The 62,906-nt window shown below is 42.4% G+C and overlaps 3 protein-coding genes across 3 annotated transcripts; 2 read left to right on the top strand and 1 right to left on the bottom strand.

Moving 5' to 3' along the window:
* Positions 1-2,185: 2,185 nt before the first annotated feature.
* On the top strand, positions 2,186-31,469 carry LOC133016007 (collagen alpha-1(XI) chain-like). The gene is made up of 67 exons (XM_061083306.1): positions 2,186-2,231; positions 10,348-10,515; positions 10,614-10,705; positions 11,070-11,191; positions 11,478-11,640; positions 12,702-12,824; positions 14,352-14,465; positions 14,554-14,676; positions 14,797-14,844; positions 15,766-15,807; positions 15,977-16,039; positions 16,126-16,200; positions 16,803-16,886; positions 17,024-17,080; positions 17,386-17,439; positions 17,546-17,599; positions 17,720-17,773; positions 17,865-17,918; positions 18,008-18,061; positions 18,148-18,192; positions 18,594-18,647; positions 19,586-19,630; positions 19,712-19,765; positions 19,840-19,884; positions 19,971-20,024; positions 20,159-20,203; positions 20,295-20,348; positions 20,764-20,808; positions 20,966-21,127; positions 21,225-21,278; positions 21,366-21,419; positions 21,509-21,553; positions 22,027-22,080; positions 22,187-22,231; positions 22,312-22,365; positions 22,951-23,004; positions 23,104-23,157; positions 23,262-23,369; positions 23,487-23,576; positions 23,657-23,710; positions 23,806-23,913; positions 24,863-24,970; positions 25,073-25,126; positions 25,298-25,351; positions 25,453-25,560; positions 25,650-25,703; positions 25,795-25,848; positions 25,941-25,994; positions 26,085-26,138; positions 26,250-26,357; positions 26,857-26,910; positions 27,046-27,099; positions 27,233-27,286; positions 27,419-27,472; positions 27,558-27,665; positions 27,754-27,807; positions 28,221-28,274; positions 28,361-28,468; positions 28,573-28,626; positions 28,734-28,769; positions 28,857-28,910; positions 29,010-29,081; positions 29,166-29,340; positions 29,484-29,596; positions 29,795-29,863; positions 30,185-30,418; positions 31,323-31,469. Exons 1-67 carry the CDS (start codon positions 2,186-2,188, stop codon positions 31,467-31,469), a joined length of 5,109 nt encoding a protein of 1,702 aa, XP_060939289.1.
* Positions 31,470-43,835: 12,366 nt separating this feature from the next.
* Positions 43,836-51,255, top strand: LOC133015997 (E3 ubiquitin-protein ligase TRIM11-like). Its single transcript, XM_061083296.1, has 5 exons — positions 43,836-44,079; positions 44,252-44,597; positions 47,084-47,198; positions 49,714-49,961; positions 50,097-51,255. Exons 1-5 carry the CDS (start codon positions 43,836-43,838, stop codon positions 51,253-51,255), a joined length of 2,112 nt encoding a protein of 703 aa, XP_060939279.1.
* Positions 51,256-55,200: 3,945 nt separating this feature from the next.
* LOC133015986 (collagen alpha-3(V) chain-like) lies at positions 55,201-58,375 on the bottom strand. The gene is made up of 5 exons (XM_061083287.1): positions 58,267-58,375; positions 57,036-57,148; positions 56,771-56,839; positions 56,220-56,453; positions 55,201-55,347 (listed from the first exon to the last, which is right to left on the bottom strand). Exons 1-5 carry the CDS (start codon positions 58,373-58,375, stop codon positions 55,201-55,203), a joined length of 672 nt encoding a protein of 223 aa, XP_060939270.1.
* Between the last annotated feature and the right edge of the window lie 4,531 nt (positions 58,376-62,906).

Here is a 62,906-nt window from a genome sequence, read left to right as displayed (position 1 = left end):
CAACCAGCAGATCCTCTAAAGATCGCTATTAACATGTTGTATCTTGTATGTTCCACCAAAAACATGTAAAAAAACGACACTTTCATGGGAGGCCATGCACCAAAATACTTCTTGGCCTGTCATATAAATTCATCGAGTCTTGCCAACATGAGGTTGCTACAGGGAATTAATGATGACTAACTCTCGGCAAGAAAGAGATGAAGTGTAATTACCAAAATGTGGAACTATGCTTTTAAGAATTAAACTTCAAAGTTGAAAACAACAGTTGAAAGAAATATGTTAATTCATCTGCAGAGGATGATACTTTAATAAGATTGAAAGCTCTTGAACAACTAATACATGTTCCCCGAGACTCAAGGACACTTTTAAGCTATAAAGAAAATAGTTCCTGAACCACATATAAATCACCTTGACTTTATTTGTTGTAATTTAATGGCCGCAAGTCAACATCCACCGGCTCTATAGGCAGCACTACACCGGTGTTCCATTGTGAAAGAGCCAACGAGCAGGTGACTTGGCAGAGACTCAGCCATGTTGCCTCCACCTGCTGAGAAGATGCTGAGAAGACAAAAAGTATTTTTGTTATGTCACAATATCTCTAAGCAGTTATTAACCAGCTCCGTTTTTGTACTGAGGATTAAGGAAGAAAAAAACGACCTGCCTGGCAGCTATTAGTTACAGCTCATGAGTCATTAGTTTTAAAAATAGTTTCAAAGGTTGTTAACCTCGTCATCTGGTATTATTCCAAAATAAATCAAGTAAAAACACACACACAGTCTGTGAAGGTCATTACTGAAGTGACTAATGTGACCTCTGGACCTTGAATGTCATCTGGGGTCAACCTAGGTCAGGGTGTGAACCCTGTAGCATCTCACACCTGGTGGTCAAAGAACACATTCTTGTAAATGAGATTTATTTGTAAATAACCCTCCTGGTGAAGAGAAAGACAGATCCTGCATCCTGTTCCTCTTGAGCACCTGGACAAACACTTTCACGACACTTGGTATTAAGCTGTCGTCAGTCACACGTCACTCTTCATTTTTTGGGCTGTCAGCAGCTTGTTAATAGTCGGGTGGGAAGTATGATCTAAGACCCCGTTCAGACCTGGTGTTAACACCCGTCCTGAGTGATCCAATCACAAGTGGGCGGCGCTAAATGCTGGTTTGACAAACCCAGGACACCTTTTAGGACACATTTGAGTTTCAATCACTCAGACCATCCGGATGTGGCCTGAGACGCATGTGACCACGTTCTTTAAAATGTGTAAAGGTCATTTTTGTATCCTAAATCCAGTTTCAAAATCAGCCAATAGTATTTTAACTTTTCTTTGGGTTACCAATATATTGATTTACATTATTTACACTGACTGCTTTCAACTCTGGCTAAAAACAACTACATTTAATTTACGCTTTGTGAACAGAATAAAACACGTACGTGTTTATCTGCATACAGAACCGGGAAGTGAGATCTGATCACAAGTGGTCCCAGGAAACACATTCAGGAAACACATCCAGGTGTGAACCAACAAACTGTCCACGTGTGATCGGATCTCTCCGGCTGGAAGTTGATACCAGGTCTGAACACGGCCCGAAACATCTGAGCAATGTGGTGAAGTTACGGTCAACGCCGTCATCTTTTGGCCTGAGGTGTTTCACTCACTCACCTCGACTGTCTGTACATGATATGTGCGCTCAGCTGACCTGCACAATCTTTAGCTTTTGAAATATTGAGAGTATTCTCTCTGTCAATGTTAAGCAGCTAAACCCAAATTTGTTTAGTTTAAAGCAAATCTGCAGTTGTCAAGATGAGATCAGAAGCCCTCCCACCAATGTGATTAAAACCAGATTTGTGTAACGTGCAATATGTTAGTGCAGGAAATGGTGTGATGTTTAGATGGCATGGCACAATAAAAAGTAATGCCAGTGTTTAGTTTGCCCAGAAAAAAACAGCCAGGTAGTGTTGGACATGCTACAGAGTATAAAACACTTGGTTCATTTCAATGTGTGTTGCTGTATTTTATCGTCTGTCTCCAGCAGCAGCTAAACTCTCCACGTTTAACAAAACTCAAAAAGACTGATGTTAACAAACCATTTCTGCGAGTGTCTGCATTCGATGAAAACATGTTCGTCTTCTGGCCACACCCCAATCAGTGGTGTCACAGCAGGTGGTTTCGATTTGACCGATGATGGGAAAAACCTGCTTTGACATCACAGACTTGGATCTTGCCAAAGGTGCAACATGGATTCAATTCTCTGCCCAGTAGTAGCTTTCTATCAGGGGATTTAGTGTGTAAATCAAATTTACCAGTTACCTGTAGTCATACAAGCAGCTGAGCTTGGGGGGGAAGGGTGTGTTGTTGTGTCTAGTCCACGTCACGCTTTGTGTTTACTGCTAATTAAACATTATAAGAATTATAACACGCTAAGCACACGTCCCTCTTTTCTGTCTTTTTTAATGGCCAATGGTCCTTTAGTGTCTTTTTCACTCTCTAATCCACTGTCAACATGGGAAGGCTGAAGAAACTCATGTTTGTCAGCCATAGACTTTTTAATCGGCTGGCTGCAGTATAGGTCATAAACCCTGCATCCTCCATGTTAGCAGATGGGACCAAAAAGTAAAAAAACATGTTTTACACGGGTTCTGTCAATTTAGGTTGTTCTTATCACACTGATCTAAGTGTTTAATTAGACATTAGATCAGAATCTGGCTCCACATGATGTCAAAGGTGAATCCAGGATATTTTGGCGTAACAGTAGGAAGTGGAGAGCGGCCGTCCATCTTTATTTACAGTCTATGATCTCAGCTTTTCCCCCTGCTATCAAATAGTGTGTGATTAATGTCTTCATGAGTCGTCACATATGAATCCCGATTGATCAGTATGAGCTACTCGTGCAAATGAAACGATCCCTTGATGGCTTCCCACACATAAACATGTTAATGAGTGGACCCCACAGTCAGACCCTGGGGCGTCCTTTTGTTGAATCGAACCACTCGACCACCATGAACCACTCAAAATGTATCCCGAGTCCTTTGCACTGGTGGGGATCAAACACATCTGCTTCCTTTAAGATGATGAATATTTGTGAAATATCCATGCTTATGAGTGAAATACTATTTTTTATGAGCAAAATATTGTGTTTATGGTGCATGTTTTAGAAGAGTTGGTCCTTTAACTTTTTCTTTCAACAAGCCACCAGAGCTCAAGCCAAACCACAGCCTTTTAAGTCTCTTAAGTTCCTGTTAAATCCCAGTCAAGACATGTTGGATTCTTCAAACAACTACAGGGACACAACAAGAGAAGAATATAAAATAGAGATTCTGTTCGGATTTTTTTTTAAGGTAAAACCATACATGAAAAATATCAAACACCCAAAGTTGGAAACTGTGAACAAATGAATAATTTATCAGTTCATGTTTGAGTGAGTGAAGAAAAGCATTCTTGTCCGTCTGGAAGCACTGAGATGAGTCTGTGTTTTCGAAGGACCACTCCAAGCCAGATGTTAATGTTTGAATTCTTTATAGGTTGCCCTGGTTCACTGGAGTCTGGGAGGATTACGCTTCCGTCTACTCACCTAAACAATGTCTGGAGTCACCTCCTCGAATGATAGCTTTACCCTCGTAGGTCGTTCCGTGCAGAACGGGAGGTCTGAAGGTGTCACACACAACAGACATTTATAAAAGAACTGACCAACCATCGATGAAATCAATACATTTGAGCTTCAAAATCCTTCTAATGAATCTTGTTTCAGCTAAAATAGGATTAGAGCAGCAACTACCAATTATTTTCTATCTCATTATCTGTCATCTATTTTTGATTAAATTATAAATCATTTGTGTTGTTCCAAAATGAATATTATCCATCACAATTTCACCAAGTTGACATCATCAAATCTTCAAGAAACCATAGAAACCCATAGAAATCAAAACAACGAAATAGAATAGATTAGTCATCATGTTCAGAGTGAAATCACATGAAAGTCAGGTGATGGTGGTGCAATCTCACCATTAGATATCACTTCATTTTCTACCGTGATTCGTGGCATTTAGTGAAAGGTTGCATGACATTTAGTGAACATGTTCTCGCCCCCTGTGTGATAAACTGGAATAGCTTTGTTTATGCCTTAACTTTTTATCTAGTGCCTGTATTAGGTCAAAGGTTTACATTTGTCCAATACTTTATGACCTTATACGTGCAAAAACTAATGACATCACAGCTTCAGCTGCACTGGGCTCAGTGCTCTTTAGCAAATGTTGGCATGCTAACATTAATAGCGTAGCATCTGCTGTCATGGAGGAAGACCCAGACTTGTTTCGATTAAGTAGTTAGAGCCATTTATCAAAGCATTTCTTTCTATATTGTGCCCCGTTCAAATTGAAGACAGATTTGTCCTAGTTTACAGCAAATGCAGCTGACTGGTGTGTAATGTCTGAGTCCAGCCTCTCAACGTCCCAGTCAGAAGAGGCGTCTCAATTTGTTTGGTGCAAAAACAAGACCCACCAGTGAGAACACCATGATTAGAGCCAGGTTTGAATAACAGACCAAACTGAATTTAATTTGTACAAAAGCTGTTAAATCAGGATTAGTTGACTAATTGTTTGTGAAATATTTCCTAGTCAGTCAGACGTGTTTTGGTTCTTTGGTTTGTTAATGTTGTTTATAACATGTCCTTCAAATCACTAGAAAGCACATAAATCTAATCTCGAGGATTATTGTTTTCTGTGTTTTAACATATTTTACACCCCGGCATAACAATGTCTGCAAGCTATAAATTTCCCCTTTCGTTCAAAAATAGCCGCTCTCTTTGTTCTCCGAAATCAAAGTCTCTGTATGATGCAACATCCAACAATAATAGAGCACAGAGCCACATAAAGCAACGTGTAGCTGTCGGAGAGAAGAGCCGGAGTCCTGCGACCGACAAATATTGACGCAGGCTTTCATCTGTGTTTAGGAGGAAGAGGGACTGTGGGGATGAATGTGTGTGGAACACGTCGCTGCTTATTTGGGTCGAGAGGAGAACGGTGTCACAAGTGCCGCAGGTTCCTAGAAGAAGATAAGACGCACATGTCAGTCGGTCTGCATGTGTGTGTACTGTGTGCACAACAGACAGACGGACAGACAGCAGGAAAAACTATCCAGTGGGGTTCTTTGATCAGAGCCAGCTGAACTAAGAGGAAAGAAAACACATGGTCCCACCGTCCTCTTCTTCCCTCTGTCTCTGCGCTCCTCCTCTCTTCTCCTCTCTGGTTTTCATCTCCCTCTTTTTATCCTTCATCTGGTTTTGTCTCGGGAGGAGAGCCGTGTCAGATGTGGGAGAGGGACGCATCAGAAAGAGAGTGAGGGGATCTGAAACCCCGTGTGGTGTTTTATTATTGGTTGTGTAGGAGGCTCGACTAAGCATTTGTTTTTGTTTCTGTGAATGTCACGTTATTGCATTCTTCGCCATTACCAAGATAATGATAGACTAATTACAAACACACATTTACATAAAAAAAAGCCCTCTTAACCAGTCGTCAGTCATACACGTGCACAGAAACACACACACACACACATCTGGTTGCCAGAAAATCCATCGTCTTTCCAATATGGTGCCCATTAAATTGTCTGTGTGTGTGTGTGTCTCAGTGTGTTGTTTGTGTCCGGGAATCAACTTCAGTGCTTCACTAACTAAAAGTGGAACCGTAACATGAGACTGATCTTGAATGAGAGACAGTGGCTTCCACTTGGACTTAAACACTTTGTGTCATATAGCATTTTGTAATAGATCTGTTGAGTTTGCTTTGTCCACCTGTTCGTCCATAGTTTAAGATGCAGGCAATATTTAGCAGCTCAGGTTTGTCCATATGTTACAGAAACTATGTAAAATACAAGGTCAATGCAGAATTAAGTGTTTTTGGTGCACACCTTTTTTATAAAGCGATCTCAGTGATCTGGTTTTAGATGTGGAGGGAGAACTGGAATCTAACATGAGGTAACTGAATCAGCACTGGTTGAGATAAAATCTGCCCTCGGCCTTGGGCAGGGCACTAAAACGATCAATCGGCAAAACACATCGTCCAATATACAGTATATTGGAGGAGGTATAATATATACTCGAGGAACCTAAGAAGAGTTTTACTCTCTATCTTTCTTTGTCCATCAAGAAGAGCTTAAACCACAACCTTCGCTAAGGAGCAATGAGTCTTTGAACTTAAAATGTATCTTGATAAAATGTTAAGCATTATCGCACAGCCCCACTTTGTGCACGTCTCTGTCTTCACCGGACAAATTAATATAAACGTACCTGTCCCCAATCACTGCTCTTTTGTGCCTGTACGTCAGTCATCGTAATTTCTTTGTTGTTTTTGTCTTCTGCTGGTGAAAGACATGATCAGTTGGATCGAGATCAGTTGACTGACTTGCACAGGGCGCAGTATTTGGACGGGACATTCCCAGGTTACCTTATTGGTATGATTAGGAAGTTTGAATGTTAACACCCTCGTAAAACCTTAAAGCTTTTAGATTTATCGCAGGTTGAATTCATGTGTGCAGGTTTAACTGATAAACCTGGGTTACCAAAGCCATTGCTGAGATTTTAAAACATGGTGACATTGCACCAACAAAAGTCGGACTGGGTCTGACCATGTTCGAGGCTTGATTCCTCCTGCAGTGGCCACAGGTTTGATTCCGGCCTGGCCCTTTGCTCCTTTGTCTTTCCCAGGCTTTCTCCCTCTTTCATATTTAACTCTGTCCTATCAAATTAGGGCTGCAACTAACGACTATTCTGATAGTCGATTAGTCACCGATTATTGAAACGATTAATCGACTAATCGGATAATGAATGACACAAATTCTCAATTGCTCTTATTTAGCAAACAGCTTTTAAATTTTGCTTGAGGTTGTTCGAGGCATGTGATGACTGAAAAAACAGGCAATAAAGATTGTTACTTCATTAAAAAAAATGTCTTTTAATAAACTTTGCTGCATATAAGGGTACTGTTGACACAAAAGCAAAGACAAATCAAGTTTTTGACCATTTAAAACCAAGGACAGGCAAAGTTCTAATAAAAAAGATAAATTAAAAATCAAGTATCCATTTTTCCTGTTAACAAAAATAACAGGAAAAGTAACAGCAATAAAAACATCAACAAACGAAACTACAGTCTTCTTCTGACTAAATAATTGTGATTAAAAAAAGACGTTTGTCAGGCAATAGGATAACTTTTCGCTTTTAAACTCGTTAATAAAAAGTTTAAACCATATTTTTGTAATGGATGGTAGAATCCTGCGCGCAGGTATATACGTTTATATATAACATCTGACAGAGGCGAGTCCGCATCGTCTCCGTTACGATGTCACACGTGACTCCTCACATGCGCGTGTCCTGCTTCCATGGAGAGCAGGTCCGCTGTGCAGATACTGCAGGTAGTGTCAGTGTTATAGTTGAGTTGTTCATTCATGATGTTTATGTTCATACTACGGCTGCTCTGCTTCATGCAGAGGATTACATGTGACATACTCTACATGTGTGTGCATGTTGATCATGTTTCTCCCCACACGAGTTCAGAGCAGCAGGGTTGATGGGGACCGGAGCTCCAACACAAGTGTATGTGTGTGTAAATGTGAGTGTGTGCATTTGTGTGTGTGTGTTCACGTGCACTAATTATCACAATATTGAGATGTTGTGGTTTTGCTTGAACATACAAAGGCATCTGCAGAATAACGAAACATTACCTGATGTGTTTCAGTGCAGAGATTCCATGTCTCGTCTTGTCCGGGGCTGCATTCAGATGTCAGTGCTGCCGATCAGTTCTTGTTCCGTATGAATGGAAACTCTTTTCCTGCACACGTCTGTTCCCTAAAGTCCAACTGTCTCTACTGAGTGAACACCAGGAGCTTCCTTGTAGCCTCTTTGTCGCTTCAAGAAAGGTGTTGTTTGCCGGTTTTCAACCCTGCAGAGAGCCCAAGAGTTCTACAGCAAGAAAACTATTTCCAATCAATTCCAATTCAATCTCATTCCAAAATGTCAAGCCCATTAAATTAATACAAAGCCTTTATTCTGAAGCCTGATGCTTATTCAGAATTCAGTATTTTATCACCACCTGGTTGGTACATTTTATAAGCTCACATAAAAACAAAACTTTCACTCTGAACAATCTAGTTGTGTTGCAAAGCCATTGTGTTGCATTAAACATTGTACATGTGTTCCTAATTTTGTCAGTCTGATAACATATTGTGTCGTGCAAGACGTCTTTGAAGCTGCAGTGATCAAGCTCAGGTCCCTGAGAACAATTAATCTATTTAATATCTACATTTTACAACGTTTCTCAGTCCATAAAGCAACGTTAACTGGCATCCATGAGTTGGAGCATGCCAAGATTTAATAACACTGCTGTAGCTGCATCAGTAAATCATATGATGGCAGGTTCATGAAAGACAGAATTACATGCAGAGAGAGTGCCAGGAGGCTGGCAGACGGACAGATGGACAAACTGATGGACAAACAGAAAGAATGGGCAACAAACACATCTGGTGCTCAGATTCAGGCGTGATGCCAACCGCTTGTGTGCATGCACGTGTCTGTGTCTGTGTGTGTGTGTGTGTGTGTGTGTGTGTGTGTGTGTGTAACAGCGTTGGTGTGGTGAAAGGTGCGAGGCAGATGGAGGGTTTACGTAAGCCTCAGAAATACGTGTGAAAAGGAGCCACACCAGTAGAGGCTTGCCCTCCTCTCCCCTAACATCTAATATTTCTGCTATTTTCCCTCTTTACCCCCTTCGCTCCCTTTTTGAGCTTTCAGTACATTGTGTTGCACATTCCTCCCCTATCTTCCCTCCCAGTTTCATCTTTTACATCATTTTCTGCTCACAGTGCTCTGTGAGATGTGTGTGTGTGTGTGTGTGTGTGTGTGTGTGTGTGTGTGTGTGTGTGTGTGTGTGTGTGTGTGTGTGTGTATTTAAGTAAGAGATCACACGTGTGCGGTGCATATGTTCAGCATTTTTGCCATAAACTGTTGTTGCATTTGTAGAATTCCAAATGTCTCTTACTTTTTTAATTCCTTGTGTGTGTGTGTGTGTGTGTGTGTGTGTGTGTGTGTGTGTGTGTGTGTGTGTGTGTGTGTGTGTGTGTGTGTCCTCTATTGCTCTATTGAGTCTTTGTTGTGTGATGTGTTTCTTGGGTCAGGGATGGAGTTGAAGTTATTATCATGCACTTACACTGAGCCTCTGCAACGAGTATCACAGAAAGAAAAAGAGAGACACGGAGACCACAGGTTATATTTCATCAGTCTGTTTACAAGGTCTGTTGACATTCATCAGCTCAGCAATTACACTGTTTGCCTTCAGGTGCCGTGGAGGAACTGTGTGTGGAAATATTTGGTGGATTCATCAGAGCTTGTTTTCTGAAAATGGCCGCCTGCTACGCCCGTCCAAAGGGAGAGATGGGAAGGTTTTGACTCAGAAACAAAAAATAAGCTAAAAGAATCTCTGGGAAGTGTTTGATCCATCGTGAAAAGAGATTTGTGCAGCTTTGAAAGAAAACAACTGAACGACAATTAATTTCCAGTGGGGATATGAACCATATCCTGTGGTAAGAAGCTGAGGTGCCCTCAGATACAGAAAACATGCAGCTGTTTAATAAGGTTTAATCTTATTCCATCTCTCTCAGATTCAGATTTCTTCAGAGGAAGTAAAACAAAGATACAAGTGTCTTCACAGAGGTCACACAATTAAATAACAAAATTTATTTAGACTTGTATGTGTGGTTTAAATTATAATTTGCTTTCCCCTCTTATTATATTACATTCGAGCAAACTGTGATCCTTATCGCTGATGTTAAAACAAAGGTCACTGGGCCTCTGATCCTTTCCAAGCCTTTGTATTATCTATATATATATATATATATATCTATAGGTGACATCTTCCCCAGTGTGGTAACCCTCAGTCAGTCAAAGAAGAAGTCGTAAAAGAAAATCATATAAAAAGAGCTTCGGTTGTAGCTGAGCCAAAAGTGATGAATCCCCCCCGATCCTTCCCTGCTTTTCTTTTCACTTCTTACAGTCGAACAGAACGATGGTGTTTAGCTGTTTCTGAGGTTTGACAGTGAAAATCATCAGTGACTGATTATTTTCATTATTTTCTGCCTCATGACAAATGCTTGTGGTTTCCAGGGCTTTGCAGAGGCAGCACTCTTATTGTGATGCTTCAGCAGAAAGTAATGGACGTGTGTGATTTTGACCAGGCCTGTTTTTGTTTTTCATTTACTTTTATCTCCTTAATACTTTGAGTTAGTGGGTTGACAAACAGCCTCAGATCGTCTCGTCCTCAAAAACAACCATCGTCTCAGTCTTAGCGTTTCTCTTGTCTTTTTCGCAGCCGCTCCCATCGATGTCCTGAAGGTCCTGGAGCTGTCGGAGGACATGGAGGGAGTGTCCCTGGAGGCCGGTCTGTGCACCAGCAGGACGGGCCGAGAAGAAACTGACCTCTCCTTTAAAATCGATAAGAAGATCCAACTGAGCGCTCCCACCAAGCAACTCTTCCCCGGTACATTTCAATACAGAGGCTTTGTTTAAGGCCGTTAATTTGAATTTGTGCCATGAGAGCCTGCGTCTAAATATGTGTGTGTGTGTGTGTTCCACCAGATTCTCCGTTCCCTATGAATTTCTCCGTGATGACGACAGTTAAAGCTGTGAAAGGCTCACAGGTCTTTCTCCTCTCCCTGTACGACTCGCAGGTACGAGTCACACACACACAACACCAGGGTCTTAGCTTACATCATGTTGAATCTTTTTCTTTTCTTTATCCACTCTGCTTTCTGTCACTTTAATCCGATAATCCTGCAACATTATCTATTGTTCTAATTTGACCTTGAGCCAAATAAACTGATTCCCTGCCAACCATTACCTCTGCAGGATTCCTACTGGGATCAGCATCGCAGGTTGTCCTCAATGTAGGAATAGGCTTTTGCTAAATGTGTTAAAGATGTGTCCAAAGTCGAGGACCCTGTTTAGACTAACAAAAAAATGACTGGTTCCCTTTCTTATCATAGTTTCATCCCCTCACACCTCGTCTTCCCTCTGTGTCTCCTCCTCTCTCAGGGCACTCAGCAGCTCGGGGTGGAGGTCGGACGTTCTCCTGTCTTCCTCTATGAGGACCACGAGGGTCAGCCGCCTCCCGAACTTTACCCCACCTTCAGGAAGATCAACCTGGCTGATGGCAAGTGGGTAACTGCACACACACACACACACACACACACACACACACACACACACACACACACACACACACACACACACACACACACACACACACACACACAAACAGGCACCCAAACACCCCATTTAGTGTTTCCTTTGCGTTAAAGTTTTGAATCATGTAACATGGGGTGCTAAAGTTACCTTAAAAGGCCTCTGCAAACACTTTTTCTATAAATATACAAAATAAATATACCAAATAAATAAAACAAATAAATAGAAATGAGCTGGTTCCTCTCTGTTTCCCACCAGGTGGCACCGAGTAGCCTACAGTGTGGAGGGCCAGTCTGTGACCCTCTACCTGGACTGCGTCAAGCTGGACACGCTGGACCTGCTCAGAGGTCACGACCCCCATGTCAGCACCGAGGGAGTCACCGTGTTCGGAACTCGGCTGCTGGACGAAGACGTGTTTGAAGTAAGAATATCACTGTCGTTGTGGGGGTGTAATTTAATACGACAGCAGGGAACGATTTAAGCCGGTGGAGCTGAAAGTCTTCACTCTGTTGCACATGTTAAAAAAGGCAAACGAGGCTCGTTTCATCCAAATCATTTGCCGTGTTCGGTGAAAACTCTTTTGCCTTCAGGAGAAGAAACTTGGCAGATGCAACAAAAAAAAAAAAAAGCCACAATAAGTTCCTTGTGTGTGGTGAGGAAGTGTCTCTGCTTGCTGCTGCTTGTTTGCATTTATCCATCAAATTGTGACGAAACCATCAAAACAAAGGATTTCCCTCTACACTGTCCTCCAGTGGGTTTACAGCTGTACTGCACGTACCACTGCATGGTTTTTATATGTATGTTCAATTAAAAAAGTTATAATTAAGTAGCTCAATTGACATATTAATATTTGACTAATAAATATAGGAAGGAAGGAATACATATAAATCTAAATGAGCATTGCCCTGTTCAAACTTACAAGATTCTGCAGATTTTTCACAATAAGCTTTGGAAAAATCGTTCTCAAATCTGTGGCTGTGTCAAATCTTTCTAGACTTTCATGAGTTCTGTTTCTGAAGTGTCCTCAGCGCGGTGAGGTCATTTTGACAGATTTTAAACGTGATCTCCGACCTCTGTTTTTAGCGCAGTGTCAGGTGGTCCATCTGTTTAACTGAGCAACTCCGGCCCTGTGTTTGGCTTGAACTCCTGTGGGCGTGTGTGTGTGTGTGTGTGTGTGTGTGTGTGTGTGTCTGTGTGTGTGTGTGTGTGTGTCTGTCAACTTCATGTGCCGCGGCAACTCCAGACTGAGCCTCTGGAGCACATCAGCTGCAAAGCAACAATAAAAAGTCAAGTTATGTCACTTTGATCTGTCTAAATGATCACACGCAGCCAAAGATACAGACATGGGAGACACATGTCAGTCGTATGATTAATGACACGCTGCTCATTGAGGATCAGTGATGACATCATTAACTGACGCTCATGTGGTTTCCACTGATCTCACCAGACTCCGCCTTGTTTGTGTTTGTTGTGGTGACGCAGGGGGACATCCAGCAGCTGCTCATCGTGGACGACCCCCGAGCAGCAGAGACGTACTGTCAGGACTTCATCCCAGACTGTGACGCAGCTCTGCCCTACGACAGCATTCTGACGGAGGCTGAGGAGGTAAGCCCCTCGGCCGCCCCCCCCCCCCTCTCACGGCTTTAGAGAGACTCGAACCACATGTCGGCCTCCAGACGTGAACCTCGAAGGGTCAGAAATCATATCAGCCACGTGGGAAAGAGTCGTTCTGTGGATCATTCTTTAGATAACATACACTTGGAGGCACTTCAGGTGTCGAGGCTGTAAATCCAGAGCTGTCTTTTAAAAAGTGAAGAAGCCCCTGAGGTTTCATTCGTGAGAGGAGAACTATTACAGGTATGTATGGACAGTTCACAGGGCAGAGAAGACAAACATAGATCAATGATTCAAATGTTCCCACAAATACATCTTCTTTAGCTCAACACTTCTAAATTTCCCTCGGGATTGATAAAGTATCCATCTATCCATCTATCTATCTACACTATTTCAGGGTTTTCGCTGGGTCAAGTCTTCAACATGTTAAAATATCATATACTAGGTCTTACAGACTTTTAGGTCGGTCTGAATTCTGTTCTAACTCTGTTGCACTTTGGGTTCTTTTAAGATAAATGTTTGCTGATGTGTGCAGTTTGTAATATGTCTGTTAGCAATGATACAGATATTAGCAATATTAAAACGACAAAAACAAACAATCAGTCAGAATTTATCTCAGTACACTCAGCTTTAGGATAGACTCAGGATACCTACTGTCTGGTTATTCTCTTCCTCGGCTACTTCACCTTATTGTTAATTATGGGGAAGTGTAAATAGTTCTGTGACTTTGATATTCCGTCATATCTTTTGGACTTGACATGGATCTTAAATTTCATAAATTATGGTCTTAAAACACGTGCAGATTTTATCTATAGGTGTTTTATTCTAGTTTTTATTCTAGTTGAGTGGACTTTCCCTTCTAGAAATAAAACATATTAAACCTGAAAAGCTACCAATGCCCACTGAGCCCTCTCCCTCCCTCTCTCTCTCTCTCTCTCTCTCTCTCTCTCTCTCTCTCTCTCTCCCTCCCTCTCTCTCTCTCTCTCTCTCTCTCTCTCTCTCCTCTCCCTCCCTCTCTCTCTCTCTCTCTCTCTCTCTCTCTCTCTCTCTCTCTCTCCCTCTCTCAATTCTCTGCGTGGTTTTGTGATCCGGTTTCCTCTGCCAGGTTCTGTGTGCCAGTGCTTCACACCACTGGGAAGAATTTCAAATCCTTCCCCTGCCGATGCTGTTTGATTTATCGCCTGGCACACGGCTCACAACACTGCATTCCTGGTTCCCTGATTTATTTTGTCATGATGTAATAAGCGGGTTTGAAGAAGCCACATTACAAATATTGAGTGGAGGCCAGCTGGAGCTGCTCTTCATATTTCATTTCTTCTTCGCGAAGCAGATCACTCACTCAGACAGCCGGCAGAGGAAGTGGTTCACATCTCTCCTTTCTGTACTATCACTATACTACCTGACCGTTTCCATCTCAATTCTCTGTGTCCATTTAAAGAAAACATTACATGTGCTGACGTCATGCTTCACCTGTTTCTCGGTGCCTCTTCCATCCTTTGACTCTCTTATGGTTTTCAGGTGGAGAGAGTGCCGAAGAAACGTGTGGTGGAAGCGTTTGAGGAGTTTGACTACAGCGACCTCTACGAGGACGTCTCCACGGTGACCGTCGGCCCGAATGTCACAGAGTACGAGGTGAGAGTCAACAGGAGGTGCAGCAGGGTTGTGTTCCTCTCTCTCTCTTTCTATCCTGCATCCTTCTCACCATCTGTTTGTCGGACAGATCGTAGAGTACGAGGACTACGACAACTCTACAGATTACTACCAAGTGAACGAGTACGAGGAGGAATACGACGAGGGTTATGGACCGGCTCAGAGAGAGCGGGAGTATTCTCTCAACACACAGGTCACCATCCAAACCTCCACCTAACAGAGATTCATCCAGTTTTACAGTGTAAAGTATTCTGTTTGTTGAGATTCGTCTGCATTAACGCTGAGTGTGTGTCCGTCCGTCTCCTCTTCTCAGAACTTACCAGAGAAAGGAGAGAAAGGAGAACCAGGCATTTTGGGACAGGTGAGAAAAAATACACAGGTTTAAGAAACAACTCAGACAACATGTACACACAAGGGAGGGATGTTAAACCTTCAAAGATGAATGATTGTAATTTGAGATGGTAATTCTTGAATAAAATTTTCATTTAATTAAATGATGATGATGTGATATTTGCTGGTGGTCTGTCCAAAATAATCATATTTCTTTAAATCTCTAGAATTAGATTTGGTGGCTGACTCTTAATCTCTTTAGCCCCACGATGCTTCTTTTATTATTTTATGTTCTGACACATTTTACCTTTATCAAATAACTGCAGCTCCTGCGATTTGAGTTTTGTACCTTGCCATGTTGTGATTTTAATATTTCGATTAATTGTTGTTCAGATACAATAATTGTTTCTGTAAAGGTCTTGTTTCTGGGGATGTTTAACATACTTTTTAATCGGAAAAATTCAGAACAAACTTGACAAAAATTGCAGCTAAAGTCCAATAAATACAGATGAATCCACTTGCAGATGTTATCGCTGATATTAGTATTGCACATGTATAAATAATTTGTGTATATGTCAGCTGGGGAGAAACCGCACCGGAGAAGTGTCAAATATATGTGTGAGGAAAAAATATAAACAGTGACATGTTTCACAGAGTACTGACAAGCAAAAATATATTTATATATGATAAAAAATATCATATATACACATATAACACAAATATATTTCCTGTTTTGCCTATACCTAGTGACTAGTTTATAGCTCAACTGTTAAATATCCCGTTCTGAACATATTGGATCAAATTCTAGCCAAATTAAATGTCTCCATATGAAGAATATTGGTAAGAATAACTATCAACACCCTCCCCCCCCTGTATTTGTCTGATATTAATACTGCACATGTATTAGAGTGTTTAAATAAAACTCAACTAAATTATTGTGACATTTCTGCAGGGAACGCAGATCACAGGAGCCTACGGGCCTCCAGGACCTGAGGTTAGTCACACGGCTGAATGGCATCTACCTTGAAACATATTTAACCTGAACTTTCAGTTTTGCACATGGAGTTGGTTTTTGCATAAATGTAGCTGCAGTGATTTTAATATGTAAATGAGGCTGAACGTTTCCATCACTCACAACTGTCTGTGTTTGTGTCTGTTCGCAGGGAGAGCCGGGGTCTTCTGGCATCACAGGACCAGTGGGACCTCGAGGAGACCCCGGGGAGCTGGTAAGGACCCTCCTCTGTTCAACATGTGAGTGACTGACTCCTCCACACGTTGGCGTCTCCGTATAACCTCCTGTGTCTCCCCTCAGGGGCCTCCAGGGCGGCCGGGTCTGGACGGAGCTGATGGGATCCCAGGTCCCCCAGGCAACATCATGCTCATACCGGTAACTTGAAGATCCTTGTGTGTTGCCCTTGGCCTTGCAGGCTGCAGTCATAGTGCTGTGGCAGTTATTTGCTCCTGGTAACCTTTTAGCGGAGCCTCGGGGTAAATGGCAACGTGTGAATGTTGTAACAGGGAAACAGGGCCGGCTCCAGATTTTAACATAAATGAACCATTTGTTTGTCTTTGCAGAATATCTCCTGCTCTCTCTTTATCCTCCAGAAACCACAGTAAACATTTATTTAGTTCTTAGGTGTTCCACAAATATATTTTTATCAGCCACATTTATGTGTTAATTCAATGCTTTGTTGACTAATGTCCTTACATGGGCTTTGACTAGGGTGGAGATCTGGTCAATGTGACAATCGCAGCTTATGATTCAAGTCATTTTCATACTTTACAGAGTCACTTGTGCTCAAAAACATCTACATTTGTTGTGTTTTTCGGATTGTCTATCTGGATTTTTAAATTTTACTTCACCCATACTCAACCTTTTATTTAAGAGTTGAATAGCAGTGCTAGACATTGGCCACTAGGTGGGGTATTGAGCTGGACTTGACAGAATTTTGTGTGTGTGTGTCTGTTTGTATGTGTGTGCGTGTGCAGTTCCAGTCAGGTGGCGGTCCAAAGACAGGTGCTGTGGTTTCTGCACAGGAGGCGCAGGCCCAGGCCATCCTGCAGCAGACCAAGGTTCACAAACGTTTAATAACTTATCACATCTAAAACACAACAGCTTTAGTAGAATTTCTGCAGTTTGCGTGTCGCTGACTTGACTTCTTCTTCCTCCCTCTCCCTCCTCCTCCTTTCTCCTCCTCTTCTTCCTCCAGCTGGCGATGAAGGGACCTCCAGGACCACTCGGTCTCAGGGGACGACCCGGACCACTGGTGAGTGAGATCACATCACGTTGACATTTTGCTGTATATATTTAAGCTGCCCCATTTTTCAGAAGAAGTTGAAGTTCAGGTGAAGGGGGAATAATATCCTTATTTATTAATTGTAGTGTTTTAAATAACCTGCTACATTCATATCCTGAGTAGGGACAACACAGAAAATCAGGAACGAAGGACCTATGATATAAAGTCATCAACTTCCTTTAGTGGAAATGTGTGCACGTGTGAGAATGGTGTCAGACAGAGGATTCCAAAGCCGAACTTGTGAAAGACTCAATGTTTTTAAACTTTTCCCCCAGGGTTCACCAGGTTCCTCTGGGCTGAAGGGGGCCAATGGAGACATGGGGGCAACGGTGAGTGAGCTGCTCATCTCGTTAACACACTCGTATAATAACACTGGAGTTCATCTGAGAACCAGCCTGACTGTCACCGGCTTCTCTTTCCACCTCTTCACCCCAGGGTCCTACAGGAATGCCAGGTATCCCGGGTCAGAACGGACGACTTGGGAAAAGGGTGAGACTATTAACTGGATTTATTTTTTCTCGATATATATAAACATCTGGTTCCTCAGAAGAATCCAAGGAGAAAAACTGTATCTTTTCTCAAAAGCTGTAACTCGTGTGTCTTCGTCAGGGTCGCTCAGGTACAGATGGAGGCCGTGGTGCAATCGGAGAATCTGGAGCCAAGGTAAAAAATAAACTGACTTGAACATTGTCCCCTCACTGACTCCTCTGTCTCTTACAATACAAACCCATCTGTGTATTCATCCAAATCTCAGGGTGATCGAGGGTTCGATGGCCTGCCTGGTCTCCCGGGAAACAAAGGACATAAAGTAAGTTTAGCCGACTGAATTAATAAGCAGTGTTGAGCTGATAAATTCATGAAACTAACAGCCAACTTCCGGTTGTTTATTCTCTCAAGGGGGACAGAGGTAAACCAGGTCTGTTAGGTCCTTCAGGAGAATCAGGGGAAAAGGTGAGAGCTTGTGGTGCTTGTAGGTTTATGTTTATATTCAAGTCTGTGCCTCTGTATCCAGGTAGTAACACTTGAGTTCCTCACAGGGATCTGACGGGCCGGCCGGGCCAAGAGGACAGCCAGGTGATGCTGTGAGTACACACACAAACACAAATATTAAAGTTTGAGTAAATTGTGAGTAAATTACCCCAATGAGGTTGTCAAGAGGTTATCAAGTTGCATTATGGGAAATGGGAGGTCCAGTGTGTTTGGATTTGATCTATACTAGAGACTCATACCTCTGCATTTGCTGCATTCTCTGCATCTCTCATTGTGTCATAGACAAATACACTATACCTGTAAACAAAACTATCATCAATCCATCTTTCGGTGGCTTTTCTTCTGCGGCTTCACAAAAATGTTATATATAAGTCTTGAGCCTCAGACAAAACACTATTTTGTTATTACCAAACGTTATTACAAAAAAACACAGATACACACACATACATACACACATGTCATCATATTTCATTGTATGTTAACTGTGTTTCAGGGCTCCAGAGGTCTGAATGGCCCCAGAGGTCGTGCTGGTCCCTCAGGCCAACCTGTGAGTGTGAACCTTACACCTTTTTATACATACCTCACACACACAAACACACACACACACACACACACACACACACACACACACACACACACACACACACACACACACACACAGTCACCCCCGTTAATCATCACACTTGGCAGCAGAAGAAGATACTTGAAATTATCCTTCTACTTCACCTTTGTGTTCGTTCATGCGGTGAAACCGAGGCTCTTCTCTCCGATCCGAATCAATCGAGCTGCGGTGTCGGGATCAGATAATTCCATATGATAATGTTTAACCACAACTTTATAGTAGTTGTCGGTTTGTTAAACACGATGTTATGTAATTTTTATCTGCAACTGAGAATGTTACTCAGAGTCTCTCTCTGCCAAACACAACATCATCGCATTTCCCAACACCTGAAGCAGATTCTTTCTGCTGTGCACAATTTATGTTTGCACCGATAGCAGCACGAGTCCGAACTTGTCGCTGTTGGATGATACATTGAGGAGCTGTTTTATTCTTTAAATTACATATTTACCTGCCTCCATATACATGTTGTCGGTTAATTAAGCATCACACATCAAAGAAGGAGGGGCTGATTTTTGTTTTTAATGTAGTTGTCAAGGAAACTCACGTAACAAGCCTCAGGGACATTTCTGTTTAAGGTAGAAGGCAGCGAACCCTCCTCATGTCTTTAGTAGGATAGGGAAAAAAAGATAAAGCTAGAAAATGAATCCCATATAGGGAGATTAACATGTGCAGTATGGACTTGGCAGTGTCACAATCTCCCTTTAAAACCCATACATCCTCTTCCAGGGTGCTATTATTTCTGTAATGAAAAGCTCCTGTGATTTCTCAACGTGTAAATGCAGAGGCCACGCAAGTGCACTCGAGGACACAGGAACAAAAAGAACAGTGGCTTCCATTAACTGCCTCCTTTTTTTCCCCCGCAGGGCATTCGAGGAATTGATGGCGTTCAAGGCTCGAAGGGAAACATAGTGAGTAAACTTAAGACAGGAGCCGGTGGAGACTGATGAGAAACTAGGCCCCACAACGTAATCATTTCCTGTTTGTGACAGGGATCACCGGGAGACACCGGAGCACCGGGACAACAAGGCAACCCTGGAATACTGGTATGAGCTCAGATCCTCACAACTAATCACATTAATGAATACACAGAAGCACTAATGTTACACCTCCACTACAGGGCTTCCCTGGTCCTCAGGGGTTAGTGGGGTTGCCAGGAGACAAGGTACGACTCTTTTAGTTTGAATTGCATCTTTAGAAGTTGGAAGTGCAGAAGACGTGATAATTGATTGGTCTGTTTTCGTGTGGTAGGGGCCTCAAGGGAAGAAAGGGATGCAGGGCTTACCTGGAAACGATGGGCCCTCAGTACGTACATGTTTTCTCTTTTTTTTTGCTCTATATTTTCTCTTCTCTTAAAGACACAATGCATTCTGTCGCACCTAATCCTTTAGTACTTTAGAACTGCATTCCTGACTGCAGCCTTGGCTTCTTTTCAACAGGGTCATCCAGGACGAGAAGGCACTCCAGGTGAAAAAGGCCTTCCGGTAAGTCTGTCGTTTGTCTGTTGTTCTGCTGTTGTTCAGGTTGACAAAGGAGGTGTCAGTCAAATTAATGTGTTAATGGTTTCATCTGTAGGGTCCTTCGGGGGTGCAGGGGCCTGTTGGGTATCCTGGACAACGAGGGGTTAAGGTAACAAATGCAAATCAGAGTTGTTGTAGTTGTTTCTTTAGCATTTCTTTATGAGTATGATCATGCATAGTTAAGTGACTGAGACCTAAGAGTGTGTGGTATTTGGTGCATCTTGAGTTTATAGGGACTTTTAGGCCTTGGCAGATGTATTTCCTCCACTTAAACTTCAACACCATAACAATGGCATTGAAACATTATTTGAATATGGAAATATTGTAGTTATTGAACAAAGGTACCCGGTTTAAAACCTGAACGCAGGGAAATATTACAAGCTATGAGTACCTGCTCCTGATGGAGATGACGGTATATCAACATGTGGTTTGATGTGGTTTTAACATGTCATAAACAGCCAGTAATATTGTATCATGTGTTTTGTGATGATTCCACTTTTGTTGTGTCTCTTCCTGTTTAACAGGGAGCAGAAGGAATCCGAGGATTAATGGGAAGCAAAGGGGAGAAGGTAAGTGTCTGTATTTTAACCGTGGAGGTAACAAAACATACGGATTGTGCACAGTGACAGCTTTTTTGTTTTCTTCCATTGTGAGTTTATTGAATCTGTTAAACTGGATTGACTGCCGGTCCCGCTGTGTCCTCCTCACCCTCCGCTCTGTCCACAGGGAGAGGACGGTTTCTCCGGGGCCAAGGGGGAGATGGGAGGGAAGGGCGACACTGGAGACAATGGAGTTCCAGGTGGGAGAGGAGAAGATGGACCAGAGGGACCCAAAGGTCAGACAGGTCCTCTAGGAGAAGGCGGCCCATCTGGTATTTTTGGAGAGAAGGTATAAAGCTACGTTAGCATGTTTAATGCTAATAGCAATTTATAAAAATGTTCTCAACTCATGTTGTTCAAGAAAAGTCACAAAGTCTTTTTTTTAGGGGAAACTGGGAGTTCCAGGGCTGCCAGGGTATCCGGGACGTCAGGGGACAAAGGTAAGATGAGTGAAATAATAGACAATTGGTCGAATTCAGACAATTACAGATGTGGTGGATAAATGTTTTTGGATTTCTCTTCCACAGGGTTCTGATGGTTTCCCTGGTTCACTGGGAACTGCAGGAGAGAAAGGGAAAAAGGCGAGTGGAGAGTTTAAAATCATACTCATGAAGATGTCTGGAAGTAAGACCTTTTTAATTCACATCTTGTCTTCTGTGCCTTTACCCAGGGTCCTGCAGGACAACCAGGAGGCGGAGGCCAGAGGGGTCCAAATGTGAGTGCTTTGTTTTAAAATATGCACCAGTTCAGGAGGTAATGGAGCAAATTTCCTTCGAAAATTTGCCACCAACTGAGGCAAGCAACATCACCAAAGGCCTGGTCCCTCTCTGTGTTTTTCTCTAGTCCATTAGCTTTTGTAAATCAAGAGTCATCTTGCAGAACGTCTCTGTAACTGGAACAATTTTCCTTTCAAGAGTCATTGCATGACTTGCAAAGACGACAATTCCTCCTGCATATCAAACCCGGCAGTGATCTCACGCACAGAAATTACTTGTTGGATGTTTTTTTCTCATGTCGCTGTGTTCATTAAACCAGTAACTGAACCAGTGTCTGACCTTTCGCTGTGCAGACATAGAGACTCACTGCTCACTGAACTGGGGATTGATTTGAAATACACCTTCCGGTTTAGGGAAGTAAAAGTTCAGGCCCATCCTTCATTTGGTCTCACTCCTGTTTCCTCCCTGACAGGGTGCTCGAGGTGGCAGAGGAGCACGAGGGCCGACGGGGAAATCAGGAGAGAAGGTCAGCTGATTCTCCTCCAGCCAATAGTAACACCGTAACTGAAGTATGAAAACATTAAATACTATTATATTTCTCCATCTTCTCCTTGTTACTTATGTTATCCTAGGGCGCCTCAGGATATGATGGACCCCCAGGATCTAATGGAGAGAGTGTAAGAAAAATGCTTTTAATAAAACACATCAATTATGTGACTGATCGATCATCTATTAAATTTGCCTCATTTCTTTCAAGGGACCTCAAGGACCAGTAGGAAGGAACGGAGAGCCAGGACCTAAAGGATCAAGCGTGAGTAACAAAACACTCCAATTTATACTTGATTCGTATGTTATTACCTTAATTTTAAACTGGAAATGACTTTATAAAGTTTTGATTTTGTAACTGGAAGGACAGTGGTATCTTGTGTTGCAGGCTGCATGTAACCAGTCATTATCTGATCAGAACTGTGAACCCACCAGAAATAAATCCTCACCTTATGCTTTGAATTATGTCCAGTGGCCTGAATGGGACAGCTCTTACATTTTTGTATTTGACAGCTTTAAAGCAACACTCTGTGACTTTTACTGAGCAACAGCGCCCTCTGTAGACACACGTGATGATTAACTATGGGACAATGTTTCTGGATGATGAAGTGGTTTTCATATTGATAAAAAACTAAGCCGACCAATCTCTTACTGTGTTGTCCCACTCACTTAACTGAAACACAACCAGGAGAGCTGCCAATGTAACAAATCCACCACACTCTATTTGAAATTCTGCATATTTTAAAAGTTCAGCATTACACCTGAACTTTCTGGACCTGTACCATCTTTAACTTTGATTAACTGCAGTGATTTCTCACCTTGACCTTGGCTTATTTGTTTGTGTGTGTAGGGTCCAGGTGGGAAGGACGGACTTCCAGGTCACCCAGGTCAAAGAGGAGAAGCAGTGAGTAATTTACTATTTGACTAATGGCCTTCAACTCACAAAAACTCTCTCACAGACTCACCAGAACATGTTTAACACACATCATCTCTGTAACTGCAGGGATTCCAAGGGAAGACGGGACCTCCCGGACCTTCCGGTGTCGTGGGGCCACAGGTGAGCTCAACAATGAGAAGCACTTAGGTTATGTAATATTTCTCCAACCTTGTGGTTCATGTCTGTAGTGGTGTAATTGACCCAACCACTTGTGTGTGTCTCAGGGCAAATCAGGAGAGTCTGGCCCAACTGGGGACCGGGGTCACCCAGGGGCACCAGGGGTCCCTGGAGAGCATGGTTTACCGGGGGCTGCTGGGAAGGAAGGTGGAAAGGTGGGTTCTTTCAGATGTATCACACAGAACATTATTTCATACTACAGAGACATTATTGGGGTTTTAACAATGTGGTTTCATGCCTTTGTATAAATAATTCTACTTCTCTTCCCATAGGGGGACCCAGGTTTGCCCGGGACATCTGGGAAGAGCGGTCCTACCGGCCTGAAAGGATTCAGGGGGAGTCGAGGGGCGGCTGGAATTATGGTAACACAGAAACACAGACCACACTCCAGAGATATCACCTGATTTCTTACTTCTCTGAATTAAATAAGTGATCTCTGCAGGGGCCTCCCGGTCTGAAAGGAGGATCAGGACCGAACGGACTCCAGGGAGCCCTCGTGAGTTAGAGTATATCTACGGATCCAAACCTTGCCTTTGCCATCTCATTGCTTCGCTTGATCAATCAGTGATAACATGTACTCTGTGTCCTTAGGGTGCCTCAGGCGAGAGGGGCTCTCCAGGAGTTGCTGGGGCCATCGGACAGCCGGGTCGGGCCGGAACTATCGGAGGACCTGGACCAATGGGAGAGAAGGGGGAGCCTGTAAATACATCTGACTCTTTTCATGTTTTTTTGATTATTTCTCTCTATTGCATTTTTTATTGCTTTCAGTAATACTGTATTTCATTGAAACCCTTTTATTCTTGCAGCACATTCCTAAAGCTCTTATAAGGAATTTCATGCATATACTGGGTTGAGTATCTCTTTATTCTCAGAAGTACTTTGTACCATGGATTCCATAAGCTGTTGGAAGCATTCCTTTAAGTGTCTGCAGATATGACTGCATCACATGGTTTCTGGCCAAACTCCTGTTCATCAAATCCTAAAGGCTTTTTTATTGATATCAGATCTGGTGACCAGGCCGGCCACTGAAGTTCTCTGATCTCATTTTTTGGTCCATTATCCTGCTGGAGGGTCATCTTTAGAGGATGAATGTGGCTATAACAGGATGCACATTGTCGACAACGAAACACAAAAAAAGACATTCAAAAGATGATTAATTTGTTTTAAGGGGTATGTTAAAAAGATATTCCCCACATAAATACATCACCACCTGCAGCCTGATGTGGTCGGGTCCATGGATTCATGCACTTGACATCATATTCAGACCATCTGCGTGCATCAATCTGTTTTTCTAGTCTCTAGCTGTCCAGTTTTTGGCCTCTGACCACTTCAGCCACAGATTTCTGCTATTGGTTGACAGGAGTGAAACATCAGTCGTAGAGAGGATACCTCAGTCTCTGTAGCCTTTAACCAGTGTGGCCAGTCGCCTCTTGTCAACAAAGCGTTTCCATCCACTCCTTCTTACTGGAATGTTTTTTGAATGAACAAATAAGCGGGTCTACAGGTGTCCCTGATAAAGTGGTTGGTTGCTTCAGTGACTCGATGGAAACATATAAAAGTTGTTTTGTCTTTGGGTGGATATGTTGTTTTTTCCATGTGTTTGTGTTTATAGTTTACAACAAGTTAAGTGTTTGCATTTGTGCCTCAGGGAGAAAAGGGACCTATTGGACCAGCCGGTCAGGATGGGGATCAGGGAACTGTCGGAATGCCGGGAGCTACTGGTCCTACTGGACCTCCAGGAGATGACGGAGATAAGGTAAATATGTTCCTCTGTGAGTTTGAGAAGCAAAGTAAAAATTGTGTTTGTGCGCCGTGTGCGGTGGTAATGAATGTGTGACTGCTGTGTGTGTGTCCACAGGGAGAGCAAGGAGGCTCCGGGCAGAAAGGCAGCAAAGGAGACAAAGGAGAAGGAGTGAGTTTGCAGTGGGAGACATACATATATGTGAATTGTATTTCATTATCAGAGCGGATGTCATTATTGCTGATCTCTTCTCTCTCTCTCTCTCTCTCTCTCTCTCTCTCTCTCTCTCTCTCTCTCTCTCTCTCTCTCTCTCTCTCTCTCTCTCTCTCTCTCTCTCCAAAGGGCCCCAAAGGTCCCACTGGCACTCAAGGGCCTATCGGTCAGCCAGGACTCCCGGTGAGTCTCCTGCTCTGTTTGTTTTCTGTGTCTTGAACTCAAATCTGTTACAATAAACCTCTAACACTTTGACCTCCTGATTCTCCTGGTCTGTATTGTAGGGTATGGATGGACTGCTAGGTCCCCGGGGCCAGCAGGGCATGTACGGTCCGAAAGGAGACGAGGGTCTACGCGGCTTTAAGGGCTCCAGAGGACCGATAGGATTACAGGTGAGAGTTGTTCACAGGTCCGAGTCCAGATCATCCAAGTGAAGAGGCCTTGGAGCAAACACTAATCCTCTAATCCTGTGTTTTTCAAGGGCATGCCGGGCCTGCCAGGAGAGAAGGGTGAGAGTGGACATGGGGGACTGATGGTGAGATCATTATCCTGCTTCCTCCTTTATTTTCATCACATCTCCATTAATTTACACACATTAATGAATAATTGTTTTGTTGTTTGTTCAGGGTCCACCTGGGCAACAAGGCCCATCTGGTCCTCAAGGACCTGTTGGGGGTCAGGTAAAGTCTCACAAACATATCTATGCATCCTGATTTAGTCAAGCACTTGTTTTGAATTTGGAAAGAAATATTTAAATGTGTGTGCTGTACAGGGTCCAACCGGCCGACTAGGAATGATAGGACAGCCTGGTGTTGGTGGAGAGAAGGTAAAAACTGATAGCACATTATGCATATTAAAAATGGTTCTGACATTATCTATGTTTGCATGTCTCACTCTCAATGTGTCTCTGTGTTAGGGGGAGGATGGTGAGGCCGGTGACCCTGGATCGGTCGGTGTTTCAGGAAAGATAGTGAGTGTGACAACATTCTCAAACTTGCTTCTTCCACCTTCAATGTTTAGGCTTCTCTTATTGTTCCTGCCTGCCTCACCTTTGTCTCTCTCTGCTCCCTCATTACTTTAGGGAGATAAAGGAGACCTTGGGGAGAAGGGAGATTCAGGCCTTCCAGGAGCAGCTGGTACTCCAGGAGCAAGGGGCCCTTCAGGCGATGATGGGCCCAAGGGCAATTCTGTGAGAAGCCATCAATACTCTGCTGTGAAAGTAGACAATACAATGCATTAAAGACCACTGTACTACTGTGTGAACCTCACCTGTTTTATTAAGTGAGTGGTAAAAAAAACTGACTTAGTTGCAGACACCGAGCAGAAAAGATATTTATTTAATCTGTTTGGGATTTGACTGCACTTTTACTAATCAAAATAATATTTATTCAATGGACCTGATAGATCATATTTCCTTTGTAGATAATTGGTCCTCTTGTATTTCATGGAGATTATCCTGAAGAGATTAATCTGACTAGGAACCATAAAACGAAAGCATCACTGCCTTTCGATCGGTTTCTATCAATTACACAGGTTTTTGACTGAACTGTCTTTATTTGACTGTTTCCATAGTAGCAGCTCTCTCTTTGTTCACCAGTACATGATTCAAAACACATTTGTATCCTCCACAATACTATTGCGGAGGATATATAATACTAATGCTCTCTCTCTCTCTCTCTCTCCCTCAGGGTTCTATAGGTCTCACAGGTGACCTTGGACAACAGGGAGAAGCTGGACCCAATGTGAGTAGCTGCTGAACCTCTTCCTTGCCATTTGTTTTTGTTATCACATGAAAAATTGTAATTTCACCTTTTCTGTTCAAAATTTGTATTTATTATTTAAGCTTTCGTTTGCTCTCCATTGTTTTCTCTCATCAGGGCGTGGATGGTCTGCCTGGTTCTAAAGGAGACACAGGGGATCCTGGGAAATCTGTGAGCTCCTCTCCTCTGCATAACGCACTACACACTGTGACATCCATGATTTCTTTAATTCATGAGCATTCGGTATGTTGTCATCAAACAACACCATGACTGGCCATGTAACGTGTTTCTGTAAACATCTCAGGGACCGCCAGGAGCAGCAGGGGAACCGGGACCATCTGGACCTCCTGGACGAAGGGTGGGTGTTCTCGTGTCTGTGTGTTGCTGCCTGTGTGTGTGTGTGTGTGTGTGTGTGTGTGTGTGTGTGTGTGTGTGTGTGTGTATTATTGTGACAGGTTAAGGTTAAAATGTTTGAAATGTTGATCTTCAGGGCCACTTGGGGAAACAAGGGAAGGAAGGAAAGGCAGGCCTGAAAGGAGTGAAGGTGAGTAGTTAGAAACAACTCTTTGAAAGTTTACTTCTGAATCTAAACAGTTACTAAAAGTCACCCTGTTGTCTGTGTGTTTCAGGGTGCCCCCGGTCTTGAGGGTCCCGTTGGGAAAACAGGCCCCGTAGGTGCCCAGGGGCAATCTGGCAGGTCTGGCCCTCAGGGTCTCAGAGGAATTCCCGGCCCTGCAGTAAGTTCAATTTTTTTAAAAAGCACAGAACTAATAAGAGAAACACAAAGATGAAGGTTAAGAAATCATTTCTGTTTCTGTCTCTCAGGGTGAGCAGGGTTTGAATGGACCATCTGGCCAGACTGGACCACCCGGTCCCATGGTAAGATGACACATCCATGATCAATATGTGAAGATTGGAAATGATAATTCCAAACTAAGTAAAGACTTATTCCTATTTGCTTTTTTACAGTGATTTAGATTAAGAGGATCAATAAAACTCTACAGCCAACATCCAGTTAGCTTAGCTTAGCACAAACACTTGGTAGCGTATCTAAGCACTGGAACTTTCAGACATGAAAGTGGTGTCACTCTCCAAATCGAACTCAGCAGGAAAGATGAATGATGTTGAACTGTTCTTTTAAGAGAAAAGACAAAGAGGAAGCTGATCGGCAGTTTGAAAAAAAAGCTCAGCTGTCTCTGTTCCGTTAAAAAAATAGTTGGATCACCATCAGAGCAGTAAATTAATGGGTTTTAAATGTTTAAGTGGTGTTTGACGTCGCTTCCTCTTCTCAGGGTCCATCAGGATTACCAGGACTAAAGGGAGACCCTGGCAAGAAGGGAGACAAGGTACATGGACACTGTACACACCTGAATATTTACTCTGCCCTTTTGCTGTGGCTTCGACCTCGACCTGATTTGTGACGTCTGTGCAGGGTCATGGTGGATTAATAGGTCTGATAGGACCACCAGGGGACATTGGAGAGAAGGGGGACAGAGGACTGCCAGGAAACCAAGGACTACCAGGACCAAAAGGAGATGAGGTGCTACAAAAAGACTTATTCTGCCCAATCCCATTTTAGAGAGTAAAACCACATCTACTGGTTCTGTTCTTCTGACAGCTTTGTTTGTTTGTGCTTGTTATCAGGGTCTAGTTGGTCCATTTGGTCCCAACGGACCCCCTGGACCCACAGGCCTCTCTGTGAGTACATCTGATCATGTGACTGTGAATTAGCACCATTGTCAGCGTAGAGTTTACTGAAATATCGTTAATCCCATCTCTGTCTCTATCTTCTCTCTCTCTCACAGGGTGCTGCTGGTCTAAAGGGATCTAAAGGAAACCAGGTAAGTGTAAAACTGATTTATTCAGTGTTTTTACATTATACTTCTACTCAACCTGAACTCATTCTGCTGTGTGTGTGTTTGCATTAGGGTCCAATTGGCCCCAGAGGAGACCTTGGTTCTATTGGACCTCCAGGACCACCAGTGAGTTCTACTCATAGACATTTCATCTAACGGCACCGTCTTACATTTATCAATGGGTAACTTTTGTGTGTCTGGTTTTATTAACTCTCCTCTCCTCAGGGTCGGCCGGCAACAGTGGTAGGAATGGCGCCTCTTCACGAGCGAGGAAGGAGAAGGAGAACCCAGGCCTCGGTAGATGGTGCTGCATTTGAACAGGAGGAGGAAGAGGAGGGTGTAGACAATGGAGGAGAGGAGGAGTGGATGCAGGGGGACCAGGCGGCGCAGGACAACTGGATAAAGCAGAAGGAGGGCCAAGGCATGGAGGAAGTGTTTGCATCTCTGTCCTCTATGAAGGTGGAGGTGGAGGGTCTGCGTAACCCACTGGGGACGTTCCACAGCCCCGCCCGCACCTGCAAGGAGCTGTGGTTCCTCCACCCTGAGCTCCCTGACGGTACCTGATCACATTTCCCTGCATGTTGAGACTCTTTTTCACTCCCCAGAATTTTTCTCCATCTTATACTAATAATAAATCTGCAGGACTTGTCACTCTTTGGCGTTGAACCCTCTGCACTCGCCCCCCCTCTCTCTCCTCAGGCGAGTACTGGATCGATCCCAACCAGGGTTGCCATCGAGACTCCTTCAAAGTGTTTTGTAACTTCACCGCACACGGCGAGACGTGTCTGCACCCGGACAAGAAGTTCCAGTCGGTTAGTTTTCATGCACCGACACATTATTATGGTCACTTCTTTGTTTTTGTCTTATAATTTGATCAACTTTTCTCAGCAAAAAGAAGCATTTGCCAATAGTTTAATGAGTTGGGGAAAAAATTTACATTAATGCATATCTAATAACTGTCTCTGTGTTGATTGAGTGAATTTGAAGCTATTTTTTTTTTTTGCCTTCAGGTGAAGTTGGCTGCCTGGAAAGGGGAGAAGCCCGGCACATGGTACAGTCAATTCAGGAAAGGAAAACAGGTATGGTTTGATTATTTTGCATAGAGGTTAAAAAGTATTTCATACTGGGTCTTAAATGTGTTTAGTTAGATCTAAATATTTAAGGTGATTCCCTTACGTTTCAGTTTAAACCACACAATCAGGTCATTGTCAGAAAAATAAACCTCAAGATCAGAACAACTCAGGTCATAACATTGTTTGTATAGTGTAGTAAAGTTTTGTAGTGACACGTCCAAAGTAAAGGACTGAATGTGCACACAACTGCCTTCATGCATTGTTCAGGTTCATACTTTATTTTTCCTTGACGATTTTACATTGATGTTTGGTTCTGCTGTTCTCCAGTTTTCCTACTCTGGGACGGACGGCGTTCCCATCCACATCGTTCAGCTGAACTTCCTGAAGCTGCTGAGCGCCACGGCCACACAGAGCTTCACCTACCACTGCCTCAACTCTGCCGCCTGGCTGCACACCGCCACCTACGGCCACGAACACGCACTGCGCTTCAGAGGCAGCGACGGGGAGGAGATGACACATGAGAACACACATTACATCAGTGCACTATATGACGGATGTCAGGTGAGAAACACACGTGAAGCTCTCGACTCTCGGACAAATTCTTGCCTCAAACATGGCGTCACGCCTTCGCACCTTCAGAAAAATATTTATGAAGGAAAACACTAAAGACTATCTCAATACATTTTGATGCACATTGCCTGAAAATGAAAGTAAACACAAATTGACGCCAACGTGAAACCAAAGGACATATTACAAGTGGAATAAATAAAAAGAATATTTTAAGTCCTTTTTAAAAAGTTCCTTGGAAGTTTTGAAAGAGAAATCCCTTCACTGAGCGTCATGTGACAACGCACAAGTAAGTCTCTCGAATGACCAGCAGACGGCGACTCCACTGGTTTCAAAGAAAAGTTTCTATAGTAGTCTATGAGAAAATGACTCAATTTATAACACCAGGAAACATTTTTCTAAAGAGTTTATGTCTCAATCTGTAGTTCAAGTCTTCTTCAACACAGCTTGACGTTCATTTAGTTACTTATGGTCCCATTTAGAGTCTTGAAGATAAAGCATGATATGCACTGGGCTGTGTCAGGCTCCAGTTCATGGTTAGCTCTGGTTTCAAAAAAATAAAAAGGTGCCGGACAAAAAAGACAACCTTGAGGGTTCAAAATGGTCGTTAATAAACCAATGAGTTGCACAATGAACTTGGTTCCCACCACAATCAGGAAATATAAGTTCTGGACAAGAAATGCAGAATACTAACAATGAATCAATGCACATTTAAGTAGTTTAAATTAATTAATTTTGACCTTTAACCTTTGTTTAACCTTACATCAAATGAAGTATGTATTTATTTATTTTTAATGCATGAAATAGCGATGTCACTTTGTCAGTTATTTATCGGTGTGAACTCAGAATATTCAGCACATACTTACCACAGGGATATGTTTGTGTTTCTCCGTCCCAGACACGCTCAGGGCAGGAGAGGACTGTGCTGGAGTTCCAGGCTCCTCTCTCCACCACGCTCCCCCTCATGGACGTAACCGTGTCCGACTTCGGAAGCGGGAACCAGAAATTCGGTTTCCAAGTCGGCCCGGTCTGCTTCAATGGTTAACTGAGCCAGGGGGCGCTCATGGCGCAGCGAGAGTAATTTAATAGGAAAAAATAGCAATGGACATTTTTTTTTTCATGCAGGGAGAAAACTACTTACAAAAACAAAACATGATGTCATATATTTATAAGTCGATTTACCTACAACAGTGTTCTTCCTCTAAACCTTAATTCTCTTATTGACTCAGACTCTGAGTCTCGTATATTCATCACAAACCTTCTCACAGCCGACTCTGTGTTTTCATGAGAAGTGCATACTGTGCCTCTTTCTGACTCCTCAGTAACCTCAGATTTTAAGTGGTGCTCTCACTCATCCATCCATGTCTGCTCCTGTAATTATCATCCGTGCACTTGATTCCCATCTATACACAATCATACATGATCGTCTTCAGATATACTAAATTGCCTTTTTTCAGCAATCCTTCACCCTCCATGTCTGTCATCATCAAACCTCAAGTTGTTTTGTGTTATTTTTTTGTCTGTTGTTGTACTTTTGTTGTCGTAATGATCTGTTGTGATGTATGTTGGAGTGTAAGTCATCACGGTGCTATTATGTAGCTCCCTGCAGAGTACATTTCTTTGTAAAAGGGAACTGGGGCAGTGCATTTTTTTTATATATATATATTGTGAAGCCATGTTTTTTATATATTTTTTTTCAACATAACAGAGAAAACTGTGGTACGTGATTCCCTCGAGGTCTTTCTGTGCACAGTTGTGTGGAGGAGCGACTGACATATTTTAATAAAAGTACACAATGTACATTTAAATTAATATGATGGGATTTTAGTGTTATTGAATTCATTCGTTAAGCAAAGAGGAAGCAGACGGACACTTCAGCAGAAGAGAAACCCCCCTGAGGTGCAATGATGACGGGGTTGTTCCAGATGTTTCTTGAAGATCACATACAGGATCATAATGGTGCTTCATCTTTTTGGTCCAGACTGAAATATCTCACCAGCGATTGCACAGATTCCCATGAAGGTTCATACAGTAACTACAGACCTTATTTAAAGATGGACGCCACGTCACCTCTTCCTCCAACTATCAAGACGGGAAGCCAAAATATCTTAAGGTATAATGGTGCCATATTATTAATGTAGGTGAGGAGGATGGTTTTAAATTCTAAATGTAACAGGAAGCCAGTGTAGTGAAGCTAATACAGGAGACATGTGGTCTCTGTTCCTGGTTCTCTTCAGGACACGTGCTGCAGCATTTAGGACAAGCTGCAGATTCTTTAACGACTTACTGCTGGAGCCTGATAATAAGGAATTACCATAATCAAGTCTGGATGGAACAAAGGCCTGGACTTGTTCTTCTGCATCTTTTTGAGAAAGGACATTTCTGATGTTTGAGATGTGAATCCAGTGGAAGAGGGTGGTTCTAGAAATGTGTTTTAAGAGAGAATCAAAGGACAAAACTTTATGGATTCTTTTATTGAACAACAAAAACAAGAATGTTGAATAAAATATCTGATTCCCTATGATCCCCTCCATCCAAAAAAGTCCCATTACTAAATGTAAAATGAATTAAGATTAAGATTAAGATTAGTCAAGCTTCTTAAGCCTCTGGTCTGAGCGTTTTGCTGCGATGGAGGAATGCACAGTGCAGGGTTGAAATTCAACTGAATTTGCATTAAATAGGGTTGTTTAACCAAGTTCATGCTGCGAGATCTAGAATTGCTAACGTTAGCCACTTGCCAGCGAGACAGTACTGTTCCTGTGGACCATAAATCCAGTCACCTGTCTGTGTTGTAAATCAGTAATGGATACAAGAGGACTTCGGACTTTCATTTGATCATGTCGGGTTGAGAGAAAAACACAAATCCATTAATTCTCTCAATTTGGTTTACAATAGCTACATCCTTTGCAAAGAAACGCAGAGTGTGCTGCATTCCATACATCTTTAAAATAGAGTTTAGAATAACGATTTTACTGCTCAGGCTTTTATTTGTGGTTAGAATTTTTATTTTTGATATGTCGCTCAACTCGCCTTTTTTTGATGGACCCCCCACAGCCGTGTGTAATCGAGGCGATGGTGCACCGTACATACATCCTACTCTCACTGCTGTAAAAAGTTAGCCAACTGTATACAGATGAACTTGGTATTAAAATGAACATGGCTTCAGTGTAACACGTAATCAACATGCTAGGTAATGACAAAGACGTTCAACAACAACACAAAGTCATAGGTTTACTTTTCTGGCAGACAATGTTCCCAACTGAACAAAGTTACCGGACATGTCCCCCCCCTTTTCAACACTAATCAGGATCAACACAGGTTCTAAAACATCACAGAACCTGATTTCTACATTGATTTAGAAAACAACAGCAACATTAGTTCTTTCAAACACATTCATGTCAGTGTAATTATAGATTTCTGTCTTTACAAAGTGAGAACTAAATATGTGTGATAAAGGAAGGTCAGTGTTTGATTGACAGCTGATCTCTGTGCGGAGCAGAAACGTCACCATGACGAACTTTGATCAACAAACATGGAGACAAAAGAAGTTAAAGATTTACAAACAGAATCTAAATCACTGCTTTTAATGATTTAAATCTATTTGAGTTTACAGAACTCAGCTGTGTCTCCAGGATGATAACAACTCCCTAACTTCAGCATGGAGAGGCTGAGTGAATGTGGTCTGGACTCTTTGGAGGAGAGTCATGGTGTCAGAGACGCTGTAGAAGGACAGAACACCTGCACTGTGATCCAGGTACACTCCTACTCTGGAGGACACAGGACCTGACAGTGGAGTCATGATGCTGTTGTAATACAAGTTATAACTGTTTCCATTACAAAATAACATCCAAGATTTATCATCAAATCCAAATTCATGTGAGCTCTGCTGATATTCTTGTATGAGACTGCTAGGAATTAGCTCCTTCTTCCCCCCCCATCTCATACTCCCAGTAACAACTAACAGAAAGAGGTTTCTGTTTCCCTCAGATAATAACAGACGTTTGTGTGCTTTGTTTTGATCCATCATGAATTCCTGTACATTTTTTAAGAAGGCAGCTCTGGGTTCTGGCTCTATATATCGCATCATAAGTGAAACTTCAGACACAACCAGTAAAGTCTCTGTCACACTCATACTCAGAATGTCCTGCAGTTGACCTCTGACCCGTGACACAGTTGCTGTCACGTCCTCAAAGTCCCTCAGAGGACGGATCCTGATGTTGGATGACTGTGTAGATTCACTGAGTGGTGACAGTGAGGGGTAGTTGTGTAGAAACTGGTTGTGATCTTCTGTGTCTGCGAGCTGCTTCAGTTCATGTACTTTCCTCTTCAGCTCAGTGATCTCCTGCTCCAGTCTCTCCTGAAGCTCTCTGACTCGACTCACTTGAGTTTCCTGCTGGGATCTGATCTGCTGCTCCACATCAGAGCTTTCTTCCTCCAGGTGACGGATCAGCTCAGTGAAGATCTCCTCACTGTCCATCACTGTTCTATCAGCAGAGCCATTGACGGCCTTCTCCCCTTGTTGAAGCAGCTTCAAATCTTTCTCTGTGTCCTGGACTCTCTGCTGGATTGTTTGTCTCCTCAGCCCGAGCTCTCCCTGCCTCTCAGTCTTTTCTGCTACAGCTGACACTGTGTCGTGGTCTTTATGTTCCTCCACAGAGCAGAGATAACAGATACACTGCTGATCAGTGCGGCAGAACATCTTCATCACTTCATTGTGACGAGAGCAGATGTTCTCCTGGAGCTTCTTCAGCTCCTCCAGTGAATCATCTAACATGGTGCTTGTCTCCAGGACAGGCCTCGGTGTGAAGGTCTGTCTACACTGAGGACAGCTGTAGCTTCCTCTCTCCTCCTCTTTGTCCCAGTGGGTGTTAATATAGCTCAGACAGTAGCTGTGTCCACAGCCAGTAGTCACCGGATCCTCCAGTAGATCCAGACAGATCGAACAGCAGAATATTTCTCTGTCCAGTTGATTTTCTTGCTGCTCCTGTTAATACACACATGTAGTTTGAGGGAGATGGACCCATGAACACGGAAGTTACAGCAATTTTGTGTGTCATGGCGAGCTGATGAACTTTGATGCCACTCCATTAATAATGTGTTTGATGAAAAGTCACCGTAATCTTATGGCTACATTATCAATGTCTTGAGACCCATTTGACTCAGTTTGACATGGTTGAGGTCAGTGAATGAGGAGGAATACATCCAAGTGTAAGACGTTCCAAAAACAAAACATTTCCTGTTGCCACCAGGGGGGGCTGTTATTTTAAGTCATGGTGTCTGTGTCGATGTCTTCAGGTCGCGACTCTTGTCTTATGTTTCTTGTTTGGACTCGATTGGACCAAATATGTCTGAGATACAGAAGCTCGTGTTTTGATGGCGTTTAATCAAACTTTGACGCCACGCCAGGGTCACACGCTCTGACAAAAAGTTGTTATTTTGATAACATTAGATCTCCATCTTGTGATGACACACATCTTAATTTTAAGTTGATTTGATGAAAGCTCTACAACAAGTACATCAAAGTAAAAATGTAGAATATGGCCAAAATGGCCACTAAATCCAAAATGGCGGGCTTCCTGTTGCGTTTTTCATAATGCTCCTTGAGGCTTTTTTCTATGATTTGTCATGATACACCTTTCCCCCGCTTTTGGTGAAAATCCGTTAGGTGGAAACCTAACAAGCCTAACAAGCAGTTTGTTAATGGGATCTGAAAATGTGTCCAGTCGTCCACCAGAGATGAGGTTATCGAGGTAAACAATAAAAAACCCTGTCTTGATCTCAAACATAGAAATAGTATTACTTTTTTTTGACTGCCTGGGTGCTGGCCTCTATTAACATGTATTATGTGTTTAAAAGAAACATCTGAGTTTGAATGAGTAGTAATACGCCTTCATCCTCGGTGACATTAACAGATGAAATCCATATTTAGATTTTTAAATGCCCCATTAAATTCCTGTACCGTCCTTTGGGTCTTGCCAAGCACAGATGTTCTGTTTTGTTTTCTCACATAAATTTTGAACAGCAAGGCCAGCACCTCCTCTCTGTCTTTGTATATGGGCCTCACTGCCTCTCCCTTGGGTTTGAACTTCTGCCGCTGCCTGTATTTGGAGTTAGTAGCGTAGCCAAAATAATTCTTTCCCAATTACCATTCTGTCTCTAAAACAAAACACAGTTAACATTAAGCCATACCGATCTGACAATCTCTCTCTCTCTTTCTCTCTCTGTCTCTGTCTGTCTGCCTTCATGTCTGTCCTCTTCTCTCCACAGTCCAGTCTAACAAAGTTTGCAGAAAGCCTTCAGGAGATGATCAACTATCACACGGTATGCTATCACTGCCATGTGAAATTGGATGTAATATCATTACTTATTTGCCCCGCTTGACAGCTGCGTGATGACAAAACTCAGTCTGGGACAGCTATTTAACTGTCAAGAGTTTCAAGAATTTACTGCTGGGAAGAACGGAAGTAGACTACAAGAAAATCTGTTTGTGAATGTAGGGACACTTGTTAGAGGAAGGGAGGCAGAAAAAGTCCAATAACCACAAAAAAAATTGCAACACATATTATGTTCAGCTGCTTTCATTGGGGCTATTTCAAACGTTGAGGATCTTGAAAAATGTGTTGCTGAAAATGTCTGACTGCAAAAGCAAACACTGCACTCCATAAAAAGTGGGTAAAAGAAAAAGGCTTTGGGTCAGATGCAAGAAAAAACTATTTTTCTTTCTTAAACCATGACTTAAATGTCAACATAGCTCTGGGATTTTTTGGTCACTTAAGAAAAAAACAAACCTTCCTCCTCAGGCGTGTAAATTAAGTGGCTTCCTTTCCCAGTATCCCCTTTTTGCTCTCAGTTGTCAGAATCTGGTAGACACAACTCTGACATTTAAAAATGGAGACACAACCTTCCTCTGCTTGTGTTCTCATTAAGATGCCTTTAAGCAAAGAGAGAAGACTTGTTCCACACTGACAGTTCCTCTTTGCATCTCCCTCTAGTCATGTCTGGTTTATATTAACATGTTCAGAGTGAGTTTCCAGTCTGCCTAACACTATCATGTGACATCTGTGACATGTGAGATATTTTTTAAGATCAACATCTTGACTGTGGATGATGAACAGTTAAACAGTGCTATAGGCTTTATTTGTGGACATAAAGAAAAAGTAATGTCATAATTGAAGTGTCTGTTTGATTGTAGTGTCCAAAACACTCCATACATTCATTGTTGTTACTGTTTATGCCCCTGATTCTTTATATTAGAAATAGGTTACAGGGACTTTATTTTGCCAATTTTTTGCGTCAATTCATGGTCAAAAAAGACATTATAGTTAAACCTTTTGTTTTTACACTGTTTATTTGATGGAAAATTGGCAAGTTGGACTTTTGTTGGTTTTCTGATCCAATTGAACAATCAAACCAAAGGGAAAATAATGATAACACAAGGTAGATTGCTAGTGAACCTCATGTTTTAAACAACCTTAAAACTAATGCATTCAACATTATTGACGCTTTTAAAGCTGCAGCATTAAAATTTGCCTTGTAGTGATACAAACCTAAAATGAGGACAAAGATTATGATCTCTCTTTGTAATCCTCACCAGCATATTTTTGAAAGGTTTTGCCCAGATTTGGTTTAGAGTTCAGTTAGGATTTGTCCAAGTGTGTTTTTAATTTGCACTTTTAAAACCAGAGTCTTTCCTTTTGAATCATTTTGTACGTTTCCTTGATTCGTCCCCTAAACGCCTCCAGGCGCCACAGTGCGTGAGGCTGTGACTCAACAATGCAGACTGTGGTCACATCAGCTGAATGTGAGATAGTTCTTTTTTTCACTAGTCAGCCATCTTTCAGCACATGATATCCTCAAACACAGAGCTCAATCTGTTTTCAGTGGTGGCGGCTCCATTTTAAGGAAGCATTCACGTTAATGGGGGTATAACTCGCAACTGAGACTAAACGAATAACGTAATATCTTGATGAGGGGAGTCAGCTTGTTGGTATAAATTTAGCTCCATAATTCCACCCTGTGATGCTCACAAAAGTCCTCATATACTGAAGTGAATATCTGTCATGTTCTGTCATTTCAGTTTGTTTATTTCAGTCTCTAAGTGTTTTCTGTTTTAATAAATCTCTGTTTTGTGTGTTCTAGTTGTTTTCAGTCTGTTTCCTGTCTTATTTTGTAGTCTCTGTTCCTTGTGTGTTGTTTCCGTCTTCACTTCCTGTCTTTGATTGTCAGCCCTGCCCTCATGTGTTACACCTGTGTTCAATTGCCCCTGCCTTCCCTGTGTATTTAAGCCTCTGTCTTCCCTTTGTCCTCTGTCGGATCGTTTGTTCTTCTACCCCCTGTCTTCCATGGTAATGTCCTGATCTCCTGAGCTTTGAATCCCTGCGTAAGCTTTGTTATGTTTTGTTTGTTAGTTAAAGAGCTTCTTTAATTAAAATACCTTTTATTTTTAATCTCTGCGTCCATCTCCTTCATCTAAACCTTAACAATATCAGCTTTTTATTGCTTTCTTTTTATTGTAGTTGGAGCCTTGAGTTGATTTAATGATTAAATTATTAAAATAACAAGGGAGAACCCTTTTTTCTTTTCAAAACAGAGAGGAGCATGAACACTTATGTCTCTCTTCGCAGATATTATTTGATCAAGCCCAGAGATCAATCAAGACCCAGCTTCAAGCTTTTGTCAAAGAGTGAGTATAAAGTGCTGTAATAATTGAAAATAATCAATGAAGGTGTTTGTTTTGAAGCATTCAGAGCTTTTTTAAGAATGACCTAAATAAACAGTTTTGTTTCATCTCTCAGAAAAAGGCAGAGCACATTAATACGGAGGAAAAAAGTTCAGTTGAAAATAAATACAAATTAAGAATACTTGACTAACTTAACACACCTGCATTTCAAATCCATGTCATTATAGATGTGGAACGGAAAACGCCTTCTCTTACACTTATGAATATGAAGAAGCTCGAGGAACGTCTCATGTCTGATGTGCAATGGATTAAGACAGAGCAAGTAATTACATAACACTAATATAACCACAAAATTGAAAAATTTGATTTCATATAATAAAGAAAATTGTGGCTGCCAAGTTCTATTTTCAAATCTACTGTGGCCCTCATTTTGCTTCCAATGATACAGCTCTGAATACTACAGTACTGAAATAGGTGCAGGAAGCAGTGGAGGATTCTTTTGAATTTCATTTTAAGGATTAGCAGTTTTTGCTGTTTGCACAACAGCGCTAAACACCCACATAAGCCGCAGCCAGTGGCGGTTCGTCATACAGGGCGCTGGGGCGCCGCCCACCCTACAATTTTGAGGTGAAAAAAAAAAAAAAAAAAAAAAATGACATGTCAAAAAACATTATATATCAAATAATTTAATAAGAAATGTACTGTTTTAAGGCGTTAAATGTGTGCCGGAGACCGTAAGCCCCTGTCAAAAACCACTTAATATATTATATTTGGTAATATATTTGCCATTCGTTATCACTGAGAGAGAAGCCACTCCTCCCTGTGGGCGCCGGGCAAGTGGAAGTCTATGGAAGCCAACAAAAGGGGCAGGAACATTTGAGCAAGGACAGCTTCTCAATGGCGGATGACAGTTCGAGCCATGGGCGCACTTCACTTGCGCCTACAGCCAATGAAAGGGTTTCTTATACATCATGCTGACAGGACTGTCCAATCAGAGACCTTATCACTGATCTACAGGAGCTGCATAGTTAGCAGATACTTTTAATCTGCACGGAGGTGCAGCTCCGGTCCCGGAGCACTGAGTGAGACAGGTAGAGGACAGACAGTGGACAGATAGAAGCATTGTTGTTTACTGTGTCGTGTGTGTAGTTTTATCGATCAGTAATAATCAGCTGAAATTTTTAACCACATGTTAACGTGCATGGGGACGTGCTCCTCCGGGACCGTCCCCGGGGACGTCCCGGTCTCGGTCACCTCCCGGAGCACCGGAGCACCTCCCCGGGGACCGGGACGACCGGGACGCGACCGGAGCACCTCCCGGGTGCACCTCCCTCCGGTGCTCCGGAGACCGGGACCGGAGCACCTCCCGAAGCACCGGAGCACCTCCCCGGGGACGTCCCGGAGACGGTCCCGGAGGAGCACGTCCCCGGGGACGTCCCGGTCCGGGGACCGGGACCGGACCGGAGGTCCCCGGAGCACCCCGGAGTTTTTTTTTTCTCATTGCGGTGGGCTATTTAAACCGCGCCGCCCAAGTGCGCCCCCCCCAAAAAAAATGTCACCAGCCGCCACTGGCCGCAGCCATACTTTCCTCACAACTAGTCAATACCTTACAGCACTCCAAAGTGACTTAATCTCACTCAGGCGAAACACAACAACAATTAATGTGGATCACAATGCTCGAGGATTCTTGTTTTATCCTCCAAAAAATTACACAGTAACTTGCACATATACGCGCATTTAGAAAACTTATATATATCATAATTGAGTAACTTCAAATGTGTTAAGTGACCTTATTCCCCAATTTTCCTCCCACACAATTTAAAACGTTAACTATAATACCAATGCACCTTTTTTCCTCTTTGCCAGTGATCTGCGTAAGTTTAAAGAAGCAAAGAAGCAGTTTGATAAAGTTAGTGATGAAAAGGAGGCAGCACTGATAAAGAACGCCCAGGCGCCCCGCAACAAGCAGCATGAGGTGGTGGAGGCCACCAACATCCTCACGGCCACACAAGTGCTTCCGACACATTGTGCTCGACTATCTCTTAGGAGGGACACTAGATTTTGTCATATTGATACAACAGCTGGGTGACATGTTGTTGCACAGATCAGAAGCTTTGTTACATATTTCAAGTAGCAGCTGAAAGTTAAACTTATAGAAAAGTGGTGGCCATTACACACCATAAGGGAAGTTAAAATGATTAGTTGTGGATCTTGATGTCATGTAAGAAAGCTGAATTCATATTAACTACTGAATATCCTAGTTAATCTTTTAATTCATGTGTCAAGTGTGGTAAAGCAGCTCGGTTCAGAGTCGAGTCTGATAGCAAAACATTTACTTCAGTCAATGTGCAATTTCTTACAAAACTTGCTTAAAAAGGACTCATGATTATTTCTGAGTAGAAATATATTTTAATAATATAAATCAATATTAAAACGTCAGCATACAATTGATCGAAGAAATGTAATAAGGGAAAAAAGCATAACAACCAGTAGGTACTGTGGTTCTCAACCCACTGTGTGCCGCAAAACCTCATCCGAGGTTCTGAAGATCTGTCGTCCTTTGGCAATTTGGCTCCACACTGATTTGTTTCCTGAGCCAAATAAAATGGAGGTGTCAAGACAACACCTCTGCAATGCTCTAACAGCAAATTCAACTAAGGCTGACAGGAGCTCAATGCAGGACCAACAAAAAGGAAGACTTAATTATTAATATAAAAATTGTAGTAATCCCCCAAAAGATGGTCAAGACTTTACTGATGTTCTTGGTTGTTTATTGAACCGTCCTTTTCCATGTACATCTTAATAAAACTACACAACTCAGACACACCGTAACAAAATTGTACTTCTTCGGAGGTTGCTTAAAACATAGCCTCTTCCGTCGCAACGCTGACGTCATCACCGGGCGACTCTGCCGGAACCATTTCAAAATAAAATCATCTAACATGTTTACAAAATAAAAGAGACACTTCTGGCGATATAAACAATAACACACAGTTGGTTAGTTACAAAAATCATAGCTCAGTGTGGTGCTGAGTAGGGGGGTCATCTTAATGGTGCAAATAGTAAGTGTTGTAAATAGATCTTCAGTAAAGTGTCTGAAAATGTGAATAGATGGCAAGGTTCTTTAAGGGGTCGTCAAAAGTAGAAAAGCGCTATATAAATACTGACCATTTATATATAGTCTCCAGCTACACCCAAACCAGGAACCTGCAACACAACAAGGATGCTGGAAGTAAGGGTGCTGAGAGGGCAAAAACAAAGTTCACAAAACTAATGATTAAATAAAATAGCTTTCAATTTCAAGAGTTACATTTAGAGGTTTTTTTTTTAAATTAAATTAAAAAAAACTTCTATTTAATTGCTCTGTTGCCTGTGTATTAGATGTACAAATGTAGAACTTGATGTAAATAATACCTCTTTGAAATTAACTGATTCACGCATTCATTCAGGCTGATGAAAACCTGCATTCCCTTAGTGAAATGCCCAAATGTTGGTGTCAAATATGCATGCCACTCAAATGAACACTTAAGTCACAAATGTTATACTAGATGTCCCTCACGCTGGTGAAAACATGTCCTCAACCAAATCTGTGCCTGCGAGTCAAGACCATTTAGTGATGAAAACACCTATACAAGATTTTCTTCTCTGAACTACTCCAAGCGCTTATATATTATATTCACATGCTCACACTGTGTGGGAATGAGATAAATAAGTAAAAGGCTTTATAATGGGTGTCAGACCATCACTGCTCTAGTTACACTTTACATCATAATTTCATTTATTCACATTTCAAGCTCTGAACTGAAGTTTTTAGCAGAGCTCTGAGGCTATTGCTATGCCCCACCACAAGAAAGAGGTACTGGAAGTAATGCTAATGGTAGTGGATCTTTGCCACCACTATGGACGGCTTTACCACAAATACATACAACATTAATCACACATTTATATTCCCACATGATGATTTTGCCCCCTTAGATCTTCCGTCGATCCCCGTCGATCGGGGAAATGGACGACACTCTTTTCTTTTCCATGGGTGATGACTGGAGACGGATTCGTAACATCCTGTCCCCCACGTTCTCCTCTGGTCGTTTGAAAGGTGAGAGTTCCTTATCTTGCTGATGTGTTCTTTCAATTCATATTTGGGTAGATTGAGAGTTTTTAGAGATTCAACCTTTTCTGTTTAAGATGTTTAGCATCGGGAGACATCATTCCCGCAAAATGGGGGACATGCTGCGGCTCAAGGTGGACAATAATGATGTTATTGAATTAAAGAGGTATGTTGTGCCATCCTATAAACAGCTGTACCGATTTCAGGCTAAATACGTGTTTATTCTACAACAAGTGAATGAACATAAACCCTGAATAACGTCATGAACGTATTTTGAACCCAGAGGACATTACTTCATATAATTACTAAGAAGATGCTGCGGAGAAAAATGTAACACAATCCACTGGTTTCAAAAACTAATGATGATATGATGTGTGTGTCTCAGGGTCTTTGCCCCCTACAGTCTGGATGCGATCGCGAGTTGTGCGTTCAGCGTCGACGTGGAATCCATCAACAACCCCTCGAGTCCCATCTTCATCCACAGCTCAAAGCTGTTTAAACCTTCCATCCTCATTTTCATATGCCATGGTTCTTCAATGCTTTTATTAAACTACACTTTTTTTTAAGGTGGCTGGAATAACAACCCCAATGCCAGCCAATTCAAATACATATTTAGGAAGCTGATGGCCCGGTGTGGAGTTGTCAAGCCATGCAGAGGAAATGTGACAGTGCAGGATGAGACAGAGTCCCTACCAGCGGTCATTGACACCTCATCAAGCCTGTCAGCTGTAGAAATGTCCTTTGCAGCAGGAGGAGAAGAAGATCTTCCATCCCCGTTTGCGGACATTCCTGCCCTTATCCATGACCACAGCTACCTTCCTGTCCGCTTCGATGGTCTTGTGGACAACGCTCTTGTGTACATTTCAGGTAAAGGCTGACTGAATGTCGATTTTGCCAATAACCGATGGAGCCAATCGTCAAATCTGTGGGAAAACAATGTGACAATAGTCCAAAAAGAGAAATGTCCCCTTAATTTCCCCATGCTTATTATTTATTATTATTATAAGTTATGATATTATTATACTAACTCAAATTTCAGGATTTGTTGTGCGACGGGCACTGAAGAAGCTGTCCTGTGATTTCTGCCATGCCAGCCTGGTGACAGACGCTGCATCTGCCATCAAGGACCAGAGCTACCACCTGCTGTCTCTAAGAAACAATGGAGGCCTGGTGATTCCATCAGAGGGCACAGTGAGGGTCGTCAGGGCAGCAGAGTGGGTCATTCGCCAGGCATCATCGAGTTTCACACGATCACAGCCAATCAAACTGCTGGAGGTCATGTACATTGTGCGGAAGAGGATCTGGTCAGAGGATGTGTTTGTGCTTGGGGAGCACATCAGCGACACGCAGTATGGTATAGACAGCCACCACCATACGCTGCTTACGTTAGTTGTGTCCCTGTTTTTTAAGTTGAGGCTAAACCACATCGCAAAAATTACTACACTGGGCTTACAGAGCAATAACATGAGACACAAGCTCAATAAAACAGTCCTTTTCAAAGGGCATTAGCCCAATGTTACGACCCTGGTGGGTCTCTCTGTTCGCCCGCTTATTTTTGCTGCGTGTATATATGTATATATAGTAATGTACCTTAATGTGATGTATATTGATTTGTTGACATTGACACAAACTGTTAAGGCACAATAATGTGTCGAGGTACAGTGGCAACCAAACACTGACTTAGTTATGTCAGAACGTTTTTGATTTTAACAAAATAAGTTGGAGACAACTCGACTGTAGTTGATGCAGCTTCGGTGCTTGATGTGTTTTGATATGATGGGAATGTTTCTCAGATCACATTAACTGTCCTCAGTTATCTGACTTAGATAACAGATCACTGTGGAGCAGAATACTCTGCTGATCACCGAGGTTTATTATTTGCACTATTAATATTTCATTGATTTCGTATTCATCTAAAAGTGCATCGGTCAAATAGTCCAGAGTTTTTAACATTCAAAACTAAAATTAAAACACTTGTAATGAAATGTGTAGCGCTGGTGTCGTAAATGCACCTGCGTTATTGCCTCTATTAGCCCAGTGCAGCAAATTAGAAAGATGAATTAGTTGCTATCGGCTTAAAAATTAATTTCAATGAAATTTGAATGGCCCCCTATTCTCAGAGCTGCCCTAACGTGGGCTTAAGGCAGGAGCTCAGGACTTTTTTTTACTTCTGCCAAGGAGAGTAACTTTAGTTTGGCTGGATTGAATTTAAAGTGACTGTTGGTGGTCTTGGTTTTGATGAAGTTTAAATTGACTTACTTTATCCGCAGGTCATTAAAGTATATTATATTATATTTATCTGTTAGGTAAAGAATTGGATAAAACCCCCCCAAAAAAAGATCTGATGATGGAGCTAAAGGAAATTTGAAAGGTTCAGGAGATCTTTTTAAAAGTCACGTTCCATGGAACACAAATATCTGGAGCAGATTGCACAGACAACACTCAATATTTGTATTTCATGATGAAAATAAAATGAGAACTTTATAAGAAAAGAGGAAAAGCCACAGATAGCGGAAATTGGTTCCAATTTAAAAGGCTGCGGATTATCCAAGATAACGGAGAAGTAAATCTGGGAAGACACACGGCTACTAAATGTTTTGTTAGCGAATCCTTAAAGAGAGGGTGGACAGACATGGCAGAGCGGATGATTAATAGAATCCAATATGAGAGAAACATTTGAAAGTGAACCTTAAGTATTCTAAACACTTTGGCTCAACAACCAGGAAGCAAAGACCCACAGATGCTGCTCCTCTTTGAAGTAGCATCTCATTAGACCCATTTCAATATGAGATTCTCCCCGACAGTGTGTTGTGTGTTGTGAAGAAACAAACACTCCCACGCCTTCTCTCATTAACCGCCTGAATCGCTACCACGTATCTCACATCTCCTTTTGATATCGGGCTGAAAAACAAGCAAGAAAACACGATCTGTTATAAAAACGACCCAGATATCAGGAAGTGACGCGCAGAACAAACACAAGTAGAAAAACAACGTCACTCGCACACGTCTCCCGCTGCAGCCCATGCTGGGGGGGGGGCGCGGCCGAGGGAGACACGCCCTCATGCTCACAGCCGGAGCTCGATGTCACTTCCACACTCACGCTGAACTAATTAAAATTCATAAAATACAAAGTCCCCCAACAGGAACCGAGTGGAGGAGCGAGCGGAAGGAGTTATTATTCCTGAGAGTTCTCGTGTTACCTCCTTGATTTATGTAACACCGGCAGCGAGTTATAATCACGTTTCATTTTTACGTTGGCGGGAATGGGGGGGGGGGGTATCCTGATGTGTGAGCCTTGCAGTGGCGCCTGCTCCGAGAAAAATGTTTGCAGGAACTGATGGCGTTCAATAATTCATCGGCTCCTGTCACAAATCACTTTTATTCCTCTCTCAGGACGCAGATATATCGTCAGGAAAGTGCCTACGCGGCTACATCCACAGCCTCACACAAATACACACAAACACACACACACACACACACACACAAGTATATACACATGCAGACGTTCAAGCACTCAAATGGTCTCATACAGAGCTGCACATCGGCAATATACAGCAAAGTGTGTCTTTCCCGCCAATCTGTCAGTGCTGCCTTTGAGTTTAAACTCCTCTGGCACGTTGAGTCTGCAGCGACTGATGTATCAGGGCTACAGCTGTCAGTGAAACCCGGGTGTGTGTCTGTTTGTGTGTGTTTGTGTAGGTGTCAAAACAAAGAGACAGTCCAGGGAATATTTCATTCCAGTAGGCCGCCTCTCCCCCCTCCCCACCACTCCTGTGCTGCATCCCAATGCCGAACACTGACACATGCAAGGACGCACTCACAGGTCAGACACAGACACACAGACACACAGACACACCTGTTCGGTCAGCAGGCGGAGCTGTCGACTCCGAGGGTCTCGCTTGCAGAGGTTTCGTGCCGGGGCGACCACCGTGCACACACACATCCGAGGCCGTGCTGTAGACCTGCCAGCCCTCCTCCGAGCCCGGGTACAAGCCCTGCAAACAACATGTTGGAGGGAATCAATGTGATTTCCATTGAATTTGAAATACACCTTTTCAAACGCATTGATTTTCTCTGAAACTCCGGCAGCTGTAATAAAACATGATGAAAGTCGATAAATCTAAAGTTATCAAAAAAATCAACTTTTCGTCAGAGCCTGTGACCGTGCCGTTGCGTCAAAGTTTGATTAAACGCCATCAAAACACGGGCGTCTATATCTCGGACATATTTGGTCCAATCAAGTCCAAACTAGACACATAAGACAAGAGTTGCGACCTGAAGACATCGACACAGAAATCGTGACTTAAAATTACAGCGCCCCCTGGTGGCAACAGGAAATGTCTTGTTTTTTGTACGTCTTACACTTGGAAGTATTTCTCCTCATCCACTTTGCGCAACATTGTCAAACTTTGTCAAATGGGTCTCAAGACATTGATAATGAAGATATAAGATTACTGTGACTTTTCGTCAAACGCCATATTAATGGCGTGGCATCAAAGTTCATCAACTCGCCATGACACACGAAATCGCTGTAACTTCCCTGTTCTTGGGTCCATCTCCATCAAATTACATGTGTGTATCAACAGCTCCCCCCTGAAGACTGTCAGATGGGTTTAAGTAATGGGCGTGGCAAAATAACTGACTAGCGCCCCCTAAAGGGCAGCCCCGGCACTACGATTGGCCTACTTCTACAAAAATCGACGGGGACATGTGTCTGTGCATGACAAAGAAATAAGTCTCTTGGATAGATATGCTAGAGTAAACAGGAAGCCCGCCATTTTGGATTTGGTGGCCATTTTGGCCATATTCAGCATATTTACTTTGACATACTTGTCGTAGGGCTTTCATTAGATCAACTTAAAATTTAGATGAGTGCCTTCACAAGAAGATGGAGATCTAAAACTATTTGAATTTTAACATTTCGTCTTTCCTTGTGACAGTGGCCTGGCGTCAACGTTTGATTACACGCCATCGAAACAAGAGCTGCTGTATCTCAGGCATATTTGGTTCAATCAAGTCCAAACTAGACATATAAGACAAGAGTCGAAGCCTGAAGACATCTGCGAAGACTATTTGACTTAAAATCACAACGCCACCTACTGGCTACAGGAAGTGAAGCGTTTATCCTTGCCGCAGTGCAAAAAAACCCATGCAACGCGGAGACGAGCGCTTGGTCATCGAACGCTGTCTCTTTCCCGACTGCGACAGACTTGAAACGCGCGTGTGCTCGGGCCCGTTAGTGCTACAACGTAGCCCTAGTTAGGGCCCGAGCACCTCTGGTGGGAGGCCCTATTGAAATTGAAAGGATTATTCTGAGCGTAGTGAAAGGGCTTTTTGGGGGCTTTCCCATGCTCAAAAACTTTCTAAAGTTTGCAGTAAATTAGAAAGTGGTGGAAATTGACGTATTCTGGAGTAATTTGAAATGGGCGTGACAAAGTAGCTCTACAGCGCCACCTACGGAAAGCCCCCTCAGTTAGCTTTAACCGATCCTCACGAAAATATAGACAATTGTGTATCATGACCAGACGCACAAAAAAGTCTCAAGGAGCATTATGAAAAACGCAACAGGATGCCCGCCATTTTGGATTTAGTGGCCATTTTGGCCATATTACACATTTTTACTTTGACGTACTTGTCCCAGGGCTTTCATCAGATCAACTTCAAATTCAGATGAGTGTCATCACAACAAGATGGAGATAAAAAATGATTTAGGGATTTATCCTTCGTCATACCGTGTGATCGTGGCGTGGCGTCAAAGTTCATCAATTTGCCGTTAAACACGAAATTGCTGTAACTTCAGTGTTCATGCTTCAGTCTCCCTCAAAATACATTTGTGTAACAACAGCCATGAAGATATTCACATGGTTTAAGATGGAGATATAAACTTCTTCGGTATGATTTCATCACACGGTGTGACCGTGGCGTGGCCTGACATTTGAATGATTCGCCAAAAAAAGGGATTTATTATAACTCCTCTGCGTATTGTTCTTTCAGCCTCAAACCTCATTCACACATTCACAGTCCCGCCCTGATCAGATCCATATCAATATTGTCTCATCATTACAGCGCCACCTGCTGGGTACAGGAAGTGACATGTTTTCAACTTTGATGACCTGCTCTTGGCTGCTTTACAATTTACAGCTCAAATGAGCTGTATATATATAAAAGAACACTTCAAAGGATTCATTAAGCAAATAATTATTTGTTGACAGTTTGCTTTAATGTCACAGTGTCAGTGATGTTAGAATCCTTTGATGTCTTAGATGCAAAGATGAATGATTTATACGATCTGAAGAGAGAAAAGAGCGTTTTGAATAGATCTATTAGTCTAGTAAAGTGATAGCGATAGCACCACCTACTACCAAAAGGAGGTAAGCCTACTTTTTAAACTAAATTCGATTAAGAATAAGGAGCAGAGATCTGTTACTGTTCTGAGGAAGTGAAACTATTCTACAGTCTCTGACAGCAGCTGAAATGGAGAAACAAGAAAATCTCCTGGACAGAGAAAGATTCTCCTGTTTGATCTGTGTGGATCTGCTGAAGGATCCGGTGACTACTGTCTGTGGACACAGCTACTGTAAGAGCTGTATTAACACCCAATGGGACAAAGAGGAGGAGAGAGGAAGCTACAGCTGTCCTCAGTGTAGACAGACCTTCACACCGAGGCCTGTCCTGGAGACAAGCACCATGTTAGCTGCTTCACTGGAGGAGCTGAAGAAGACTGGACTCCAAGCTGCTCCTGCTGATCACCTCCAGCGTCATTTTCAGTCCCCTCCATTTAAGAAGCACAAGCTGGTGGAGCCCTCGGAGAAGCTCCAGGAGAACATCTGCTCTCGTCACGACGAGGTGATGAAGATGTTCTGCCGCACTGATCAGCAGTGTATCTGTTATCTCTGCTCTGTGGATGAACATAAAGACCACGACACAGTTACAGCTGCAGGAGAAAGGACTGAGAGGCAGAGAGAACTCGGGCCGAGGAGACAAACAATCCAGCAGAGAGTCCAGGACACAGAGAAAGACGTGAAGCTGCTTCAACAGGAGGAGAAGGCCGTCAATGGCTCTGCTGATAAAGCAGTGAAGGCCAGTGAGGAGATCTTCACTGAGCTGATCCGTCTGCTGGAGGAAAGAAGCTCTGATGTGGAGCAGCAGATCAGATCCCAGCAGGAAACTGAAGTGAGTCGAGTTGGAGAGCTTCAGGAGAGACTGGAGCAGGAGATCACTGAGCTGAAGAGGAAAGACAATGAACTGAAGCAGCTCTCAGAAACAGAGGATTACAACCAGCTTCTACACAACTACCCCTCACTGTCACCACTCAGTGAATCTACACACTCATCTAACATCAGGGCCCGTCCTCTGAGGGACTTTGAGGACGTTACAGCGGCTGTGTCACAGGTCAGAGGTCGACTGCAGGACATTCTGAGTGAGACAGGGACAAAGATTTTACAGATTGTGTCTAAAGTGGATGTTTTACTGCGACAACCAGAGCCAGAGACCAGAGCTGACTTCTTCAAATATTCACAGGAAATCACAATGGATTCAAACACAGTAAACGGACATCTATTATTATCTGCGGGAAACAGAAAAGTAACACGTATATGTAAAAAACAGTCTTATTCTAATCACCCAGACAGATTCTTTTATTGGCCTCAGGTCCTGAGTAGAGAGAGTCTGACTGGACGTTGTTACTGGGAGGTGGAGGTGGGGGGGAGAGAAGCAGTTGGTGTAGCAGTCACATACAAGAATATCAGAAGAGCAGGAGACTCAGGTGAATGTAGATTTGGAGACAATGATAAATCTTGCTCATTATATTGTGAAGGAAACAGTTATAGCTTTTTTTGCAACAGCATCTGGACTCGAGTGTCAGGTCCTTGGTCCTCCAGAGTAGGAGTGTACCTGGATCACAGTGCAGGTGTTCTGTCCTTCTACAGCGTCTCTGACACCATGACTCTCCTCCACAGAGTCCAGACCACATTCACTCAGCCTCTCTATGCTGGAGTTAGGGTTTATGATGGATCCACAGCTGACTTCTGTAAACTCAAATAGACTTGAGTCATAAAAAGCAGTGATTTTAGGTTCTGTGTGAAAATCTTTAACTTCTTTTGTCTCCATGTTTGTTGATCAAAGTTCGTCGTGGTGACGTTTCTGCTCCGCACAGAGATCAGCTGTCAATCAAATACTGACCTTCCTTTATCACACATATTTAGTTCTCACTTTGTAAGAACAATTACAGAAATCTATAATTACACTGAAATGAATGTGTTTGAAAGATCTAATGTTGCTGTTGTTTTCTAAATCAATGTTGAAATCAGGTTCTGTGATGTTTTAGAACCTGTATTGATCCTGATTTGCGTTGCAAAGGGGGGGGGGGCATTTCTGGTAACTTTCTGGAAACTTTCCATGGGAAGTTAAGCTCAGGAATATAGGAAAAGTTTACACTTTTTTTGCAAACGTTAGCGTATAACGGAACTTAGTGGTAGTTGAAAACAAGACTAGGCAAGCCGAGCTCAGCTGGACCCCGGATGCAGTTGGGAACATTGTCTGCCAGAAAAGTAAACCTATGACTTTGTGTTGTTGTTGAACGTCTTTGTCATTACCTAGCATGTTGATTACGTGTTACACTGAAGCCATGTTCAATTTAATACCAAGTTCATCTGTATACAGTAGGTTAACTTTTTACAGCGTGAGAGTAGGATGTATGTACGGTGCACCATCACCTGAATTACTCACTGCTGTGGGGGTCCATCAAAAAAGGGCGAGTTGGGCAACTTATCAAAAGTTAAAATAATCACCACAAATAAAAGCCTGAGCAGTAATGTAACAGTAATGTAACAGAATTGCTAACGTGGCTAACGATAGCAATTCTAGATCTCGTAGCATGATCTTGGTTAAACAACCCGATTTAATGCAAATTCAGTTGAATTTCAACCCTGCACTGTGCATTCCTCCATCGCAGCAAAACGCTCAGACCAGAGGCCTGAGAAGCTTGACTAATTCATTTTACGTTTAGTAATGGGACTTTTTTGGGTGGAGGGGATCATAGGGAATCAGTTATTTTATTAAACATTCTTGTTTTTGTTGTTCAATAAAAGAATCCATTAAAGCAGGGGTGTCAAACTCAAATAGGCAGTGGGCCGAAATCAAAAAATTGCTTCAAGTCGAGGGCCACATGGGTTCAACGTTTATTGAAAACTTATTGAAAGAACCTTAGTGCACATATTGAACCTGGAACTAACAAGGCCTATAGAGTATTGCCGATAAAACAACATTAATTATGAAATAAATGAAAACAAATAATAAATAATACATAAATAAATATAAAAGTAATAAAATCAGTTTCATTAATTGCTTTCTGGCTTTAACTGCAGTATTTCCAGAGTAATTTCCACTGAAAACATTTTCTACAGGCAAACAACAGCCAAAAATAATTGACTTCAAAGAAAAATCAAATGTCCTGTAGTAGCAAGAGAAAAACAAGTTTTCCTGCAGCATCTGCGTCTCCCACAGGCGCAGCTTGGTTTTAAGAGCCCTCACTGTAGCGTACATGTCAGTGATGACACGGCCCCGCCCCCCCCGCCCCTGAAGCTGCAGGTTGAGCGCATTCGGGTGGCTCGTGATGTCACACAGACACGTGGTATTTCGGAGCTTTCAGAAAAGACTTGAACTGGCGGTGATTTAAACCTTTGGCTCTGATTAAGTTAACCGCTAATGTTATGATGCTCATCACATGTTCGTTTTCAAGGCTTTGCAACACAAAGACTCCTGGTGTATGATGCAGTGATAAGCTGTCAACTCACTTTTTTCCTCATTTTTTTTCTCCTTCATCTTTTCTCGGATCCACCCTTTACATCCGCGATCATATACTGTTCCTCCCACCTGTCTTGAAAGCTCCTGTTTTCAAATGCCACCTTTCGTTTAGCCATGTTTGGGAGAGGGATAGTTGAAAGTTGTCACAAGTGATATGTGATACAGACTGTGAGGTGCGCGGTCGCGGGACCGTGATTGACGTGCCGACACACGGGCAGTGCATTGTGGGATCTGTCATTCACCATTGACCCGCCCACTCGTCAGCCAATGAGAGCCTGCCATTGGTCTAGAACTGTCACGTGCCCCATCCCGATGTGTTCACTGACCCTCAGGAGTTGTCAGTACTTATTTTGTATTGAGAACTTGCAAAACACTGCCGGCGGGCCAGCTCTAATAGTAAATAGATTTTATCATGCGGGCCACATTTAATTCATTCGCGGGCCACATGTGGCCCGCGGGCCTTGTGTTTGACACATGTGCATTAAAGTTTTGTCCTTTGATTCTCTCTTAAAACACATTTCTAGGACCGCCCTCTTCCACTGGTTTCACATCTGAAAGAAATGTCCTTTCTCAAAAAGATGCAGAAGAACAAGTCCAGGCCTTTGTTCCATCCAGACTTGATTATTGTAATTCCTTATTATCAGGCTCCAGCAGTAAGTCGTTAAAGACTCTGCAGCTTGTCCAAAATGTGTCCTGAAGAGAACCAGGAACAGAGACAACATGTCTCCTGTATTAGCTTTACTACACTGGCTTCCTGTTACATTTAGAATTTAAAACCATCCTCCTCACCTACATTAATAATATGGCACCATTATACCCTTAAAGGAGACATATTATGCCCATTTTGTCACAAGTTGATATGGTTCCTTGGGGTCTTAATGAAATGTCTGTAACATTTTTTGGTCAAAATACCACAAGGATCATTTAAAACAGCACCCTTTTTACCCTGTCTAAAACAGCCCTCCTCAGATTGACCTGTTTTGAGTGCCCCCCCCATCTCACCGCCCCGCCCCCCTGTCACCGCCCCGCCCCCCCTGTCACTCACACACAGACACATCCACTTTCACTTCTTAAATCCTCCCTTAGCATATTTAAGGTTGTTAAAATCATTTTAAGTCACTGTCCTACACATATATTTCTGTATCCATTTATTTAAATACATGCATTAGATGTGTGTATACAGTATATAATTGTATGTGTATATTTATTCATACAGGGCTTATATTCGACAGACAGACAGACAGACAGACAGACAGACTCACTCACTCACTCACTCACTCACTCACTCACTCACCTCGCGCAGCTCTGACCTCATACCTGGAATAAACACCAACACATCCACCAGAAGCGAGCCGCTGACATCACCCAGCGAGCCCGAACTGAGAGGGGGCTGTGTAACTTACCCCGAAAATCCCATCATATTAATTCAAATGTACATTGTGTACTTTTATTAAAACATGTCAGTCGCTCCTCCACACAACTATGTACAGAAAGATCTCGAGGGAATCACGTACCACAGTTTTCTGTTATGTTGAAAAAAAATATATAAAAAACATGGCTTCACAATATATATATATAAAAAATGCACTGCCCCAGTTCCCTTTTACAAAGAAATGTACTCTGCAGGGAGCTACATAATAGCACCGTGATGACTTACACTCCAACATACATCACAACAGATCATTACGATAACAAAAGTACAACAACAGACAAAACAATAACACAAAACAACTTGAGGTTTGATGATGACAGACATGGCGGGTGAAGGATTGCTGAAAAAAGGCAATTTAGCATATCTGAAGACGTTGATGTATGATTGTGTATAGATGGTTATCAAGTGCACGGATGATAATTACAGGAGCAAACATGGATCGATGAGTGAGAGCACCACTTAAAATCTGAGGTTACTGAGGAGTCAGAAAGAGGCACAGTATGCACTTCTCATGAAAACACAGAGTCGGCTGTGAGAAGGTTTGTGATGAATATACGAGACTCAGAGTCTGAGTCGATAAGAGAATTAAGGTTTAGATGAAGAACACTGTTGTAGGTAAATCGACTTAGAAATATATGACATCATGTTTTGTCTTTGTAAGCAGTTTTCTTCCTGCATGAAAAAAAAAATGTCCATTGCTATTTTTTCCTATTAAATTACTCTTGCCACGCCATGAGCGCCCCCTGGCTCAGTTAACCGTTGAAGCAGACCAGGCCGACTTGGAAACCAAATTTCTGGTTCCCGTTTCCGAAGTCGGACACGGCCACGTCCATGAGGGGGAGCGTGGTGGAGAGAGGAGCCTGGAACTCCAGCACAGTCCTCTCCTGCCCTGAGCGTGTCTGGGACGGAGAAACACAGATAGATATTGAATAAGGTGACATCACTATTTCATGCATTAAATATCAAATAATTACATACTTCATTTGATGTGAGGTTAAAGAAAGGTTAAAGGACAAAATTAATTAATTTAAACTACTAAAATGCTCCAACCACATGTGCATTGATTCATTGTTTATATTGTGCGTTTCTTGCCCAGAACTTATATTTCCTGATTGTGGTGGGAACCAAGTTCATTGTGCAACTCATTGGTTTATTAACGACCATTTTGAACCCTCAAGTTTGTCTTTTTTGTCTGGCACCTTTTTTATTTTTTTGAAACCACAGTTAACCATGAACTGGAGTCTGACACAGCCCAGTGAATATCATGCTTTATCTTCAAGACTCTAAATGTGACCATAGGTTACTAAATGAACGTCAAGCTGTGTTGAAGAAGACTTGAACTACATATTGAGACATAAACCCTTTCGACAAATGTTTCCTGGCATTATAAATCGAGTCATTTTCTCATAGACTACTATAGAAACTTTTCTTTGAAACCAGGGGAGTCGCCCTCTGCTGGTCATTCGAGAGATTTACTTGAGCGTTGTCACATGACGCTCAGTGAAGGGATTTCTCTTTCAAAACTTTCAAGGAACTTTTTAAAAAGGACTTAAAATATTCTTTTTATTTATTCCACTTGTAATATGTCCTTTGGTTTCACGTTGGCGTCAATTTGTGTTTACTTTCATTTTCAGGCAATGTCCATCAAAATGTATTGAGATAGTCTTTAGTGTTTTCCTTCATAAATATTTTTCTGAAGGTGCGAAGGCATGATGCCATGTTTGAGACAAGAATGTGTCCGAGAGTCGAGAGCTTCACGTGTGTTTCTCACCTGACATCCGTCATATAGTGCACTGATGTAATGTGTGTTCTCATGTGTCATCTCCTCCCCGTCGCTGCCTCTGAAGCGCAGTGCGTGTTCGTGGCCGTAGGTGGCGGTGTGCAGCCAGGCGGCAGAGTTGAGGCAGTGGTAGGTGAAGCTCTGTGTGGCTATGGCGCTCAGCAGCTTCAGGAAGTTCAGCTGAACGATGTGGATGGGAACGCCGTCCGTCCCAGAGTAGGAAAACTGGAGAACAGCAGAACCAAATATCAATGTAATGTCAAGGACAAATAAAGTATGAAACAGAACAATGCATGAAGGCAGTTGTGTGCACATTCAGTCCTTTACTTTGGACGTGTCACCACAAAACTTTACTACAATATACAAACAATGTTATGACCTGAGTTGTTCTGATCTTGAGGGGTTTTTTCAGACAATGACCTGATTGTGTGGTTTAAAATGAAACATGAGGGAATCACCTAAAATATTAAGACCTAACTAAACACATTTAAGACCCAGAATGAAACACTTTTTAACCTCGATGCAAAATGATCAAACCATACCTGTTTTCCTTTCCTGAATTGACTGTACCATGTGCCGGGCTTCTCCCCTTTCCAGGCAGCCAACTTCACCTGAAGGCAAAAAAAAAATAGCTTCAAATTCCCTCAATCAACACACAGACAGTTACTAGATATGCATTAATGTTCACTTTATCCCCAACTCATTAAACTATTGACAAATGCTTCTTTTTGCTGAGAAAAGTTGATCAAATTATAAGCCAAAAACAAAGCAGTAACCATAATAATGCGTCGGTGCATGAAAACTAACCGACTGGAACTTCTTGTCCGGGTGCAGACACGTCTCGCCCTGTGCGGTGAAGTTACAAAACACTTTGAAGGAGTCTCGATGGCAACCCTGGATGGGATCGATCCAGTACTCGCCTGAGGAGAGAGAGAGAGGAGGGGGGGGAGACGAGTGCAGAGGGTTCAACGCCAAAGAGTGACAAGTCCTGCAGATTTATTATTAGTATAAGATGGAGAGAAATTGTTGGGAGTGAAAAAGAGTCTCAACATGCAGGGAAATGTGATCAGGTACCGCCAGCAGCATCATGGCAGAAAGCGCCGGGACTGATGAGATTAGAACTCCTAATTTATGGAAGTGAGATACGTTTACAATTCAGAACTTGCGGCGAGGTAATCTGACTTCCTCTCCTGCAAATCTAAAGCAACAAACGCAGGATGGAGATAAACTCCCTTTGATTTTATGCATCAATGAAATACATTTCCGACTCATCCAGACGTTCGGTTTATTTTTAGCTCGTGTGTGGAGCTGCTGCCACTTTGTACACGAGACTCCTGCAGAGAGAGACTTGAAGCCGGCGAGTCGACCAAGGCTTCAAGACAAATTTTGTCCCCTTGATGAAAGATGCCTGCACGTCTGTGAGCAGACAGGAAGCTTCAGCTCGGCATGCGTGAAATCAATGTTTTCACACCAAAGGTTATGTGTGTTCCCTACAGCGACTGTCTTACTCTGTGTGCGTCTGAGTGTGTGTGTGTACCTGCAAGCTCTTTCTCGTCAGGGAGCGGGGGTTGGCCACATACGTGTGCAAACGTCCTCTCAGTAGCGGCTCGGAGTCTCGGACGTACTGCAGGTCTCTGGACGATGGACGGACACACACACACACACACACACACACACACACACACACACACACACACACACACACACACACACACACACACACACACACACACACACACACACACACACACACACACACACACACACACACACACACACACACACACACACACACACACACACACACACACACACACACACACACACACACACACAGCTCCAGCCCTCCTTTAAAAATATAACAACACACCTCTTACCACTTCAATATAATCTGAAATATCCCAACACATATTTTATAGTTTAATAATTCCCCTCGCTAGCATTCGCTGTCAAATCAAGCTAGCTTATTGTTTTATTTTGGTAATTTTTTTTTTTTACGCATAGCGAAAATAGAACTAAAAAGGTGAGCACCACCGACCTTGCAGCTGCGCTTCTTGTAAAAGTAATTGCAGTATTCCCAGTAGTACATTGATCCAGGTCTTCCGGTGCCAGTGGCCGCCCGGGTGGAAGTCCTGTAGCCCCGCCATGCTGCCCTCTCTCCTCGGCTAGCGACCAGCCGTGTGTTCCGCCGCGGTGCTTCTTTCTTCTTCTCTCCCCGGAGCAGCAGCAGCAGCAGAAGGAACAGCAGCAGCAGCAGCAGCAGTTCCCTCCCCCTGTTCCTGTCCCTCCCTCCTTTCCTCCCTCCCTCCTACTCCTGCAACATCCACACAGACTCACAACACTGGAGGCAACACACAGCCGATGCACACACGACATGCAAGGATACACAAGTACAATGTCCCCTGCAGTGGTGGGTAGTGATTCATTACTGAGCTCAGGCCCCTGTCCTTAATATTTGACTTTACACTTTCGCATCAGAGGCATAGAATAATCTGTCCATTAAAATTCACTGGTTTATATGCATCCACTTCACTGGTTAACTTAACTTATTGTTTCTTACTGTATATATTGTTGTATTCCTGTATATATTGTTGTTTTGTCAAATTGTTTTAAGTACAGTGCACCAACCACACCAAGGCAATTTCCTGTATGTGCAAATATACTTGGCAAATAAAATAATTCTGATTCCGATTCTGGTTTTATTCTCACCCTGTATATCGTTTGTTTACATTGTCTATAAATGTTTTTATTACATCTTTAAGTATTGCATGTTTAATTGTTATTTTTGACTTGACCTCTTTGCTGCTGTAACATGGTAATTTCCCTGTGGCGGGACTAATAAATGATTATCTTATCTTATCTTCCCTTTTTTATCTTAAAGGGACTCTTACCTTTGTTGCATTTGAGAATTACAGCACATTCAAATCATCCCGTTTTCCTCCAATGCCCCACCCCCTCGTTCCCATCCGCGGTGTTTTTTTGAAGAAACTTTATTTACAAGCAGACTTACAAGCTACTGCCTCCGCGCACGCACGTGAGTTTTTGTTTACCAAAGCAATGGATTCGGCAAGTTATATACATTTACATTCACATGCCTTGATGACGCGGGCCCGAATGCGCCACAAGAAGCAGACGGAAAACCTGCATGTCCATGCAGCAAACAGACAGGTCTGTCGGCCAATAAGGTCCTTCGGCCCGAAGAATTTTATTGGTTGAAGTTTTCACTAAATATTATGAGAGTGAAATAATTGTTTGTTTTTACTCCTGGTGGGTCTGTCTTGCATTTTAGAGTGTCATTACCTTATTAATACCAATTTAACCTTATCCAAAAAAAGTGTAAAAATGCAACAAAGGTAAGAGTCCCTTTCAGATAAGTCTGGTACCTGGGGATCTTGTAGTCGAGGTCAAAAGGGGCCAATCTGTTGTTTTTAACCCCCGGGCTCCGCAGAAGGAAAATAGTTCAAACTAGCTAAACCTCAACCAGCAGTGAAATGCTGATGCGTCTGTTGCGCACTAAATCTCAGTCTGTGGCCATTTGACCTCTGATTTGCGATAACATTTAGCTGATAAGGCGTCTGCACCTACTTAGGATTTTAACAGCAGGACTCGAGTGTTTTTATTTGTTGTATTAGTGAGTAAATCCTGATCTGAATACATATCAACAGTCTAAGTAATATGAATAGTCCACTGATAGAGCAAACATTAGGGGGAAAATACTTAATTTTATATAAACCTTATGACTACTAGTTGGTCTTTTGAACATCTCCTTTCACCTCAGGAGCTGCAGGACGTGACTAAGTTGAGTGAGTGACACAGAGCTGAAACTATGCTCTGTTTGAGCATCTCTGACTCATGAATCATAGTTGGGACGAGTTGGGCAGGTACACACATGAACACACACTCAGGTTACTAGTTTGCAGGTGTGTCAGCTCCTCCAAAAAAAAGTGCAGTGAGGTACTTAGATTTTTTTGAGTGGATCAGTTTAGTGTTGCTAAAGCCACCAATGTACTAACAACAGGCTTAGGGTTGCCACAATAAATGTACATGTGATAATAGTGGCATTTGCCCATTGTCTAGTGACAGATTATCCCTATGAGTCTATATAATAGAGCTTACGCATTAGAAAAAGCAAACAACCTACACTTGTAATCACTACTGTGTTTCCAAGGACACATATTGTTCCCATGACATCTGTCTTCTAATACAAACATGTTCTCCTTAATGGCTTAGAGATGAAAGAAGTCACATACTGGAAAATAAAAGAAAGTAACAAGTTTACATGTCATTAACGACAAGACAAGCAGAGTACATTTTAAATTTATATCAACAAACACATATAAAACTGAACGTGACAAAAGGGTCTTTGTGTAAACACAGAACACACAACTCAGCAGGAACCAGAGTGGGTTCTGAGCAGCCAGACGTTGGGACGAGTTGGGCAGGTACACACATGAACACACACTCAGGTTACTAGTTTGCAGGTGTGTCAGCTCCTCCAAACAAAAGTGCAGTGAGGTACTTAGATTTTTTTGAGTGGATCAGTTTAGTGTTGCTAAAGCCACCAATGTACTAACAACAGGCTTAGGGTTGCCACAATAAATGTACATATGATAATAGTGGCATTTGCCCATTGTCTAGTGACAGATTATCCCTATGAGTCTATATAATAGAGCTTAAGCATTTGAAAAGACAAACTACCTACACTTGTAATCACTACTGTGTTTCCAAGGACACATATTGTTCCCATGACATCTGTCTTCTAAACCAAACATGTTCTCCTTAATGGCTTAGAGATGAAAGAAGTCACATACTGGAAAATAAAAGAAAGTAACAAGTTTACATGTCATTAACGACAAGACAAGCAGAGTACAATTTAAATTTAACAATTTATCAACAAACACAGATAAAACTGAACGTGACAAACGGGTCATTGAGTGAACACAGAACACACAACTAACTGTTTTGAATCTGGTTCAGCAGGAACCAGAGTGGGTTCTGAGCAGCCAGACGTTGGGGACACCTGTTTGCATGAAAACTGAGAACTCCAAGTTGATGATGGAGAGGAATCAACACTTAACACCGATGTGTCACCAGTGATCTAATTTGTATGGTTTTAGCAGATGGTTTGGAATCGAATGCTTGGGCACTTTTTACGCCTTATTTTCATATACTTGTCGGGCAGCTAAAAAAAAACTGTTTAAACTGAAGCTAATTCTGTTCATTCATAAGTGCACTGGGACCGATGTGAGAATAAAATTACAGAAGACACACTAAGGATATGTTTTATGTTGTATTCATTTAAATGCATTTACAGCAGGCCTCCAAATCGTTTGTATTTTTTTTACCTCTGTAAGAACAGCACCAACTTGGAGTTCTCAGTTTTCATGCAAACAGGTGTCCCCAACGTCTGGCTGCTCAGAACCCACTCACTCCTCACAGCCACTAATGGACGGTTCAGTCTCTGGTTGCACCAAAGCAAAATATCTGCTGATAAAGTCCATCTGTTGCAGCGAACTCCCGGTTATCCATCCGGACTCAAAGCCCACCCCCGGGCTTTTATATAAATCCTGGTAGCTTTATTTTCACTCTAACGCGCAGAACAGACGTTAGAGACCAGGTGCGGAGGCTTCAAACTGAAGCTTAAACTCTTATTTTTGCTCTTCTTGTGACCACGAGCAGAATATAAATCAGTCCATGTAGTCGAAGTCCTCAGGGATCCCAAAGGCCGTATTGATGCGGCTGTCATCAAAGGAAAACTTCTTCTTGGTCCAGGACTTGATGGCAAAGACATTATCTGAAAACCAAAATCACACTTCATGAGTTGAGATACAGTGACAGGGCTGCCCATCAGGATATATAGAGTGCGGCAGCAAAATGAGTCTGGGATTATGAGAGCTTCACTCTGATCTCAAGTTCTGTCAGTCAACAAATCTAAAAAAAGTCCAGAAAAATGTGTGTGGCTCAGAAATGTCAAGAACCGCTCATCTTATCACCTTCACACCTAATAAGGAACTGCAGACTGTGGAATGTGCTGCGATTTGGACACACGCTATGTTCAATATTGATCAACTTTAAACAGGGTTCATACACATTTTGACCAATGGATTTCCAAGACATTTTCCATGACTTTTCAATAACTTTAAACCAAATTTCCATGACCGAGCATTTTGTGAAACCTCGGTGTATACATGACAAAGTGACAACATTTAGTATTTTAGCCAGACGTGCGCAGGAACACAGTCTCCATCTCTTTACCTTCAATATTAGGGATGCTGATCTCCCATGGCATCGTAGGTGCTGGGTATGTCCGTGACATGCTCTGCCCGTCTTTGAGCCCGCCTCCTCCGTCCCTCTCGCTCTAAAGTTGCAGGGGGATTAACAAGTTGTAGAATTAGCACCTTGCAGTTACTAACATTAATAGTAACTGTACTGAAATGCATTGTATAACTACAGTGCAGTTCCTGGAGCATGGGTGTCATGACTGTGTTGAAATGACTGTACTAATCAGAGTATATTGATAATTGACATTAAGAGCTAAACTCAAAAAAATACATGCATAAAAATATTCCTTCATCTTTCAATTTTCTTTAACCTTAAAAAAGGAATGTACATGTCTTCCTCTACAACTCTTAAGACTGGTGTTATAACTTCATAACTCATGAACTGCTGAACAAATAT

Source organism: Limanda limanda, chromosome 2 (genome assembly GCF_963576545.1).
Source record: "Limanda limanda chromosome 2, fLimLim1.1, whole genome shotgun sequence".
NCBI lineage: Eukaryota > Metazoa > Chordata > Actinopteri > Pleuronectiformes > Pleuronectidae > Limanda > Limanda limanda.
Note: the sequence above shows the minus strand (reverse complement) of the source record. Positions and strands in the feature narration are given on the sequence as shown.

Excerpts from the sequence above, each read along its gene's own strand:
- LOC133016007 (XM_061083306.1), top strand. The coding sequence starts at position 2,186 with ATGGGAAAAACCTGCTTTGACATCACAGACTTGGATCTTGCCAAAG. Across the intron at positions 10,516-10,613 it reads CACCAAGCAACTCTTCCCCG|ATTCTCCGTTCCCTATGAAT; the intron begins GTACATTTCAAT and ends GTGTTCCACCAG. Across the intron at positions 21,279-21,365 it reads CGGGACGTCAGGGGACAAAG|GGTTCTGATGGTTTCCCTGG; the intron begins GTAAGATGAGTG and ends TCTCTTCCACAG.
- LOC133015997 (XM_061083296.1), top strand. The coding sequence starts at position 43,836 with ATGGCCCGGTGTGGAGTTGTCAAGCCATGCAGAGGAAATGTGACAGTG. Across the intron at positions 44,080-44,251 it reads CGCTCTTGTGTACATTTCAG|GATTTGTTGTGCGACGGGCA; the intron begins GTAAAGGCTGAC and ends CTCAAATTTCAG. Across the intron at positions 44,598-47,083 it reads CACCACCATACGCTGCTTAC|GCGGAGCTGTCGACTCCGAG; the intron begins GTTAGTTGTGTC and ends TTCGGTCAGCAG.
- LOC133015986 (XM_061083287.1), bottom strand. The coding sequence starts at position 58,375 with ATGGCGGGGCTACAGGACTTCCACCCGGGCGGCCACTGGCACCGGAAG. Across the intron at positions 56,840-57,035 it reads CGGACAAGAAGTTCCAGTCG|GTGAAGTTGGCTGCCTGGAA; the intron begins GTTAGTTTTCAT and ends TTTTGCCTTCAG. Across the intron at positions 55,348-56,219 it reads CACTATATGACGGATGTCAG|ACACGCTCAGGGCAGGAGAG; the intron begins GTGAGAAACACA and ends TCTCCGTCCCAG.